This window comes from Hemitrygon akajei, chromosome 2, assembly GCF_048418815.1.
Source record: "Hemitrygon akajei chromosome 2, sHemAka1.3, whole genome shotgun sequence".
Taxonomy (NCBI): Eukaryota; Metazoa; Chordata; class Chondrichthyes; order Myliobatiformes; family Dasyatidae; genus Hemitrygon; species Hemitrygon akajei.
Window position 1 is genome coordinate 196,003,250 of NC_133125.1, and position 59,572 is coordinate 196,062,821.

Consider the following 59,572-nt stretch of genomic DNA (forward strand, 5'->3'; position numbering starts at 1 on the left):
TTATTTATTGCTAGTTATTTATATTTGCGTTGGCACGGTTTGTTGTCCGTTGATCCTGTTTACATACTGTTCTATAGATTTGCTCAGTGTGCCCACAGAAGAAGAATCTCGGGGTTGTGTGTGAAGACGTGTCTGTACTCTGATCATAAAGTTTACTTTCACTTTGAACTTTGCTGCTGCAAAACCACACATGCAAGCGGTGATGATGAATCTGTGACCCTGAGGATTGGATTCAGTCCTGGGGAGGAGGGCCACGCTTCAAGGAAAATGTGCAGGATGTAGAGAGAGTGCAGAAATGTTTGACTGGAATTAGTCCGGGGATGAGAGATGGTCGTTCCATGCATAGTCTGGAGACCCTGGGGTTATTCCACATGGAGCAGAAGAGGATCTGATAGGTAAGACCATGAGGGATCGCGGGAAGGGTTTGGAGAGGATGCGGAAGAGGTTTACCAGGGAACTGCCTGGATTACACAACACGATAACAGGAGGCTGGGTTGTTTTCCCAGGAGCGACGGAGTCTGAAGGGAGATCTGATAGAGATTATGAGAGGAACAGATAGAGTAGACCATAGGTCGGCAACCCGCGGCTCTTTCATCTCTGTGCTGCGGCTCCCTGTGGCTTTGGAAAATAAATGATGAGTATTTAATTAAAATGTATTGTATGTTAGTTTGTTAGTTTTTGAAATGTAATTCTAATTTGAAGATTATGGTGATCTTGTACAATCTAAATAAAACGTGTTTTTTGTCGCTATTAATATTCGTCACCACTGCCAATGCCTGACACCCGCCAGTGCGCGATTTCTTTAATTTTTCGATCCAAGGTAGGCTAACTATGGAGAATTCTAGAAAAAGAAAAGTGACTGAAGAAAACAGAACGTTTAATGATACGTGGGCAGATTCATTTGCTTTCACTGCTGACGAGACTGGTTTACCGGTATGCTTAATATGCAATGAGAAACTAGCAAACAACAAAAAGTCAAATGTCGCAAGACATTTCCAGAATAAACACGCAGCCTTTGCTCAAAAATATCCGGATGGAGATGAGAGAAAAAAAGCCGTTTTGGAACTGATGCGGAAGGTTGATCTGAGCAAAAATCATTTCAAGAAGTGGATGAAGTCTGGAAAATCAACCACATATGCTAGTTTTGTTGCCGCTCAGGAAATAGTCAGGCACGGGAAGCAGTTTACAGATGGTGAATATATAAAAGAGTCTTTCATTAAGATTTCAGGACATATATTCACGGACTTTAAAAACAAGAGTGAAATTGTGCAGAAAATCAGGGATATGCCCCTCTCTGCAAGGACTGTCAAAGACAGAACCATAAAAATGGCAGAAGACATCACAAGACAGCAAATTAAAGACATCAACTCAGCTGTGGCCTACTCGATTGCCTGTGACGAGTCTAAAGACAAAGGTGATATTGAACAAATAGCGCTGTTCTGCCGGGCCACAGGAAGAAATGATTGAGTTGATACCTCTAAAAGGCCAAACACGGGGGGAGGACATCTGTGAGGCTGTCTTGAATTGTTTAAGAGCCAAAGGAATAAAGACCACCCACCTGGTGTCAGTAGCTACTGATGGGGCACCAAGTATGACAGGAGCGCACAAGGGATTTGTGGCTTTACTGCAGAAGTCGCTGGACAGAAAGCTGCTGACTTTTCACTGCATCTTGCACCAAGAGGCACTGTGCGCTCAAACATTTCCTCCGGAATGCACAGAAGTAATGGATGTTGTCATTCAGATTGTCAATAAAATAATGGCAAAAAGTTTAAATCACCGTCAATTCCGTTTGTTACTGGACGAGCTGGAAAGCACATATTCTGATCTCCTGCTGCACAACAAAGTCCGGTGGCTGTCCAGAGGGGAGGTGCTGAAACGCTTTGTCGCGTGTCTGGAAGAAGTGAAAACTTTCCTGGGCAGCAAAGGGTTCACCTTTCCTGAGCTGGAACAGCTAGAGTGGCTGGAAAAGCTACACTTCATGGTAGACGTGACAGCGCACCTGAACACGCTGAACACAGCTCTTCAGGGGAAAGGACGCACAGCCCTGCACATGTTGGAGGATGTTTTGGCATTCGAGCGCAAGTTGACAGTGCTTGCCAGAGATTTACAGAAAGGCGCATTGTCTCACTTCCCCAATTTGAGAGAGTTCAAACAAGCTCACGACATGATAAATTCGGAGTATTTACATTCTGCAATCATCGCAATGCAAACATCGTTTGGGAAACGCTTCTGTGAGTTCAGAGAGGAAAAAAACACATTATCCTTCCCGGTCACTCCCCTAAGCATCGATCCATCCCTACTGAATACGACTGCATTGGCAGGTGTGAGTCAACCTGATCTTGAGATGGAACTGGCCGACATAGCCGACAAAGACATATGGGTGTCCAAGGTTAGACGCTTGACAGCAGACCTTGAAGATGTTGCCCGTCAGAAGGCCGTTCTTGCTCAGAATCACAAATGGAGCGATATTGAAAACCTCCCCAAACCGGACAAACTTGTGTTCGAAACATGGAATGCTATCCCCGACATTTATGTAAACATTAAAAAGTATGCGCTTGGAGTCCTGTCGATCTTTGGATCCACATATGTATGTGAGCAGGTGTTCTGCAACATGAACTTTATTAAAAACAAACATCGCGCACGCCTCACAGATGACAGCTTGCGATCCTGTGTAAAGATGAAGGTGACGTCATACAGCCCTGATGTGCAGACGCTGTGCGCTGAGGTCCAGGAGCAGAAATCCCATTAACCAAGTATGATAAATATTTTACGTATATTCATATTTTTTCATTGTTCAGTGAAATAGTCCTTTTATTTTTCAGGTTGACAGCTGGCTGACGTTATTTTTGGTTTGCTGCCGGCGGACAATTTAAGTTCGGCGTTTTTCATAAATACAAGAAGGACTCAAATAGACATTGAGTATTTTACTTAAAAGTAACCTTCAACCCAACGTCTTTTTTTCGGAGTTCAAAATGTTTTTGTTGCATGCAGAAATGTAATTTCGTTTTATCTGCAGGAATTCATCGATTTCATAAATGCAACACATTATAGTTTGTTTATACATAGCATAAAGGCAAAAAAAAAACGTTGTATGCAGTGTTATTTCATTTTAAATGTCAAACGGGTTTTGTGGCTCCCAGTGTTTTCTGTGGGGAACGGGTCCAAATGGCTCTTTCAGTGGTAAAGGTTGCCGACCCCTGCCCTAGACAGACAGTATCTGTTGTCTAGGGTTGAAATCTCTAATACCAGAGGGCATGCAGTTAAGACGAGGGGGGTATTCTCAAAGGAGATGTGAGGGGTAAGTTTTTTCTTACACAGAGAGTGCTGGGTGCCTGGGGTGGTGTGGGTACATATGGAACTTTTATAATATGTTCAGATAGGCTAATTTCTTTTCATTTCAAGATGGCTGGGGTCCTGTCAGTGGTCTACAGTTGCAGTTCAGACTATGGTTCTCCACGGGCAGTGGGTTCTCATCGTGTGGTCCCGCGTTTCAGTATCTCCAGGTGTGGCCTGGAAGACGCGCGCCATTGGACGCGGCCCTGTGGACCACCCACTTCCTCGCTGATGTCACCGACTGCAGCGTTGCAGGAGACTGAAACAGTGGGACGGTGGGCAGTGTGCACTGCTGTCGGAATGAAGAAAAATTACTTGTAAAGAGTTGTTGAAGGTGAGTCTAGGGTGTGGGATCGGTTCAGAGTTGTGGTGAGTGAGTTGTCCACGCCGGTTCAAGAGCCTGATGGTTGTAGGGTAACAGCTGTCCACGAACTTGGCAGTGTGGGACCTAAGGGTTCTGAACGTCCTGTTCGATGGGAGCGGAGAGAAGAGAGCATGGTGTGGATGGTTGGAGTCCTTGATGACGGTTGCTGCTTTCTTGTGGCAGGGCTCCGTGTAAATGGCTCATTGCTGAAGATTAGAACATTTGCAGATGATACCAAGATTGGGGGTGTAGTGGACAGCAAGGAGGACTAACAGAGCTTGCAGTGGGATCTGGTCCAGCTGGAAATCGGACTGGAAAATGGCAGATGGAATTTAGTGTGGACAACTGCAAAATGTTGCACTTTGGTAGGGCCTACCTGAGTGAGGAGTGCAGCAGAACCAAGAGATCTGGGAATACAGGTCAAGTATTTTTAGTTTATTTTGAGTTATTTGAGCATCTGATTCAAATAAACAAACAAGTAAACAACAACAAATGGATCTGACAGACGACAGTCTGCAGACGCTTGAAATCCCGAGCAACACAAAATGCTGGAGGAACTCAGCGGGAACGGCTGCATTTATGGAAGGAATAAACAGACGATGTTTCCCTTCATCGGGACTGGGAAGGAGGGGGTTAAAGTCGGAATAAGGCGGAGGAGGGTAAGGAGTACAAATGACATGTGATAGATACACCAGGTGAGTCTGGGGTGGGAAGTGGTGAAGGGCTGAAGAGAATCTGACTTTCTTTTTCCCGGCACCCCCTGCAGTACCGGTTCCCAGCAGCAGGTGGGGATGTTCACCGTCAAATTGATCCTTGGACAGCTCACTATCCCCATCTACTGGTTGAAAGCGGTACCGCCATGAACTGAACATCCAAACGTTTATCAGCTGGATTGGCGGAATCCTGAGTTCAGAGCATGAACACGATGTCTGAGTGTGGGTTTCTTTCTGCCCCTCCTTCACTCACTGTTCCATTGCCCCATCACTCAGCCTCGCTCACATGATCATTTGTCACCCAAGCAAGGACTGTGTCACCCACCCGGGTGGGAAGGAGAGCCCAACGCAGAGGTCACAGGAAGGTAGCACAGGGTGCAGCAAAGGGAGGGGTGGGGAAGTGTTGGGGACATGAGGTCTGAGGAAGGGTGCACAGAAGGTAAGGGGCAGGAGAAATCCTGAGGGAGAGGACAAGAGGGATCAAAGTTGAGGGAGGTTCAGATGAAACTGGGTGTAAGTGTGAATGAAGACGAGCCTGTGGGTAAAGGTAAATGTCTGAGCTCACGTGTGTGTGTGTGTGTGTGTGTGTGTGTGTGTGTGTGTGTGTGTGTGTGTGTGTGTGTGTCACTCTCTCTCTCTCTGTCAGAGCCAGTGAAAGTGAGAGAGAGAGCCTGAGACATCTTCTCTGCTTTCCAGGTAGATACAGGCTCAGCACTGGTCCAATTTTCCCATAAGTATTTCAAAATAAACAGAAAGATGCTCACTGGGGCAAAGTGACACATTAACCACTTGGTCCCAGCCTCACCTACTGGGAGGCGGTCATCTGTAATCCCTTCTCTGTTCGAACTATCTACACATATCTTGTCAAAACATTATTCCCTCTGGGTAGCCTCCAACCTGATGGCATGAACATCAATTACTCGAACTTCCGGTAATGGCCACACCCTCACCATTCCCCATTCCCATTTTGCTCTCTCACCTTGTCTCCTTTCCTGCCCATCACCTCCCTCTGGTGCTTCTCCACATTCCCTTTCTTCCAGGGCCTTCGCTCCTCTCCTATCAGATTCCCCCCTTCTCCAGCCCTTTAAATCTTTTTCCCAGCTCTTTACTCCCCCTCTCATTAACAAGATTAACATCTTGGAAAAATCTCACATTACAAGAGAGGAGGTGCTGATGATCTTAAAGCCAATTAAGGTGGATAAATCCCCAGAGCTGATCAGGGGCATGCAAAGACATCAGGACCAGGTCAAAATTGCAGGGGTCTTGTCAGAGAAATTCACTTCGTACTTAGCCACAGGTGAGGGGCTGGACGACTGGAGGGTGGCTGAAGGACAGAAATTGAGGAGGGCAGGAAGGACAATCCAGGAAACTCCAAGCCGCTGAGCCGAACATCTGTGATGGGAAAATTTCTGAGAGACAGGATCGAACTGAGTTTGACCAGAAAACCATAGAACATAGGAGCAGAATTAAGCCATTCAGCCCATCAAGTCTATGCTGTCAACCCACCATGGCTGACCTATTTACCCTCTCAATCCTATTCTCCTGCCTTCTCTCAACAATTTGACGGCCTTACTAATCAAGAAACCATCAACCTCAACTTTAAATATACTCAATGACTTGGCTCCCACATCTCTCTGTGACAATGAATTCCAGTTTCACAATCTTCTGGCTGAAGAAATTCCCCATCACCAATATACAAAAGGGATGTATTTGTATTCTGGGTCTGTGCCCCTTGGTCCTAGACTCTCCCACTGTTAGAGACATCCTCTCCAACTCCACTCTCTGTAGGCCATCCAATGTTTGATTGGTCACAATGAGATAACTCCTTATTTATCTAAACTCCTGCAACTGCAGGCACAGAACCATCAAATGCTTCTTCTCACTACCCCGTTCTTTACCAGGATCATTTTTCTGAACTACCTCTGGACCCTCTCCAATGTCACCACATCCTTTCTGATACCAGGAGCCAAAACTGCTCTCAATACTCCAAATGGAGTCTGACCAATGCCTTATCGAGGCTCAGTATTACATCTTTTCTTTTACATTCTTGTCCCCTCAAAATTAATGCCGACATTGCATTTGCCTTCCTGACCACTGACTCAGCCTGCATGTTAAGCTTTGGATAAAACTGCACCAGGATTCCCAAGTCTCTATGCTCCTCCGATTTCTAACCTCTTTATCTCCTGAGAATCAGTCAATCTTCTATCCGTGCTAGTATCTTTCTTGTAATTCCCTGGACTCTCATCTTGTTTCGCAGCCTCATGTGTGGCTCCTTGTCAAATGTCTTTTGAACATCCCAGTAAACAACGTCTACTAACTCTCCTTTGTCTATCCTTCCTGTTATTTCCTCAAAGAATGCAACAGATTGGTCAGGCAAGATTTCTCCACAGGGAAACCTTGCTGATTTCACCTATCATGTCCTTCAATTACTCTGAAACCCCATCCTTGATAACAGACTCTCGCCAACCAGTGAAGTCAGAAGAAATCACCTATAATTTCCTGTCATTTGCCTCCCTTTCTTTTTAAAGAGTGGAGTGACATTTACAATTTTCCAGTCCCCCAAAACCCCCAGTGAAAACTGAATGATCAGCACTAATGTCTCCACAATCACTTCAGCTGCTTCTTTAAGAACCTCTGGGTCTCACTCATCTGCTCCGGGTGACTTGTCTACTTTCAGATCTTTCTGTTTTCCACGGTCCTTCTCCATAGTGATAGTGACAACACTCACTTCTGTGCCCTGACACTCTCAAAATTCTGCCACACTGCTGGTGTCTTCCACAATGAAGAGAAACACAACGTACTTCATGACTTTGTCCACCATTTCCAATGTAACTTTCTAGTGGTCTGATAATCACTTTCACCCTCCTTTACTCTTATATATCGGATAAAACTTTTGATATCCTCCTTTATATTACTGACCAGCTCATCTTCATATTTCATCTTTGCTAACCTGTCTTTTAGTTGCCTTCTGTTAGTTTTGAAAATCTTCCCAATCCTCTCGCTCCAAACAGAGGACTTTTCCCTTCCTGTTTCTCACTTCCACCCACACTGACTCAGCAGACAATCCCTCCACCACGTTCTCCATTGAGTCATTCAGCACGGGAACTGCTGCTGGAAGACCATCAGCTCAGTGAGAGACGCTCTTTGTTCTGCCCGAAACCTGTTGGTCTCCCAGCACAGCCAGATGTCCGTCAGGGAATGCTGTCGACAGGTACAGTCCAGGCTGCAGGAGGACGTGCTGAGGGACACAGAGGATCTCGGGGCAGACAGTGCAAAGTCTCTGGGGGGAGGACCACTGTCGAGGCTCCTTCTGCTACCTCACATGGAGGGCTTGGGTCAGGTGGGGAAGCCCCACAAACAAAGAAATGTTGTAACATCCCTGAGACGATCTGAATGGCAATGGTTTAAACAGTGTTAACACTACCGAATGTATTGACCATATGACATTAAGAATGTCAAATATCATTGGAACTGTTTAAATCTCTTGCAGATATTTTATTACAAATACAGTTTAATTTCTTAAAACGTAAGATTACCTTTGCAGCACACACAAAATGCTGGAGGAATTCAGCAGGCCCAGGCAGCATCTAAGGAAAAGAGTACAGTCGACGTTTCGGGCCAAGACCCTTAATCAAAACCAGAGATAAACAGAAGGGTTAAACGGTGGGGGGAGGGAGGGAGAAATACAGGGTGAGAGGTCAAACTGGGAAGGGGGAGGGGTGAAGTGAAGAGCTGGGAAGTTGATTGGTGAAAGAGATACAGGTCTGGAGAAGGGGAAATCCAATAGGAGAGGACAGAGGGCCGTGGGAAAAAGGAAAGGGGGAGGAGCACCAAAGGGAGGCGATGGGCAGGCAAGGAGATAAATTGAGAGAGGGAGAAGGGTACAGGGAGGTGGCAGGTGAGGACAAGGGGAACCCTATCCCTGGTGGGGGTGGCAGGTGAGGGCTAGAGGAACCCTATCCCTGGTGGGGTGGTAGGTGAGGACAAGGGGAACCCTATCCCTGGTGGGGGGGCAGGTGAGGACAAGGGGAACCCTATCCCTGGTGAGGTGATAGGTGAGGACCAGAGGAACCCTATCCCTGGTGGGGGTGGCAGGTGAGGACCAGAGGAACCCTATCCCTGGTGGGGTGGCAGGTGAGGACCAGAGGAACTCTATCCCTGGTGGGGTGGAAAGTGAGGACCAGAGGAACCCTATTCCTGGTGGGGTGGCCGGTGAGGACAAGGGGAACCCTATCCCTGGTGGGGTGGCAGGTGAGGAACAGAGGAACCCTATCCCTGGTGGGGTGGAAGGTGAGGACCAGAGGAACCCTATCCCTGGTGGGGTGGCAGGTGAGGACCAGAGGAACTCTATCCCTGGTGGGGTGGAAAGTGAGGACCAGAGGAACCCTATTCCTGGTGGTGTGGCAGGTGAGGACAAGGGGAACCCTATCCCTGGTGGGGTGGCAGGTGAGGAACAGAGGAACCCTATCCCTGGTGGGGTGGAAGGTGAGGACCAGAGGAACCCTATCCGTGGTGGGGTGGCAGGTGCGGACCAGAGGAACCCTATCCCTGGTGGGGTGGCAGGTGAGGAGCAGAGGAACCCTATCCCTGGTGGGGTGGCAGGTGAGGACAAGGGGAACCCTATCCCTGGTGGGGTGGCAGGTGAGGACAAGGAGAACCCTATCCCTGGTGGGGTGGCATGTGAGGACGAGAGGAACCGTATCCCTGGTGGGCTGGTCGGTGAGGACAAGGGGAACCCTATCCCTGGTGGGGTGGCAGGTGAGGACCAGAGGAACCCTATCCCTGGTGGGGTGGTAGGTGAGGACAAGGGGAACCCTATCCCTGGTGGGGTGGCAGGTGAGGAGCAGAGGAACCCTATCCCTGGTGGGGTGGCAGGTGATGACCAGAGGAACCCTATTCCTGGTGGGGTGGCAGGTGAGGACAAGGGGAACCCTATCCCTGGAGGGGTGGCAGGTGAGGACAAGGGGAACCCTATCCCTGGTGGGGTGGCAGGTGAGGAGCAGAGGAACCCTATCACTGGTGGGGTGGCAGGTGAGGACAAGAGGAACCCTATCCTTGGTGGGGTGGCAGGTGAGGACAAGGGGAACCCTATCCCTGGTGGGGTGGCAGGTGAGGACCAGAGCAACCCTATCCCTGGTGGGGTGGCAGGTGAGGACAAGGGGAACCCAATCCCTGGTGGGGTGGCAGGTGAGGACCAGAGGAACCCTATCCCTGGTGGGGTGGCAGGTGAGGACCAGAGGAACCCTATCCCTGGTGGGGTGGCAGGTGAGGACCAGAGGAACCCTACCCCTGGTGGGGTGGCAGGTGAGGACAAGGGGAACCCTATCCCTGGTTGGGTGGCAGGTGAGGACCAGAGGAACCCTATCCCTGGTGGGGTGGCAGGTGAGGACCAGAGGAACCATACCCCTGGTGGGGTGGCAGGTGAGGACAAGGGGAACCCTATCCCTGGTGGGGTGGCAGGTGAGGACAAGGGGAACCCTATCCCTGGTGGGGTGGCAGGTGAGGACAAGGGGAACCCAATCCCTGGTGGGGGTGGCAGGTGAGGACCAGAGGAACCCTATCCCTGGTGGGGTGGCAGGTGAGGACCAGAGGAACCCTATCCCTGGTGGGGTGGCAGGTGAGGACCAGAGGAACCCTATCACTCGTGGGGTGGCAGGTGAGGACCAGAGGAACCCTATCCCTGGTGGGGTGGCAGGTGAGGACCAGAGGAACCCTATCCCTGGTGGGGTGGCAGGTGAGGACCAGAGGAACCCTATCCCTGGTGGGGTGGAAGGTGAGGACAAGGGGAACCCTATCGCTGGTGTGGTGGCAGGTGAGGACCAGAGGAACCCTATCCCTGGTGGGGTGGCAGGTGAGGACCAGAGGAACCCTATCCCTGGTGGGGTGGCAGGTGAGGACAAGGGGAACCCTATCCCTGGTGGGGTGGCAGGTGAGGACAAGGGGAACCCTATCCCTGGTGGGGTGGCAGGTGAGGGCCAGAGGAACCCTATCCCAGGTGGGGTGGCAGGTGAGGACAAGGGGAACCCAATCCCTGGTGGGGTGGCAGGTGAGGACCAGAGGAACCCTATCCCTGGTGGGGTGGCAGGTGAGGACCAGAGGAACCCTATCCCTGGTGGGGTGGCAGGTGAGGACCAGAGGAACCCTATCACTCGTGGGGTGGCAGGTGAGGACCAGAGGAACCCTATCCCTGGTGGGGTGGCAGGTGAGGACCAGAGGAACCCTATCCCTGGTGGGGTGGCAGGTGAGGACCAGAGGAACCCTATCCCTGGTGGGGTGGAAGGTGAGGACAAGGGGAACCCTATCGCTGGTGTGGTGGCAGGTGAGGACCAGAGGAACCCTATCCCTGGTGGGGTGGCAGGTGAGGACCAGAGGAACCCTATCCCTGGTGGGGTGGCAGGTGAGGACAAGGGGAACCCTATCCTGGTGGGGTGGCAGATGAGGACAAGGGGAACCCTATCCCTGGTGGGGTGGCAGGTGAGGACAAGGGGAACCCTATCCCTGGTGGGGTGGCAGGTGAGGGCCAGAGGAACCCTATCCCAGGTGGGGTGGTAGGTGAGGACAAGGGGAACCCTATCCCTGGTGGGGTGGCAGGTGAGGACCAGGAAAAACCCTATCCCTGCTGGGGTGGCAGGTGAGGGCTAGAGGAACCCTATCCCTGGTGGGGTGGTAGGTGAGGACAAGGGGAACCCTATCCCTGGTGGGGTGGCAGGCTAGGACAAGGGGAACCCTATCCCTGGTGAGGTGGTAGGTGAGGACCAGAGGAACCCTATCCCTGGTGGGGTGGCAGGTATGGACCAGAGGAACCCTATCCCTGGTGGGGTGGCAGGTGAGGACCAGAGGAACTCTATCCCTGGTGGGGTGGTAGGTGAGGACCAGAGGAACCCTATTCCTGGTGGGGTGGCAGGTGAGGACCAGAGGAACCCTATCCCTGGTGGGGTGGCAGGTGAGGACCAGAGGAACCCTATCGCTGGTGGGGTGGCAGGTGAGGGAAAGAGGAACCCTATCCCTGGTGGGGTGGTAGGTAAGGACCAGAGGAACTCTATCCCTGGTGGGGTGGCAGGTGAGGGCCAGAGGAACCCTATCCCTGGTGGGGTGGTAGGTGAGGACCAGAGGAACCCTATCCCTGGTGGGGTGGTAGGTGAGGACCAGAGGAACCCTATCCCTGGTGGGGTGGCAGGTGAGGACAAGGGGAACCCTATCCCTGGTGGGGTGGCAGGTGCGGACCAGAGGAACCCTATCCCTGGTGGGGTGGCAGGTGAGGAGCAGAGGAACCCTATCCCTGGTGGGGTGGCAGGTGAGGACAAGGGGAACCCTATCCCTGGTGGGGTGGCAGGTGAGGACCAGAGGAGCCCTATCCCTGGTGGGGTGGAAGGTGAGGACAAGGGGAACCCTATCCCTGGTGGGGTGGCAGGTGAGGAAAGGGGAACCCTATCCCTGGTGGGGTGGCAGGTGAGGACCAGAGGAACCCTATTCCTGGTGGGGTGGCCGGTGAGGACAAGGGGAACCCTATCCCTGGTGGGGTGGCAGGTGAGGAACAGAGGAACCCTATCCCTGGTGGGGTGGAAGGTGAGGACCAGAGGAACCCTATCCCTGGTGGGGTGGCAGGTGAGGACCAGAGGAACTCTATCCCTGGTGGGGTGGAAAGTGAGGACCAGAGGAACCCTATTCCTGGTGGTGTGGCAGGTGAGGACAAGGGGAACCCTATCCCTGGTGGGGTGGCAGGTGAGGAACAGAGGAACCCTATCCCTGGTGGGGTGGAAGGTGAGGACCAGAGGAACCCTATCCGTGGTGGGGTGGCAGGTGCGGACCAGAGGAACCCTATCCCTGGTGGGGTGGCAGGTGAGGAGCAGAGGAACCCTATCCCTGGTGGGGTGGCAGGTGAGGACAAGGGGAACCCTATCCCTGGTGGGGTGGCAGGTGAGGACAAGGAGAACCCTATCCCTGGTGGGGTGGCATGTGAGGACGAGAGGAACCCTATCCCTGGTGGGCTGGTCGGTGAGGACAAGGGGAACCCTATCCCTGGTGGGGTGGCAGGTGAGGACCAGAGGAACCCTATCCCTGGTGGGGTGGTAGGTGAGGACAAGGGGAACCCTATCCCTGGTGGGGTGGCAGGTGAGGACCAGAGCAACCCTATCCCTGGTGGGGTGGCAGGTGATGACCAGAGGAACCCTATTCCTGGTGGGGTGGCAGGTGAGGACAAGGGGAACCCTATCCCTGGAGGGGTGGCAGGTGAGGACAAGGGGAACCCTATCCCTGGTGGGGTGGCAGGTGAGGAGCAGAGGAACCCTATCACTGGTGGGGTGGCAGGTGAGGACAAGAGGAACCCTATCCTTGGTGGGGTGGCAGGTGAGGACAAGGGGAACCCTATCCCTGGTGGGGTGGCAGGTGAGGACCAGAGCAACCCTATCCCTGGTGGGGTGGCAGGTGAGGACAAGGGGAACCCAATCCCTGGTGGGGTGGCAGGTGAGGACCAGAGGAACCCTATCCCTGGTGGGGTGGCAGGTGAGGACCAGAGGAACCCTATCCCTGGTGGGGTGGCAGGTGAGGACCAGAGGAACCCTACCCCTGGTGGGGTGGCAGGTGAGGACAAGGGGAACCCTATCCCTGGTTGGGTGGCAGGTGAGGACCAGAGGAACCCTATCCCTGGTGGGGTGGCAGGTGAGGACCAGAGGAACCATACCCCTGGTGGGGTGGCAGGTGAGGACAAGGGGAACCCTATCCCTGGTGGGGTGGCAGGTGAGGACAAGGGGAACCCTATCCCTGGTGGGGTGGCAGGTGAGGACAAGGGGAACCCAATCCCTGGTGGGGTGGCAGGTGAGGACCAGAGGAACCCTATCCCTGGTGGGGTGGCAGGTGAGGACCAGAGGAACCCTATCCCTGGTGGGGTGGCAGGTGAGGACCAGAGGAACCCTATCACTCGTGGGGTGGCAGGTGAGGACCAGAGGAACCCTATCCCTGGTGGGGTGGCAGGTGAGGACCAGAGGAACCCTATCCCTGGTGGGGTGGCAGGTGAGGACCAGAGGAACCCTATCCCTGGTGGGGTGGAAGGTGAGGACAAGGGGAACCCTATCGCTGGTGTGGTGGCAGGTGAGGACCAGAGGAACCCTATCCCTGGTGGGGTGGCAGGTGAGGACCAGAGGAACCCTATCCCTGGTGGGGGTGGCAGGTGAGGACAAGGGGAACCCTATCCCTGGTGGGGTGGCAGGTGAGGACAAGGGGAACCCTATCCCTGGTGGGGTGGCAGGTGAGGACAAGGGGAACCCTATCCCTGGTGGGGTGGCAGGTGAGGGCCAGAGGAACCCTATCCCAGGTGGGGTGGCAGGTGAGGACAAGGGGAACCCAATCCCTGGTGGGGTGGCAGGTGAGGACCAGAGGAACCCTATCCCTGGTGGGGTGGCAGGTGAGGACCAGAGGAACCCTATCCCTGGTGGGGTGGCAGGTGAGGACCAGAGGAACCCTATCACTCGTGGGGTGGCAGGTGAGGACCAGAGGAACCCTATCCCTGGTGGGGTGGCAGGTGAGGACCAGAGGAACCCTATCCCTGGTGGGGTGGCAGGTGAGGACCAGAGGAACCCTATCCCTGGTGGGGTGGAAGGTGAGGACAAGGGGAACCCTATCGCTGGTGTGGTGGCAGGTGAGGACCAGAGGAACCCTATCCCTGGTGGGGTGGCAGGTGAGGACCAGAGGAACCCTATCCCTGGTGGGGTGGCAGGTGAGGACAAGGGGAACCCTATCCCTGGTGGGGTGGCAGATGAGGACAAGGGGAACCCTATCCCTGGTGGGGTGGCAGGTGAGGACAAGGGGAACCCTATCCCTGGTGGGGTGGCAGGTGAGGGCCAGAGGAACCCTATCCCAGGTGGGGTGGTAGGTGAGGACAAGGGGAACCCTATCCCTGGTGGGGTGGCAGGTGAGGACCAGGAAAAACCCTATCCCTGCTGGGGTGGCAGGTGAGGGCTAGAGGAACCCTATCCCTGGTGGGGTGGTAGGTGAGGACAAGGGGAACCCTATCCCTGGTGGGGTGGCAGGCTAGGACAAGGGGAACCCTATCCCTGGTGAGGTGGTAGGTGAGGACCAGAGGAACCCTATCCCTGGTGGGGTGGCAGGTATGGACCAGAGGAACCCTATCCCTGGTGGGGTGGCAGGTGAGGACCAGAGGAACTCTATCCCTGGTGGGGTGGTAGGTGAGGACCAGAGGAACCCTATTCCTGGTGGGGTGGCAGGTGAGGACCAGAGGAACCCTATCCCTGGTGGGGTGGCAGGTGAGGACCAGAGGAACCCTATCGCTGGTGGGGTGGCAGGTGAGGGAAAGAGGAACCCTATCCCTGGTGGGGTGGTAGGTAAGGACCAGAGGAACTCTATCCCTGGTGGGGTGGCAGGTGAGGGCCAGAGGAACCCTATCCCTGGTGGGGTGGTAGGTGAGGACCAGAGGAACCCTATCCCTGGTGGGGTGGTAGGTGAGGACCAGAGGAACCCTATCCCTGGTGGGGTGGCAGGTGAGGACAAGGGGAACCCTATCCCTGGTGGGGTGGCAGGTGCGGACCAGAGGAACCCTATCCCTGGTGGGGTGGCAGGTGAGGAGCAGAGGAACCCTATCCCTGGTGGGGTGGCAGGTGAGGACAAGGGGAACCCTATCCCTGGTGGGGTGGCAGGTGAGGACCAGAGGAGCCCTATCCCTGGTGGGGTGGAAGGTGAGGACAAGGGGAACCCTATCCCTGGTGGGGTGGCAGGTGAGGAAAGGGGAACCCTATCCCTGGTGGGGTGGCAGGTGAGGACCAGGGGAACCCTATCCCTGGTGTGGTGGCAGGTGAGGACCAGAGGATCCCTATCCCTGGTGGGGTGGAAGGTGAGGACAAGGGGAACCCTATCCCTGGTGGGGTGGCAGGTGAGGACCAGAGGAGCCCTATCCCTGGTGGGGTGGAAGGTGAGGACAAGGGGAACCCTATCCCTGGTGGGGTGGCAGGTGAGGAAAGGAGAACCCTATCCCTGGTGGGGTGGCAGGTGAGGACAAGGGGAACCCTATCCCTGGTGGGGTGGCAGGTGAGGACCAGAGGAACCCTATTCCTGGTGGGGTGGCAGGTGAGGACAAGGGGAACCCTATCCCTGGTGGGGTGGCAGGTGAGGAACAGAGGAACCCTATCCCTGGTGGGGTGGCAGGTGAGGAGCAGAGGAACCCTATCCCTGGTGGGGTGGCATGTGAGGACAAGGGGAACCCTATCCCTGGTGGGGTGGCAGGTGAGGACAAGGGGAACCCTATCCCTGGTGGGGTGGCATGTGAGGACGAGAGGAACCCTATCCCTGGTGGGCTGATCGGTGAGGACAAGGGGAACCCTATCCCTGGTGGGGTGGCAGGTGAGGACCAGAGGAACCCTATCCCTGGTGGGGTGGTAGGTGAGGACAAGGGGAACCCTATCCCTGGTGGGGTGGCAGGTGAGGAGCAGAGGAACCCTATCCCTGGTGGGGTGGCAGGTGATGACCAGAGGAACCCTATCCCTGGTGGGGTGGCAGGTGAGGAGCAGAGGAACCCTATCCCTGGTGAGGTGATAGGTGAGGACCAGAGGAACCCTATCCCTGGTGGGGTGGCAGGTGAGGACAAGAGGAACCCTATCCCTGGTGGGGTGGCAGGTGAGGACAAGGGGAACCCTATCCCTGGTGGGGTGGAAGGTGAGGACCAGAGGAACCCTATCCCTGGTGGGGTGGCAGGTGAGGAGCAGAGGAACCCTATCCCTGTTGAGGTGATAGGTGAGGACCTGAGGAACCTGATCCCTGGTGGGGTGGCAGGTGAGGACCAGAGGAACCCTATCCCTGGTGGGGTGGCAGGTGAGGACCAGAGGAACTCTATCCCTGGTGGGGTGGAAAGTGAGGACCAGAGGAACCCTATTCCTGGTGGTGTGGCAGGTGAGGACAAGGGGAACCCTATCCCTGGTGGGGTGGCAGGTGAGGAACAGAGGAACCCTATCCCTGGTGGGGTGGAAGGTGAGGACCAGAGGAACCCTATCCGTGGTGGGGTGGCAGGTGCGGACCAGAGGAACCCTATCCCTGGTGGGGTGGCAGGTGAGGAGCAGAGGAACCCTATCCCTGGTGGTGTGGCAGGTGAGGACAAGGGGAACCCTATCCCTGGTGGGGTGGCAGGTGAGGACAAGGAGAACCCTATCCCTGGTGGGGTGGCATGTGAGGACGAGAGGAACCCTATCCCTGGTGGGCTGGTCGGTGAGGACAAGGGGAACCCTATCCCTGGTGGGGTGGCAGGTGAGGACCAGAGGAACCCTATCCCTGGTGGGGTGGTAGGTGAGGACAAGGGGAACCCTATCCCTGGTGGGGTGGCAGGTGAGGGGCAGAGGAACCCTATCCCTGGTGGGGTGGCAGGTGATGACCAGAGGAACCCTATTCCTGGTGGGGTGGCAGGTGAGGACAAGGGGAACCCTATCCCTGGAGGGGTGGCAGGTGAGGACAAGGGGAACCCTATCCCTGGTGGGGTGGCAGGTGAGGAGCAGAGGAACCCTATCCCTGGTGGGGTGGCAGGTGAGGACAAGAGGAACCCTATCCCTGGTGGGGTGGCAGGTGAGGACAAGGGGAATCCTATCCCTGGTGGGGTGGCAGGTGAGGACCAGAGCAACCCTATCCCTGGTGGGGTGGCAGGTGAGGACAAGGGAAACCCAATCCCTGGTGGGGTGGCAGGTGAGGACCAGAGGAACCCTATCCCTGGTGGGGTGGCAGGTGAGGACCAGAGGAACCCTACCCCTGGTGGGGTGGCAGGTGAGGACAAGGGGAACCCTATCCCTGGTTGGGTGGCAGGTGAGGACCAGAGGAACCCTATCCCTGGTGGGGTGGCAGGTGAGGACCAGAGGAACCCTACCCCTGGTGGGGTGGCAGGTGAGGACAAGGGGAACCCTATCCCTGGTGGGGTGGCAGGTGAGGACAAGGGGAACCCTATCCCTGGTGGGGTGGCAGGTGAGGACAAGGGGAACCCAATCCCTGGTGGGGTGGCAGGTGAGGACCAGAGGAACCCTATCCCTGGTGGGGTGGCAGGTGAGGACCAGAGGAACCCTATCCCTGGTAGGGTGGCAGGTGAGGACCAGAGGAACCCTACCCCTGGTGGGGTGGCAGGTGAGGACAAGGGGAACCCTATCCCTGGTTGGGTGGCAGGTGAGGACCAGAGGAACCCTACCCCTGGTGGGGTGGCAGGTGAGGACAAGGGGAACCCTATCCCTGGTGGGGTGGCAGGTGAGGACAAGGGGAACCCTATCCCTGGTGGGGTGGCAGGTGAGGACCAGGGGAACCCTATCCCTGGTGGGGTGGCAGGTGAGGACAAGAGGAACCCTATCCCTGGTGGGGTGGCAGGTGAGGACAAGGGGAACCCTATCCCTGGTGGGGTGGCAGGTGAGGACCAGAGCAACCCTATCCCTGGTGGGGTGGCAGGTGAGGACAAGGGGAACCCAATCCCTGGTGGGGTGGCAGGTGAGGACCAGAGGAACCCTATCCCTGGTGGGGTGGCAGGTGAGGACCAGAGGAACCCTATCCCTGGTGGGGTGGCAGGTGAGGACCAGAGGAACCCTACCCCTGGTGGGGTGGCAGGTGAGGACAAGGGGAACCCTATCCCTGGTTGGGTGGCAGGTGAGGACCAGAGGAACCCTATCCCTGGTGGGGTGGCAGGTGAGGACCAGAGGAACCCTACCCCTGGTGGGGTGGTAGGTGAGGACAAGGGGAACCCTATCCCTGGTGGGGTGGCAGGTGAGGACCAGGGGAACCCTATCCCTGGTGGGGTGGAAGGTGAGGACAAGGGGAACCCTATCCCTGGTGGGGTGGCAGGTTAGGACAAGGGGAACCCTATCCCTGGTGAGGTGGTAGGTGAGGACCAGAGGAACCCTATCCCTGGTGGGGTGGCAGGTATGGACCAGAGGAACCCTATCCCTGGTGGGGTGGCAGGTGAGGACCAGAGGAACTCTATCCCTGGTGGGGTGGTAGGTGAGGACCAGAGGAACCCTATTCCTGGTGGGGTGGCAGGTGAGGACCAGAGGAACCCTATCCCTGGTTGGGTGGCAGGTGAGGACAAGGGGAACCCTATCCCTGGTGGGGTGGCCGGTGAGGGCCAGAGGAACCCTATCCCAGGTGGGGTGGTAGGTGAGGAGCAGAGGAACCCTATCCCTGGTGGGGTGGCAGGTGAGGACCAGAGGAACCCTATCCCTGGTGGGGTGGCAGGTGAGGAGCAGAGGAACCCTATCCCTGGTGGGGTGGCAGGTGAGGACCAGAGGAACCCTATCCCTGGTGGGGTGGCAGGTGAGGACAAGAGGAACCCTTTCCCTGGTGGGGTGGCAGGTGAGGACAAGGGGAACCCTATCCCTGGTGGGGTGGTAGGTGAGGACCAGAGTAGCCCTATCCCTGGTGGGGTGGCAGGTGAGGACCAGAGGAACCCTATCCCTGGCTGGGTGGTAGGTGAGGACCAGAGGAACCCTATCCCTGGTGGGGTGGCAGGTGAGGGCCAGAGGAACCCTATCAGTGGTGGGGTGGCAGGTGAGGACCAGAGGAACCCTATCCCTGGTGGGGTGGCAGGTGAGGACCAGGGGAACCCTATCCCTGGTGGGGTGGCAGGTGAGGACCAGAGGAACCCTATCCCTGGTGGGGTGGCAGGTGTGGACAAGGGGAACCCTATCCCTGGTGGGGTGGCAGGTGAGGACAAGGGGAACCCTACCCCTGGTGTGGTGGCAGGTGAGGACCAGAGGAACCCTATCCCTTGTGGGTTGGCAGGTGAGGACCAGAGGAACCCTATCCCTGGTGTGGTGGCAGGTGAGGACAAGGGGATCCCTATCCCTGGTGGGGTGGTATGTGAGGACAAGGGGAACCCTATCCCTGGTGGAGTGGCAGGTGAGGACAAGGGGAACCCTATCCCTGGTGGGGTGGCAGGTGAGGACAAGGGGAACCCTATCCCTGGTGGTGTGGTAGGTGAGGACCAGTGGAACCCTATCCCTGGTGGGGTGCCAGGTGAGGTCCAGAGGAACCCTATCCCTGGTGGGGTGGCAGGTGAGGACAAGGGGAACCCTATCCCTGGTGGGGTGGCAGGTGAGGACCAGAGGAACCCTATCCCTGGTGGGGTGGCAGGTGAGGACAAGGGGAACCCTATCCCTGGTGGGCTGGCAGTAGAATGGGGTGCGAGCAGACATCGGGAACTGGAAGAGATGTGGTTGAGGGTAGCATTGATGGTGGAGGAAGGGAAGCTCCTTTCTTTGAAGAAAGAGGACATCTCCATCTTTCTGGAATGAAAAGTCTCTTCCTGAGAGTAGATGTGGCAGAGACGGAGGAATTGAGAGAAAGGGATGTTGTTTTTACAAGTAACAGGGTGGGAAGAGGAATAGTCCAGGTAGCTGTGAGAGTCTGTGGGTTTATAATAGGCATCAGTAAATAAGCTGTCTCCAGAGATAGAGACAGTGAGATCGAGAATGGGGAGGGAGGTGTCGGAAATGGACCAGGTAAATTTGAGGGCGGGGTGAATGTTGGAGGCAAAGTTGATGAAATCGAAGAGCTCAGAATCAGTGCCGGAAACAACACCAATTCAGTCGTCGATGTAGGTTAGGCAAAGTGGGGGACGGACACTAGGGTTGGCTTGTAACATAAACTGTTTCACAAAGCTGACAAAAAGGTACCCGTGACAAAGCTGGGACCCTTGTGAGTGCCCATAGCTACACCTTTGGTTTGAAGGAAGTGGGAGGAGCCAAAGGAGAAATTAGTGAGAGTGAGGACCAGTTCTGCCAGACAGAGGAGAGTGGTGATGGAGGGGAACTGGTTGGGCCTGCTGTTCAGTAGGAAATGGAGAGCTTTGAGGCCTTCCTGGTTGGGGGTGGAGGTATATAGGCACAGGACATCCAGAGTGAAAATCAGATGACTGGGGCCAGGGATCGTGAAATCATTAAAAAGATCCAGAGTGTGTGAAGTGCCACTGTTGTAGGGAGGAAGGGACTGGACCAGGAGGGATAAAACAGAGTTGAGATATGTCGATATGAGTTCAGGGGCAGGAACAAGCTGAAACAATGGGTCTGCCTGGAGAGGCAGGTTTGTGGATCTTGGGTAGAAAGGGGAGGTACGGGAACTATGAGGTTGGAGGCAGTGGATGGGTGATCCCCAGAGCTTATAAAGTCGGTGATGGTGAGGGAGACAGTGGCCTGGTTCTCCTCTGTGATGTCCTGTTCGAGGGGTAAGTAAGTAGGAGGTGTCTGAGAATTGTCGCTGGGCCTCAGCGGTGGAGGTCAGTACGCCAGACTACTACAGCACCCCACTGATCCGCGGGTTTGAGGTGAGGTGAGGATTAGTGCTGAGGGAGTGGAGAGCAGGGCGTTTGGAAGTAGTGAGGTTGGAATTGGAGGGAAGAGTGGGGAAGTGGAGACGGTTGATGTCTCGTCGGCAGTTTGCAATGAAAAGATCCAGAGCGGGGTGACCAGGGAGAGGAGGAGGGTTGAGGACGGCAGAAAGGGTCATCGGTCCCTGTCCTCCCTTGCCCTTCAGTCTGTCGGATTGCATGGGAGAGAGGTGAGAGCACCAGAGATCCATCAGCTGCTCCGGTCTCCCAGCAGAGCCGGGTACAATAAAGGCTTTTTAGAGACTCTTAGATATGTACATGGAGCTTAGGGAAATAGAGGGCTGTGTGGTTGGGAAATTCTCGGCAGCTTCTGGAGCAGGATTCATGGCTGGCTCATCACTGTGGGAGGAAGGGCCTATAATGTGCTGTGGATTTTCTGTGTTCTATGCTGGAGGAACCGGTCAGACAGGATCTATGGAAATGGGATTTCGGGCCGAGATCCTTCTTCACAACTGGAAAGGAAGTGGGAAGTCCCCAGAATAGAAAGGTGGGGGATGGGAGGGAGGATAGCTGGAAAGGGATAGGTGAAGCCAGGTAGGTTGGAAAGGTAAAGGGTTGGAGAAGAAGGAATCTGATACGAGAGCAGAATGGCCCATAGGGGAAATGGAAGGAGGAGGGGACGCACGGGGAGATGATAGTCAGGAAGGTGAAGGTAAGGGGCCAGAGTGGGGGATAGAAGAAGAAGGGAGAGGGAGGGAATTTTTTTTCGGGAAGGAGAAATCAATATTCATGCCATCTGTTTGGAGGCGACCCAAACATACTACACGGTGTTTTTCCTTCGGCCTGAGGGTAGCTCCGTCGTGGCACAAGAGAAGGCCGTGGACTGTCAGGTCGGAATGGGAATGAGAATTGGAAGTAAATTGTTCCATCTTTGGCAGATGGAGCAGAGGTGCTTGATGAAGCAGAACCCCAGTTTACAACAGGTCTCACCAATGTAGAGGAGGCTGCATTGGGAGCGGCAGAGCAAATAAATGACCCAGCAGATGAAGTTGCCTCACCTGGAAGGACATTTTGGGTCCTCGAATGGAGGTGAGGGAGGAGGTGAATAGATACTTTGGCCACTTGCAGGGTTAAGTATCAGGAGAGAGACTAGTGGGGAGAGTGAATGGACAAGGGAGTCATGGAGGGAGTGATCCCTGCGGAAAGTAGAGAAGGGAGGAGGTAAAGATGTGTTTGGTGATCGGATACCATGACAATGTGGCTAGGCACAGCTCAAATACCATCTATATACCTGCTGATGATACAACTATTGTTGGCAGAATCTCAGGTGGTGACGAGAGGGCGTACAGGAGTGAGATATACCAACTAGTGGAGTGGTGTCACAGCAACAACCTGGCACTCAACGTCAGTAAGACGAAAGAGCTGATTGTGGACTTCAGGAAGGGTAAGATGAAGGAACACGTAGAGTGAGCAGTTTGAAGTTCCTGAGTGTGAAGATCTCTGAGGACCTAACACTCAAAAACATCTATAGATGTACCGTGGAGAGCATTCTGACAGGTTGCATCACTGTCTGGTATGGGGGGTGGGGGGGGGGGGGGAGGGGGGAGGGTGCTACTGCACAGGACCAAAAAAAGCTGCAGAGGGTCATAAATTTAGTCGGCTCCATCTTGGGTACCAGCCTTCAAAGTATCCAAGACGTCTTCAAGGAGTGATGTCTCTGAGTCAGCATCCTTTATTGAGGACCCCCAGCACCTAGGACATGCCCTTTTCTCACTGTTACCATCAGGGAGGAGGTACAGAAGCCTGAAGGCACACACTCTGCAATTCAGGAACAGCTTCTTCCACTCTGCATCTGATTCCTAAATGGACATATTGAACCCATTAACACTACCACATGTTGTTAATATGTATTATTTCTGTTTTTGCACAGTTTTTAATCTATTCAATATACATATACTGTAATTGATTTACAGATATATAGATAGATATTGTACTTCTATATTATGTATTGCATTGAACTGTTGCTGCTAAGTTAACAAAATACAGTACATGACACATGACACATGCCGGTGAGAATAAACCTGATTCTGATTCTGAGATGGTGGAGGTTTATGGAGGATGATGTGATGGATGCGGACACTTACGTGCTGGTAGGTTAGGACAAGAGGAACTCTATCACTGTTGAGGCAGAGGGAAGATGAGGTGAGCACAGATGTTCGGGAAATGAAGGAGATGCAGGTAAGGGCAACATCAGTAGCGGAGGAAAGGAAACCCTGTTCTTTACAGAGGAGGACATACCTGATGTTCTGGAAGGGGAAACTGCATTCTGGGAACAGATACAGTGGAAATGAAGGAATTTAGAAAAGTTACAGGAGACTGGGTGGGAAGAGATATGGTCAAGCTACCTGTGGGAATCAGTAGCTTTATAAAATATGTCAGTTGACAGTTTGTTTCCAGAGATGGAGGCAGAGAGAAGGGCAAAGGGGAGGGAGGTGTTTGAAATGGACCAAGTGAATTCAAGTGCAGGGTGGAAGTTAGTGGCAAAGTTGATGAAATTGATAAACTCAGCATGGGTGCATGAAGCAGCACCAATGCAGTCATTAATGTTTCTGAGGAAGATTTGGGGAGCGTTACTGGGGAAGGCCTGGAACATGGGCTGTTCTTCGACAGGCATTACTGGGGTTCATGCAGATACCCGTGGATAGCCCCCGAGTCTGGAGAAGGTGGGAGGAGCGGAAGGAAAATTGGTGAGGGTGAGCACCAGTCCTTCCAGATGGAGGGAACTGGTTTGTTCTTTTATTGAGAAAGAAACAGAGAGCTGTAAGGCCTTCTTGATTGGGGATAGAAGTTATAACTGGACATCCATGGTGAAGATGAGGCGGTCAGTGCCTGGGAATTGAAAATTGCTGAGGAGATTGAGGGCATGAGAAGTGTCGCGGATGTGGGTTGGGAGGGATTGACCTGAAGGGTTTAGAATGGAGTCAATGTATGAGGACAAGTTCAGTGGGGCTGGAGCAGGCAGGGACATAGGCCAACTGTCTATCTCACTTTTCAGGAATTCTCCCTTTCTGTTGTACTTTAAACTGAACCAGGCTCCGCGCTCCGGGTTGTTTTATATTCAGACCTCTTTAATGTGTTTCTGATCCCACCCTGACGTGGAAATTGCCGCGATTCCTGCCCAGAGAACACTTGGAGCAACGTTGTTCATTCCCGAGACTGCAGCGCGCCTAGTGGACATTCCCGGTACTGCCGGGTTCAGCAGCTCCCGAAAGTGAAGGGATCCTGAACCCGGAAGTACCGGGAGTTAACATGGCTTCGAAAGGACAGGTCGAGAGTTGGACCGAGGAGGCAATTTGTCCCATCTGCCTGGATTTCTTCACCGATCCGGTGTCACTGGAGTGTGGTCACAACTTCTGCCGCTCCTGTATCACACGGTGTTGGGAAAGGCAGGAGAGAAACTCCTGCCCGGAATGTAGAGAGGAGTTTGCAGACCGCACCCTCAGGGTCAATCGGGCCTTGGCAAATCTGTCTGAGAAAGCTCGAAAACTAAACCTGAATCCGAAAGAGAAGGAAAAGAAACTTCACTGCAAGGAACATGAGGAAGAACTGAAGCTGTTTTGTGAGACGGACAGGAAACTGATCTGTCTGATCTGTAGAGATGCACTGGAACACAGGTCTCACAACTTCATGCCGATTAAAGAAGCCATTAAAATTTACCAGGTAAAACTAACCCGCTTTCGATCGTCTGTTTATGTTGTCTTTTTGTTTTGTCTAATCCATTAACTCTTTAATTCCCAGGATCGGGTTAAATCTTCCTTGGACTCTCTCACAAAAAAGAAATCAGACTTTCAGGAAATGGAGCAGCAACAGAAAGAGAAGATTTCTGGAGTTCGGGTGAGGCTTCCTGAGCAGAATTTACAATCTTGTTGTGTAGTTTTGTTCCCTTTAATGCAGAATAGCAGAGTATCGCAGCTCCAGTGCCCTGGGTTCGATCCTAACCTCTGGTGCTGTCTGTGTGGAGTTTGCACGTTCTCTCTGTAACCAGTACCTTCTTTTAGCCAACAATCAACTCAATGTGGTATTTACAGACACTGTGGTTGTAAACTGATTTAAACCAGACGGATGTTTTGACTGTTCAGGACTGAACAGTAAATTGGCAACTGTAATTAACCCTGTGAAGGGGTATTGTATGTGAATCAGGTGGGAGTTAATGGGTCAGTGAGGAAGACTGGGTTTCAGGGAAATGTGATTGAATATCTGGGAACCACTCACTTGCTGCCTGTTATGCCACTGGAGTTTGGGACAGCAATGAAGGTCCTCCATCTCCGGCAGTGTTCATGTCTTCATTCAACATGTCAGTAGCTACTTCTCGGTTTTCACTACTGTCAGTCATGCAGGTCCTGAGTGGAGACTCAGGAATAACATGGCACTCAGATGTAGAAAGACTCTTCATTGTTTCCGTAACAATTTTGTTTTACCAGTCAGTATTGTTAGCCCTCAGCTGAACCCATGAACCTGGAGGACCAGTGGACCACTCTTACTCTGGCCTCTACCCTTTGACCTGTTTGGCATGGGTGACCCTACCAAGGGTCAAAGCATAAACCCACATTCCAGCCAACAGAGTTCTTTGGGTCATTGAGGCACACAAGCCCCAAACCCAACGGCAAGGTTGTGGTCCTCTTGGATGATAATGAGCTGGACAGACCCTTCCATATCATAAGGATATACATCAGGGCCAAATAATAAACCAGCCTCTCCTTTCATTCGACAGGAACAGTCACAAAGCGTTCAGTCCCACATCACATCCCAGTTTGCTGAACTGCGACGGATTATCACCGAGAAAGAGCAGCGCGCACTCCGAGATCTCAGGGAAGACGAGGAGAGGATTCTAAATCCAATGGAGAAAAATCTTCGCGAGATTCAAGAGAATTTAAATGCCATCTACAAGGAAATCTCAAAGTTACAGGAACAGATGGATCAACAAGACAATATCATATTCTTCATGGTGAGAGATTTCAGTTTGGTCCTGTAAAAGTACATAGTCACAAAATGATGTATTTTAACTCAGTGTGGGATTTACAGATACTGGAGTTGTAAACTGATTGAAACCAGACGGATGTTTTGACTGTTCAGAGTTGTTGTCTCCAAACCGGCCTCTCACAACATCTGTACATCGCTGGACAGTCTGCATCCTTCTCGGGAATGTTTACTCTGATCGTAGCACTGAGCCAGTGATCACTTCTGTGATTCCCACGTATAATATCCCCTGAGACTCAGAGTCACATCCCATTACAGTCACAGACTGTGAGTGTGTCTGGTGCAGTGGGTGTGAGGGTCTCTCTGTTGATCGGTGGGAACTGAGGTTGAACTCCAGAATGTGACCTACACATCGGATTTACCATCTATATCTGGTTTGTATCAGGTTCATTGTTTTGGAGAATTTTGCACTGTCTTTTGTTTTTCAGAAATATTCTTCATCAGATTATATCCCATTTTCATCAGAGACAGGACTTTCAGTCCATTCTCTCCTATCAGTTTCCCTGGTGCACAAGCCTCCTCCCACCTACTCACCACACCCAGTAACAGTGTCCCCAACTCCATGGTCCCTCATGTGTTTATCCAGCTTCCCCATTACATTCAATCTCTGCTGTTCCACTTCAGCCACTCCTGTAGCAGTGAGTTCCACATTCTCTTCACTACATTTCTTGTGGGATTTATTAACGACCAACTGATGTTTTATCTTTGACTTATTGTCTCCACACAAGCAGAAATATTTTCGATCAAATACATTCAGAATTTTAAAACCTGTCCAGTCTCTCCTGTAAGTTCCTTCTCTCAGTTATCGTATAATTCTCATAAATATTCCTTGTACTTTCTCCCATGGTTCAATGCCCCTCTTTCTCCATTCGTGTTAGTGGGAATGAGTTCAGTGAGAATTTTCAGCAGTTTTTAATAACTTGTCTCAGATTCCTGCTGTTCGGATGCCGACAGTCATCTCAGTCAATTGAATCTGTGTTTGATTTATTTCAGGAGGAAGCTCGTCGGAAGAGGAGGTAAGACATGGTCTTTACTGAAACTCTGTATAGATTTGTAAAATAGTTCAAATATCGCTGATGCTCAGTTTATAACTAGATGTATAATATTTACAGGATTAGTGATGATATCCAGACATTGTCAGTGACAGATGGTGCCCTATTGGTTGAAAAATTCGATCACCCCTATTTGCTCGACATAGCATCGGAAGAAGTGATTGGTGGCATTAAACACGGTAAGACATAAGATTCATTTGTGCTTGTTTATGAGACACTACTAAGTCATAATTAGATGCCAAATATGGCTTGTCAATGACCTTCTGAAAATCCAAGTACACAACATCAACTGGTTCTCCTTTGTTTACCTGGCTTGTTATTTCTTCAAAGAATTCCAACTGATTTGTCAGGCAAGATTTTCCCTTGAGGAAACCATGGCCTATTTTATCATGTGCCTCCAAGTTCCCTGACAACTCCTCCTTAATAATCAACTTCACCATCTTCCCAGCCACTGAGGTCAGACTAACTGGCCTAGAGTTTCCTTTATTCCCTCTCTCTTCTTGAACAGTGGAGTGACATTTTCAAATTTCCAGTCTTCCAGAACCATTGAAGAATCTAGTGATTTTTGAAGGATCGTTACAAATGCCTCCATGATCTCTTCAGCCACCTCTTTCTGAACTCTGGCATGTACACTATCTCGTCCAGGTGACAGCTACCTAAAGATCTTTCCGTTTCCCAAGAACCTGTTCTCTAGTAATGCTAACTTCACGCCCGGCACGTCGCCTGACACTTGGAACTTCCACCATCCTGCTAGTGTCTTCCACAGTGAAGACTGATGCAAAATACGTCTTCAGTTCATCCACCCTTTCATTGTCCCCCATTACTACCTCTCCAGCATTGTTTTCCAGCAGTCCGATATCCACTCTTGCCTCTCTCTAATCCAGAAATTAGGACCTCCTGGGTACTAATTTCTGGATTGCTGCCTGTGCCACGTGCCAGTGAGGGTAGAAACACGATGATCTGGCAGGTAAATGTGTGGCTGAGAAGCTGGTGCAGGGCGGCAGGCTTCAGGTTCTTGGATCATTGGGATCCCCCTGGGGGAGGTATGACCTGATCAGAAGTGATGGGTTGCACCTGAACCCAAGGGGGACCAATATTCTTGCGGGCAGGTTTGTTAGAGCTATTGGGGAGGGTTTAAACTAATTTTGTAGGAGGGTGGGAACTGGAGTGAAGGGACTCAGGATAGGACGGATGGTAAAAATGGTAATGATAGCCTGCAGTCAGACTGTCAGGAAGGGCAGGCAGGTGATGGAACTCAGTTGCAGCCAACAGGCTGAGTATCAAAACTTTAGGGATGCAGAATCAGAAAGGACAGCAAATACGGTACTCAAGCTGTTGTATCTAAATGCACGTAGTATAAGAAATAAAGTGGATGATCTTGTTGCACGATTACCGATTGCCAGGTATGATGTTGTGGCCATCACTGAATTGTGGCTGAAGGATGGTTGTAGTTGGGAGCTGAATGTCCAGGGTTACACATTATATCGGAGTGATAGGAAGATAGGCAGAGGGGGTGGTGTGGCTCTACTGGTAGATAATGGCATCAAATCAGTAGAAGGATGTGACATAGGATCGGAAGATGTTGAATACTTGTGGGTTGAGTTCAGAAACGGCAAGGTTAAAAAGACCTTGATGGCAGTTATACACAGGCCTCCAACAGAGCTGGGCAGTGGACCACAGATTACAACAGGAGATAGAAAAGCTGTGTCAAAAGGGCAATGTTCTGGTAGTCATGGGAGATTTTAACATGCAGGTTGATTGGGAAAATCAGGTTGATAATGGATCTCAAGAGTGAGTCTGTTGAATCCCTAAGAGATGGCATTTAAAGCAGTTTGTCATTGAGCCTACTAGGGGATCAGCTATACTGGATTGGCTGTTACGTAATGAACCAGAGGCGATTAGGGAGCTGAAGGTAAAAAACCCTGAGGAACCAGTGATCACAGTATGATTGAGTTTAACTTGAAATTTGATAGGGAGAAAGTAAAGTAGCAGTCGATCTTTGAGACTTTCCCAGTAGATCCCGAAAAAAATTCAAAAATAAATACACAAATACTGTTGAAAGATTGATTCCGGGTTGCGGGGTTTTGTTCCGTTCTTTCTGCCCAGTGTGCGTGTGTGTAGCTCCCCCGCATTACACAGTGTAATTCAACACGTACAAACACACTGGATGAACTCAGCAGGTCGGGCAGCATCCGTTGAAATGAGCAGTCAAACTGCTGACTGCTGAGTTCATCCAGCTTGTTTGTACGTGTTGATGTGACCACAGTATCTGCAGTGTACTTTGTGTTTACACAGTGTAATTCAGTGGTCCCCAACCACCGGGCCGTGAGGAAACGATATGAGTCAGCTGCACCTTTCCTCACTCCCTGTCTTGCCCACTGTTCAACTTGAACCCATGCGAGGTCATCAGTCGCCTAAATGCAGTGATACCCTCGTGCCAGGAATCACTGGTTCGCCTCACGCGGCCGGCGAGAAGTGCCGTTGGTACTGGCCTGGAGCGCGGAGAGGTGGGCGCCACCTCTAAACCTGTTCACCACACCGAATGTTCGTGGGGAACCCGGTGCTAAAATATTCGCAGACGATCTAATTCGGGCTCAGGATTCCGTAAGTAGCAGAGCAGCTACCTCGCTGTGATCTGTTGATACAAACTTTTGTCGGCCGATAGATCCTACAAGGTGGGCAGGCGCCCTGTCACTCTCCCCGCTCTGTCGCATTCTCCGGACTGGAACCGGCACGGGGACCTCCGGCCCTGACCTTGACCTCTCACCCCACCCACGACCATCCGCACCCGGCCAGGGTGTCTGGCGGCGGGCAGGCGGGCGGAGGCTGCAGTTTGGGCCTGGAGGCTGTCTAATGAGGCAGTGAAATCCTCAAAACTGCTTCGGTACCTTGAGTCCAAGCACCCCGCACTTAAAGACAAACCCGCTGAGTTTTTTGAGCGGAGAAAACGTGAGCAAGTGGGACAAAAGCTAAGTGCCGAGAGCCGCAAAAACTAAATTGTGCAATAGACTGGACATAAGGAACCTGCTTCGAGTATCGCTGTATTCTGGTCGTGTTTAATCCCCCCCCCCCACCCCCCGCCGGCGGCCGGTCGGCAAGAATATTGTCAATATTAAACCGGTCCGCGGTGCAAAAAAGGGTGTGTACCCCTGGTGTTTATACATTATTTCTACTTCCGGGTTGCGGGGTTTTACTTCCGGTCTTTCCTGCCCCAGTGCGCATGTGTGTAACTAATCAATCTGGGGGTCGATGTCTTCTTCGACTGTGGCCGAGGTAGGGTATCTTGGGCTTAAAAAGGTTGGTGACCACTAAAGTAAAGGCTGATGTAGCAGTATTTCAGTGGAGTAAGGCAAATTACAGTGGTATGAGAGAGGAGTTGGCCAAAGTAGATTGGAAAGAGCTGCTGGCAGGGATGTCAGCAGAGCAGCAATGGTGTGTGTTTCTGGGGAAATGAGGAAGCTGCAGGACGTGAGTATGTTTTCATTTCTTCCAAAAACGAAGAACTACACAAATTGTAAAATAGTACAACCATGACTGACAAGGGATGTCAAAACTATTGTAAAAGCAAAAGAAAGGACATACAACAAAGCAAAAATTAGTGGGATGATAGTGGATTGGGAAGTTTTTAAAAACCTAAACAGAGCAACTAAAACAATCATTGGAAAGGAAAAGATGAAATGTGAAAGCAAGCTAGCAAATAATATCAAAGTGGATGGTAAAAGTTTTTTCACGTATGTTAAAAATAAAAGAGAAATGAGAGTGGATATGGGACCGCCAGAAAATGAGGCAGGAAAATTAATAACAGGGGACAAGGAGATGGCGGATGAACTAAATGACTATTTTGCATCAGTCTTCACTGTGGAAGACACTAACAGTATGTCTGATGTAGTGTGTGAAGGAAGAGAAGTGGGTGCAGTTACTATTACAAGAGAGAAGGTGCTCAAAAAGCTGAAAGACCTAAAGGTACATAAGTCACCTGGACCACAGGAACTGCACCCTAGGGTTCTGAAAGATGTAGCATTAAATATTATGGTGGCATTAGAAATGACCTTTCAAAAATGATTGGAGTCTGGCATGGTGTCAGGGGAGTGGAAAATTCTTTAAGAAAGGAGGAAGGCAGCAGAAAGGAAATTATAGACCAGTTAGCCTGACCTCAGTGGTTGAGAAGAAGTTTGAGTCAGTTGTTAAGGATGAGGTGATGGAGCACATGGTGACATAGGACGTCGTGATACAGGACAAGATGGTATAAAATCAGCATGGTTTCCTTCAGGGAAAATCCTGCCTGACAAACCTGTTGGAATTCTTTGAGCAGATTACAAGTAGGATAGATAAAGGGGATGTAGTGGATGTTGTATATTTGGAGATTCAGAAGGCCTTTGATAAGGTGCCACACATGAGGCTGCTTCCCAAGTTAAGAGCCCGTGGTATTATAGGGAAGTTGCTGACATGGTTAGACATTGGTCCCTCCCAACTAATCAATGCACACCTAAATTATTGGTCACCTTAATTGGATTATCTCGCCCAGCCCCATGCTTTAAAAGGTGAGACTTGCCCTTAGCTCGCCCTCTCTTACAGGCAACCACATTGGAGGTAAGTGCATTGATTTATGCTTGGTAAGGTCTATCGTTTGTCCTGATAAGGGAGCCACAACTATCCAAGGTCAAGGGGGATAGCTGTTGTAGTGCCTTTCCCTTGTTCTTTGTTTGTGTAACCGTACCCTGTCCCCACACCGCTTCCTGTGTATTGTAGTTGCTTGTGTTGACCCGACTTGCCCTTGTAAATAAATTCCTTAGTATTAAAACTGTGTGTGTCCAGGCCTCTACTGTTGAGACTCAAAGAACCAGTTATTTTCCGTCACAACAGCATATAAAACACTTAAGAACCAATGTTTCAGCGCCGGGTTCGATACAGTGACAGACCACTCCCAAGTGTGCTCTTCACCGTGCCGGTTTGATGTGGAGGATCAAAAACCCAAAACCCAATAATTAAACCACTGCGTTGCTTAGTAATCATTGTAGCTTTCATCGGGGCAGAGCCTTTCTCACTTTATCCTTTAAAATTGTTCCGATCGTTGACCGACTGCAGCCTAACGCTTTTCCAATGACCGATGGCATTTCACCACTTTCTGGGTAAACATGCCCACCTGCAAGGTCATTTCCGAGTAAGAGATCAACATTGTCTATCGGTAGTTCAGATCGCACCCCTATTGTGACTGGTCCAGATATCAAGTCGCATTTCAGAATTATCTTATGCAAAGGCATGGTTTCAGTCCCCTTTCCAATACCTTTGATAATATTCACCACCATATAACAATTACAGCACGGAAACAGGCCTTCTCGGCCCTTCTAGTCCGTGCTGAACACTTACTCTCAACGCCCCCGACTCTCAAATCTCCATCTCAGCACCGAACTCCAAAACACTCTTTCATATCAGTGACTGAAAAGCTCCAGTATCGCTCCAGATTCTCACTGGAACTGGAGTTGATCCCTCCTTCACAGACACAAACCCATTTGAAATAAATCTCTCAAATCCCTCTTGAACTCGGTCAGACCCCTCCTTCTTCAGCGGTGTTTCAACCGTCTGAATGCAGGCATTTGGGGTTCTCTCTCTCTCTGTCCCGTTTTCCCTTTTCATAGCAAAACAATTGGATGCCGCATGACCAGGCTTCCCACAAAAGTAACACTTGAAACTGGGAAATTTTTCTTTTGACTGCTTCCCTTCCTCCTGACTTTTATCACTAGTCCCCGGTTTACTCTCTGGTTTAGCCGGTGGGTTATCTTTGTTATCCCTGCTACTCCTTTGGTAGCTCTTGCTCGGGAAAAACTTTACCTTGTGGGTTAAAGCAGACTCGTCTGCTAACTTAGCAGACTCTGACAGGGTATCAGCCTCTCTCTCATTCAGGTACGTCCTTATGTTGTCAGCGACCCGGGTTCATGTCCCGTTACTGCCTGTCAGGAGTTTGTACGTTCTCCCATGACCACGTGGGTTTCTTCCAGGTGCTCTAGTTGCACAGTCCAAACCTGTACTGGTTGGCAGGTTAATTGGTCATTGTAACTTGTCCCATGGTCAGGCTGGGATTAAATCAGGGGTTGCTGGGTGGTGGGGGTCATTGTAACTTGTCCCATGGTCAGGCTCGGATTAAATCAGGGGTTGCTGGGTGGTGGGGGTCATTGTAACTTGTCCCATGGTCAGGCTGGGATTAAATCAGGGGTTGCTGGGTGGTGGGGGTCATTGTAACTTGTCCCATGGTCAGGCTCGGATTAAATCAGGGGTTGCTGGGTGGTGGGGGTCATTGTAACTTGTCCCATGGTCAGGCTCGGATTAAATCAGGGGTTGCTGGGTGGTGGGGGTCATTGTAACTTGTCCCATGGTCAGGCTCGGATTAAATCAGGGGTTGCTGGGTGGTGGGGGTCATTGTAACTTGTCCCATGGTCAGGCTCGGATTAAATCAGGGGTTGCTGGGTGGTGGGGGTCATTGTAACTTGTCCCATGGTCAGGCTCGGATTAAATCAGGGATTGTTGGGTGGTGATGGATGTCATTGTAACTTGTTCCATGGTCAGGCTCGGATTAAATTGGGTTGCTGGGTGGTGGGGGTCAAAGGGTCGGAAGGCCCTATTCCGTACTGTATCTCAATAAATAAATTACAGCTGATGAAAGTGCAGTAGACATCGTCTCCATGGAGTTTAGCGAGGGATTGGACAAGGTAGCAGAGAGTTAGATCACATGGGATACGGTACGATCTGGAATAGGATACAGAGTTGTCTGGGTGGAGTCCTGTGACCAGTGGTTGTTCTGCAGGGATCGGTGCTGGGTCCACTGTTTTTCATCATTCATATGAATGATTTGGAGAGAATGTAGGTGAAGTGTTTAGTAGGTTTGTGAAGGACTCTAAATTTGGTGGTTTCATGGACAGTGAAGAGATTATTTATTTATTTAGAGACAGTGTGAAACAGGCCGTCCCAGACCAACGACCCGCTCCACCCAGCACCCCAACTATTTAAAACCAGCCTAATCACGGGGCAATGTACAATGACCATTTAACCTACAAACCGTTATGTCTTTGTACAAGCGTTACAGAGTGATAGAAACTAACAACACAGGCCCTTCAGCCCATCTGGTCTATACTGAAGCATTTAAACTACCTACTCCCATCGACCTGCACCGAGACCATGGTCCTCCAACTCCGACCATCCATGTACCGTCCAAACTTCACTTAAATGTTTAAATCGAGCTTGCTTGTACCACTTGCACTGGCAGCTCGTTCCACACTCTCACAACCCTCTGAATGAAGCAGTTTCCCCTCATGTTCCCCTTAAACTTTTCATCTTTCACCTTTAACCGATGACCTCTGGTTGTAATCCCACACACCCTCTGTGGAAAAAGCCTGCTTGCATTTACCCTATCTATACCCCCTCATTATTTTGTATACCTCTATCAAATCTCCCCTCAGTCTTCTATGTTACAGGAATAAAGTCCTAAACTATTCAATCTTTCCTCATGACTCAGGTCCTCCAGTCCCAGCTACATCCCTGGAAATTTTCTCTGTACTCTTGCAAACTTATTTACATCCTTCCTGTAGGTAGGTGACCAAAACTGTACACAATATCCCAAATTAGGCAAGCCCCAGGTCTCAGACAACTTCAACGTAACATCCACCTACCTGTAACATCACTTTCGATGTATTCTGGACCTGTGTTCCCAGATCTGCTGTAGAACAGAGTCCTCAGTGCCCGACCATTCACTGTGAAAGACCGACACTGGGGTCCTACCGAAGAGCAACAGCTCACACTTGTCTGCATTAAATTCCAGCTGACACTTTTCAGCCCATTTTCCCAGCTGCTCCAGATCCCACTGCAAGTAATGATGGTCTTCCTCGCTGTCCACTCCTCCCCAATCTGAGGGATGAATCCGGAGAACCCGGAGGAAATGCACGAGGTCCCGGGGAGAAAGTACAAACTCCTTACAGATGGTGTTGGAATTGAACTCTGAACTCTGGAATGCCCCAAGGTGCAACAGTATTGTGTTATCCACTGCATAACCCTCTTGCTCATGGTTTATCCAAGATTACAACGAGATCTTGATTAATTGGGTCTCTGGGCCACTGGATGGAAATTTATTTTAATTCAGAGAGATGTGGGTGTTGCATTTTGGAAGGTAAACCAGGACAGGATTTACACATCAATCGGGGGCCCTGGAGAGTGTCGTGGAACAGAGAGACCAGGAGGTGATTGTCTTCATCAGTCAGAATACTGAGTACAGGAACTGGGACGTCACGTTATGAGTGTACAAGACATTGGGAAGGCCACATTTGGAGCAGAGTAACACACACAAACTGCTGGAGGAACTCAGCAGGTCAGGCAGCATCTATGGATATGAATAAACAGTTGATGATTTGGGCCAAGGTTTTGTGTGTGTTGCTTTGGATTTCCAGCATCTACAGACTTTCTTGTCTTTATGATTTCGATCACCCTGTACAGTTCTGGTTATCTTTCTGCAGGAAGGATGTCATTAAACTGAGAGGGTATAAAACAGATTTACAAGGATGTTACTGGGACTGGAGGGTTTGGGTTATAAGGAGAGGTTGAATATTCTGGGTCTTTTTCCTGGAGCTCAGGAGGCTGCTAAAGGAAACCGTGGAGGTGGATACAGTTGCAATGATTTAAAATACACCTGGACGGGTACGTGGTTAGCAAAGTTTTAAAGGAATAATGGGCAAATACAGGTAAATGGAACTAGTTCATTCAAGCGAGTTGGTCGGCACGGATGAATTCTTCCTCTTTAAATGCCTCCAGTGTTTACTCACCCCATCCTCATCTGGATCCAGTTGTTGCTCCGCCCCTTCCTCGTACCCGTTTCCACTGCTATCTCCCGTCTTTCTTTCCAATCGAGGAAAGGTCTCGGCTTGAAACATCGACTGTACATCTCCCTTATCACACGCTGCTTGACCAGCTGAGATTCTCCAGAATTTTGTCTTTGTTGATCGAGGAAAATCCGATCTCCATGTCGATACGACAAGTCTCCCCCCGATCCCCGGGGCCGCGCTGCCCGAGTCTCCCCTCGGTCCCGGGGCCGCGCTGCCCGAGTCTCCCTCCCCGGTCCCGGGGCCGCGCTGCCCGAGTCTCCCCCCGATCCCCGGGGCCGCGCTTCCCGAGTCTCCCCCCGATCCCCGGGACTCTCTAATTCTCTGCTTCTCCCCCCAGTCTCTGTCACCCTGGATGTGGAAACGGCGCATCCGTGGCTCGAGGTGTCTGAGGATCGGAAGAGTGTGAGACAGACCGGGACCCGGAGGGATCTCCCTGACACCGGGAAGAGGTTCACAGACCGGTGGTGTGTGCTGGGATCGGAGGGATTCACATCGGGGAGACATTACTGGGAGGTGGAGGTGACGGGGAATCGGGGCTGGTGTCTGGGAGTCGCCGCAGAGTCTGTGGAGAGGAAGGGAAAGTTCACACGGAGTCCGGAGACCGGATTCTGGATCATCGCGCGGGTTGATGACGAGATGTGGGTTTACACCTCCCCTGAGTCCCGTCTCCCTGCCGATCCCATCCCCGGGAGGGTGGGAGTTTATCTCAGTTACGAGTCCGGGACAGTTTCATTTTACAACGCGGAGACCAAGTCCCATCTCCACACCTTCACTGGGAATAAATTCACGGAGAAACTTTATCCTTTCTTCTGGATTATCTATAAAAACGAGTGGCTGAGAATCTGCTCCGGTTCCGCTCCGGGTCTGTAAACGGGTCGGGTCCGGGACCGGCGTCAGGAGTAAGTCAGTGTAAATATAAATGTGCGGAGAGTGAAATAAACACGATGTGAGAATGATCGATCCATTAATTTTAACTCATTCACCGCATCCGTCAACGGAACAGAAACACTGCGGATTCAGCAGCAGCCGCGGGCGGCGGGTCCTGAGCTCCCCGGCTCCCCCGGGTGCTAAAGTCTACCGGGACTGACAGGGTAACTGGAGCAAGTGGTGGTGGTGCTGACTGGGAGAGGGAGGTCAGGGTGAATCTTGGTAACACGGGACATGTGGTGGTAACACACAAAGCGCCTGGGTCTCCCACCGTGTCAGGCAACATCTATGGAGGGAAATGGGCAGGTGAGGGGTGGATCCAGGTGAGGGGTAATACCTGAGGGAGGGGTGATAGATGAGGGACGGGTGGAAATGTGTCAGAAATTGGGAGGTGAGAGCTGTCAGTGACAAAGGGCTGAAGATTTTGGAATCTGACAGGAGGGGAAAGTGACCCCGGAGTAAAGGGAGGGAGGTGGGGAGGAGTGTGTGGGAGATGGGCAGATGGAGAGGGTCAGGAGGAGAGTGGGTGATCGGCAGATGGAGAGGGTGGGGATGAGTGTGAGGGTGATGGGCAGATGGAGAGGGTCAGGAGGAGAGTGGGTGATCGGCAGATGGAGAGGGTGGGGAGGAGTGTGGGGGATGGGTAGATGGAGAGGGTGGGGAGGAGTGTGTGGGTGATGGGCAGATGGAGAGGTGGGGAGGAGTGTGAGGGTGATGAGCAGATGGAGAGGGTGGGGAGGAGTGTGGGGGATGGGTAGATGGAGAGGGTGGGGGAGGAGTGTGTGGGTGATGGGTAGATGGAGAGGTGGGGAGGAGTGTGAGGGTGATGAGCAGATGGAGAGGGTGGGGAGGAGTGTGTGGGATGGGTAGATGGAGGCGGTGGGGAGGAGTGTGTGGGTGATGGGCAGATGGAGAGGGTGGGGAGGAGTGTGTGGGTGATGGGCAGATGGAGAGGTGGGGAGGAGTGTGTGGGGGATGGGCAGATGGAGAGGGTGGGGAGGAGTGTGTGGGGGATGGGCAGATGGAGAGGGTGGGGAGGAGTGTGTGGGTGATGGACAGATGGAGAGGTGGGGAGGAGTGTGTGGGTGATGGGCAGATGGAGAGGGTGGGGGGGGAGTGTGTGGGTGATGGACAGATGGAGAGGGTGGGGAAGGAGGGGAAAGAGAGAAGGTGATGGGGCTGATGGAGCTGGAGGAGAGAGACAATTAAACAGGAAAAGTGACAGGAAACGACTTCCAGAAGTTTGAAAGTTCGATGTTGATGCTGCCAGGTTGCCAATCACCCTGACGGAAAATGGGGAGCTGTTCCTCTAATTTACGAGGCAAATAGAGTCCGGATCTCTACTTTGAATCAGATATTCAGTTTTGGACCCAGTTTATATGCAGGAAATGCTGGAAAAACACAGCAGGTTGGTCAGGATCTGTGGAGAGAGGAACAGGTTTCACGTTCCATGTTGGTGACCTCTCCCGGAATTGATTCAAACACTGCCTGCTCTGTTGTGGGTTTCAAGTAATTTCTGTTTTGTTTTAGTTCTTCCAGCATCTGATTGAAGAAAAAATGGGAGTGCAGTGTAATTTCATCTGGAAGGGGGATAAAGAAGGAGGAATGTGATAGGAGAGGGGAGTGGACCATTAGAGACATCGATGCTCAGGTTGGAACTACCCAGAGAGGTACGGTGAAGGGGAGAGAGACGTGGACATGATATTTTGGAGCCGGATGTGTGGCAACACATGCAGGCTGATCCCAGCACAATCCTCGGGCAGACTGTGTTGGTCATTGACGCAATGGAGAAATGTAAATGGTGAAGCCCCTGTGTGTATTTGTGTATGGTGGAGACCGAGAGAGAGTCTGAGATTTACTCCAGGCTCCCCAGGTTGATGCAGGGATGATGTTTCTGGTAACGGGGGTGTCAGGATGAGGAGACACAGTGAGGGGACGACCATTCAGAGGTGAATAAATGTATTTACACAGCTCACAATCTAACAGGGCTCTGCACATTTACACATTAACTATGTTGAGGAGAGACGTGGATAGAGTTTTGGATACAAAGTGAATCAGTAGAAACAGCATGAGCACAGGGAAGTGGTATTGATCATGTCTAATGGGAGAGCAGGTGTGAGGGGCTGAATGGCCTCCTTGCTTCTGTTTCTGATGTTCTTCAGAGCAGTGTACAGACTGACCAGAGGGAGGATAGAAGGGTCCGGGGAATAAATAGAGATGTAAAGCAGGAGGGTGACAAGGTGATTAAATATCGATTATTTAAATTGTCAGGCAAATATCTTTGACACTGAAATGGGGGATCTTGATGCAGCAGAAGATTGTGAGGTGTTGGATACACTGCGATTACTCAAACACGGATGCAGGAAAACTTCTTGACTTCCCCCCTGTACAGCCCTGCTCTGATGTGAGGTCCCACTCTTCCTAATGAGACTAATGGAGGTGACAGCACACACACCGGCCCTTCGACGTAACATGTCCCTGACAACCAAAGTGGCTTCCTCAGCACGTCCCATTTGACGGCATTTGGCCAGCATTCCTCTAAACGTTTTCAATCCAAATGTCCTAAAAATGTTTCAATTCTATCGGCCTCTACCATTTCCTCCGGCAGCTCATCCCATTTACCGACCACCGACTGTGTGGGAAATTTGCCACTCAGGTCCCCTGCTAATCTTTACCCCCTGAGCTTAACTCTATATCCTCTAGTTTTAGACTCCCCTCCGCTGAGGAAAGACTGTGACCATCGACCTCATCACAGCCCTGCAGGATTTCATCAGTCGCAATAATGTCCACCCTCAGTCTCCTTTGCTTCAGGGAAACAGTCCAGGTCGATCCAGATTCTCCTGAAGCCCTTGAGCCCCGGTAACATTCCTGTGAATCTTGTCTGCACACATTCCAGCTGAATGTCATCCTTTCTACAGCTCAGTGACCAGAACTGCACCCAGTACTCTGAGTGTGGTCTCCCCAATGTCTTGTACAGCTGTAACATGACAAACCATCTCATGTACTTAATCCCCGATTGATGAAGGCCAGTGTACCAGACCCCTTCTTCACTACACTGTCTACCTGTGTCTCTACTCTCAGGAACTATGTACTTGTTCCCCTGGGTGTTTCTATTCTACAACACTCCCCAGGGCCCTGACATTCACTGTGTATATTCCGAAAATTTCAGTTTCTGTGCCTGTTCCTGTGCTGTAATGTACTGTTGTCACTTAGCCCATTTCTATTTTGAATTCTTTCTGCCATTCCTTTGCCCATATTCCCAGTTGACTGAGGTCCTGTTGTAACTTTAGACAAACTTCACAGTCCACATCAGAAATTTCAGTTTCTGTGCCTGTGCTGTACTGTTGTATGTTCTCAGAGAACATAACATTCTCCTGTTTAGAAGAATGAGAGGAGATCTCGGGGAAGTGCAAAATCATTCAGGGCTCAACAGACAGGATGCAGGGAGGATGTTTCCCCTGTCTGAGGAGTTGAGGGTCAGGGGTCACTGTCACAGGATGGAGTGAACCCTCAGTGACTTCACACACTCTGGATCTTTCAATGATTTCACGTTCCCTGGCCCCGAGCATCTTATTTTCACTGTGGATGTCCAGTCCCTGTACACCTTCATCCACCAGCAGGAAGGCCTCAGAGCTCTCTCTTTCTTTCTGGACACCCGTCCCAACCAGTTCCCTTCCACCACCACTCTCCTCCGTCTAACGGAACTTGTCCTCACTCTTAATAATTTCTGTAATTTCCACCGTCTCCAACAGGATCCCACCACCAAGCACATCTTTCCCTCTCCCCCACTTTCTGCTTTCAGCAGGGATCACTCCCTACACGACTCACGTCCATTCGTCCCTTCCCACTGAACTCCCTCCTGGCACTTCCAGGTGGGGCGACACTTCACCTGTGTGTCAGGTGGGGTCATACACTGTGTTTGGTGCCTCTGGTGTGGCCTGTACATCGGTGAGACCCGACATAGATTGGGAACATAGTTTCACCCATCACCTCGTGTTTCTCCCCCCCCCCCCCCACCACCTTTTGACTGATTCCTCATGTTTTTTTCTCCAGTCCTGCTGAAGAGTCTCGGCCCGAAATGTCGACTGTACTTTTTTTCGTAGATGCTGCCTGCCCTGCTGAGTTTCTCCAGCATTTTGTGTGTGTTGCTCGGATTGAATTGAAATGACTTTATTTCTGACATCCTTCACATACATGTGGAGTAAAAATCTCCGTCTCAATGTGCAATCATAGTAATTTATAATGAACAGAACAGTCAGTGTGATGTTTGATGGCCCGATGGGAGAAGCTGCACTGGAGCCTGTTGGTCCTGGGGTTTATGCTGTGGTACCGTTTCCCGGATGGTGGCAGCTGGATTAGATTGTGGTCAGGGTGACTTGTGTCCCCAGTGATCCTACGGGCCCTTTTTACACACCTGTCCTTGTAAATGTCCTGAATCATGGGAAGTTCACAAGTACGGATGTGCTGGGCTGTCGGCACCACTCTCTGCCGAATCCTGCGATTAAGAGAGGTACAGTTCCCATACACCAGTCAGGATGCTCTCAATTGTGCCCCTATAGAAAGTTCTTAGTATTTGGGGACCCCTACCGAACTCCCTCAACCGTCTGAGGTGAAAGAGGCGCTGTTGTGTACAGATCACGTGAGTTCCTCGGTGACGTGGATGCTGAGGAACTTGAAGCTGTTTACCCTCTCAACCCCAGATCCAGTGATTCAATAGGGGTTAGCCCGTCTCCATCCCTCCTGTAATCCACAACCAGCTCCTTTGTGTTTGTGACATTGAGGGAGAGGTTGTTTTCTTGACACCACTGTATCAGAGAGATGACTCCTACCCTGTAGGCCACCTCGCTATTGTTTGAGATTAGGCCAATCAATGTCGTGTCGTCAGCAAATGTAATCAGCAGATTGGAGCTGTGGGTGTCGACACAGCCCTGAGGAGCTCGTGTGTTGAGAGTCGGAGGGGTGGAGGTGAGGGAGCTGCTGGCGATCTGACAGGAAGTCCAGGATCCAGATGCACAAGGCAGAGGTTTCTGAGCTGCCTGTCGAGCCTGGAGGGAATTGTGTTGAATGCTGTAGTCCAAGAACAGCATTCTCACATAAGCATCATTCTTCTCCAGATACGTAAGGACGGTATGTCGAGCAGTGGCTATTGCATCATCTGTTGATCGGTTGTGAATTGTAGGGGGTCCGGTGTGGGTGGTAGCAAGCTGTAGATGTAGTCCTTGAGCAAACTCTCAAAGCATTTGCTTATCATTGAGGTGAGTGCAACAGGACGTTAGTCGTTCGGGCTTGTTACCTTGGTCTTGTTTGGTACAGGGACGATGGAGGATATTTTGAAGCAGGAAGGTGCTCCACACTGGGACAGGGAGAGGATAACAATTTCCAGCACTGCGGATTTTCCCTTGTTTCTCGTTTCACGGTGCAGGATCCCCACCTGCTGCCGGGAACCGGTACTGCAGGAAGAGCAGAACACAATGCTGTAACTCGGCTGGAATGTGGGCATTGGTAGCTGGGCCAACATTAACTGCCCACCGACTGCCCAGAAGAAAGTCGAAATGAGGTACTTGTGGCCCACTCATACACAGACAGATCGCTAAACCGAGGAAGGAATCAGAATCAAATCAGGTTTATTATCACCGGCATGTGTTGTGAAATTGTTAACTTAGCAGCAGCAGTTCAATGCAATAGATCATACAGAAGAACAAAAACTAATAAGTAAATAAATAAGTAAATCAATTACAGTATACGTATAACCAAAAAACCGTATAACAATTATAGCACGGGAACAGGTCATCTCGGCCCTTCTAGTCCACGCTGAACGCTTACTTTCACCTAATCCCACCGACCTGCACTCATGCCATAACCCTCCATTTCTTTCCTGCCCATATTCCTATCCAATTTACTTTAAATGACAATACCGAACCTGCCTCTACCATTTCTACTGGAAGCTCGTTCCACACAGCTACCACTCTCTGAGTAAAGAAATTCCCCCTCGTGTTACCCTTAAACTTTTGCCCCCTAATTCTCAGATCATGTCCTCTTGTTTCAATCTCCCCTACTCTCAGTGGAAAATGCCTAACCACATCAACTCTATCTAACCCCCTCATAATTTTAAATTCCTCTATCAAGTCCCCCCTCAATCTTCTACACTCCAAAGAATAAAGAACTAACTTGTTCAGCCTTTCCCTGTAACTTAGGTGCTGAAACCCAGGTAACATTCTAGTAAATCTTCTCTGTACTCTCTCTATTTTGTTGATATCTTTCCTATAATTCGGTGACCAGAACTGTACACAACACTCCAAATTCGGCCTTACCACTGCCTTGTACAATTTTAACATTATATCCCAACTCCTATACTCAATGCTCTGATTTATAAAGGCCAGCATACCAAAAGCTTTCGTCACCACCCTATCCACATGAGATTCCACCTTCAGGGAACTATGCACCATTATTCCTAGATCACTCTGTTCTACTGCATTCTTCAATGCCCTACCATTTACAATGTATGTCCTATTTGGATTATTCCTACCAAAATGTAGGACCTCACACTTATCAGCATTAAACTCCATCTGCCATTGTTCAGCCCACTCTTCTAACTGGCCTAAATCTCTCTGCAAGCTTTGAAAACCTACTTCATTATCCAGAACACCACCTACCTTAGTATCATCTGCATACTTACTAATCCAATTTACCACCCCATCATCCAGATCATTAATGTATATGACAAACAACATTGGACCCAGTACAGATCCCTAAGGCACACCACTAGTCTCCAGCCTCCAACCTGACAAACAGTTATCCACCACTACTCTGTGGCATCTCCCATCCAGCCACTGTTGAATCCATTTTACTACTTCAATATCAATACCTAACGATTGAATCTTCCTAAATAACCTTCTGTGCGGAACCTTGTCAAAGGCTTTACTGAAGTCCATATAGACAACATCTACTGCTTTATCCTCGTCAACTTTCTTCGTAACCTCTTCAAAAAATTCAATAAGATTAGTCAAACATGACCTTCCGCACACAAATCCATGCTGACTATTCCTAATCAGACCCTGTCTATCCAGATAATATTGACTAGATTAAAAATTGTGCAAAAGCAATTATATTAAAAAGTTGAGGTGGTGTTCACAGGGTCAGTGTCCATTTAGGAATCGAATGGGCGAGGGGCAGAAACTGTTCCTGAATCACTGAGTGTGTGCCCTCATGCTTCCGTACCTCCTTCCAGATGGTAACAAGGAGAAGAGGACATGTCCTGGGTGATGGGGGTCCATAATGATGGACGCTGCCTTTCTGAGGCACCGCTCCTTGAAAATGTTTTGAATACCATGGAGGCTAGTAGCCAAGATGGAGCTGACTAATTCTACAACTTTATGTTGCTGCTTTTGATCCCATGCAGTCACACCATCCCCAAACCAGACAGTGATGCAGCCCGTCAAAATGCTCTCCATGGTACATCTATAGAAGTTTTCAACTGGTTTAGGTGACAAACCAAATCTCCTCAAAATCCCAATGAAAAATAGCTCCTGTTCTGGTTAGACCAGATTAGATCTTCAGAGAGCTGACACCCAGGAGCCAATTGCTCACTCTCTCCGCTTCTGATCCCTCTCTGAGGATTGATTCATGTTCCCTCGTCCTAACCTTTCTGAAGTCCACAATCAGTTCTTTGGTCTTACTGACGTTGAGTGCAAGGTTGTTGCTATAACTCCACTCAACTAGCTGGAATATCTCTCTCCTGTACTCCCTCTCGTCACCACCTGAGATCCTACTAACAATGGTTCTATCATCAGCAAATTCATAGATGGCATTAGAGCTTTACCCAGCCACACAGAGAAAGTAGAGCTGTGGGTGAGCACACGTCCCTGTTGTGTGCCAGCGTTGATCATCAGCGAGGTGGAGATATTATTACCAATCCGCACATATTGTGGTCTTCCAGTTTGGAAGTCAATGATCCAGATGCAGAGGGAGATACAGAGACTCAGGTTCCGTAGCTTATTGATCAGGACTGTAGGAATGATGGTGTTAAACGCTGAGCTACAGTGAATGAACAGCATCCTGACGGAGGTACTACGAGAGGTTGAGAATGTACCTGCCAGTTGGTTGGCACAAGTTTTCAGAGCATGACCAGGTAGTCCAACAGGGCCTGCTGCCTGGCGAGGGTTCTCCCTCCGGAAAGGCAGCCTGACATCGGCCTCCGAGACAGAGATCACAGAGTCACCAGGTGCACCTTTCAAAGCGGGCATAGAAGGCGTTGAGCTCATCTGGTAGTGAAGCATCGGTGCCAGTCATACTATGGGGTTTCACTTTGTAGGAAGTAATGTCCTGCGAACCCTGCCAGAGTTGCCATGCATCCGATGTTGCCTACAGCTTTGCTCGGAATTGTTTCATCACTCTTGAAACAGCCCTCCACAAGTCAGACTGGCTTTCTGGTTCAGACCTGGGTTGCCAAGACTCATACCACAGATCTAGCCCTCAGCAGACGACATACCTCCTGGTTCATCCACGGCTTTTGGTTTGGAAATGTACGGCAAATTTTAATAGGCACACACTCATCCACACAGGTTTTAATGAAGCCGGCATTAAACAACTGCGGCAGACTCATCTGGATTCGAAGATGGATCCCTGAATACAGTCCAGTCCACCGATTCAAAGTAGTCCTGTAGGCCCTCCTGTGCTTCCCTTGTCCAAACCTTCTTGGTCCTCACTGCTGGTGCTGCAGTCTTCAGTCTCTGCCTGTACTCGGGGAGTCGAAGTACAGACAGGTGATCAGACTTCCCGAAGTGAGGTTCTGCTGTTTCGTGTTTAGCACAGAATTCATTTCCTTCACTTCCACCATTCCCCCCACCCCCCATTAAACTGTTTACTGCCTGGTCTTCTGTTAACTATCCTCTGTTAAACCGTTCATGGTGTGAAACTCCTCCGTTCACTCTCCCCTCGTCCTTTCTAGCTCACTTCCTTCACTGCTTTGTAAACCTGATGCAGAATTTAGGTTTTCTGCCATTGTCTGTGCCTGTATTGCTGCTGAAAGTGTTTCATTGCAACACATGAGCTGCTGGAGATGGTGGGGTGTCTGATTCCTCAGCGGGGTTAGGGGTCAGGCAGCATCTATGGAGGGAGATGGACAGTCATCATTTCCCCTCAAAACCCTTCCTCTGAACAGAACTGGACTGCCTGTTTCCCTCCACAGATACCGCCTGGCCCACTGACACTCCTCCAGCATTTTGTGTGTTGCTCTGGATTCCAGCATCTGCAGCCTGTCGTGCCTCCAGACTGTAACGATGCCTTTTACACACCACAATAAATTCGGCAGGACTTCACCTGATCTCTCTTTGCTTGGAGGACAGCCCTCTTCCCTCCTCCCCAGTCTTTTTGCACAATCAAAATCCCTCACTCCACACATGTCCTGTAGGGAGCATTCATTCCAGTCACATACCGACAGTGTGAGGTACCATTGCACGGGATCGGAAACCATCACAGAGGTTTGAAAACTCAGCCGGCTCCATCGTGGCACTAGCCTCCCCACCATTATGGATATCTTCAAATGAGGCTGCCTCCAGAGTGTGGAGTCCATCATTAAAATCCTCGCCATCCAGGACAGGTTCTCCGATGCCATCAGGGGAAGGTACAGGAGCCTGAAGACACATTTGATGTTTTCGGGACACTTTGTTCTTTCCACCATCACATTTCTGAATGGACCATCAGCAGTCTCACTACTCTGCACCACGGATTTATTTCTTATTGTAACGTACAGTAAAATTATTTACTGCGCTCTCCTGCTGCCGCGGACCAATAAATTTCACAACATATGTCAGCGATAATAAACCTGATTCTGATTCTAGTTCTTGACGCACACTGGGAAATCCTGTCTTCCTAAAGTGCGGTGAGCAGAATTGGAACCAAGTCTCTATCGCTCAGCTGCGGAGACGTTCCCATTGTTTGTCATTTCCCTGCCAGAGTTTCTGTTCACAGCTTTTGCTCTCAGCTTTCCTGCCTTGCTCACCTGTCATCTCTTTCAGAAGAGATATGACTCACCAGTCTCCCCCACCCCCACACATAGTGCTGATATATTTTTCTCTTGTCCCCTGTCTCACCCAATAACCTGGCATTCCATTTGTTAATCATTACAGTGCCTTGTGTGGGTTAAGTCTGGTAACACACGACTGTAATTCTATCCCGTTGCCTTCTCATTCTGAAACTTGACTTCCTTCAAAACCTGTTGACCTAAATTTGCTCTTCACTCTTTGTCAGCCAGTTTCAAGTCAGCTGCTTTTCAAAGTGTCTTACTGTTGTACTCCAGGGACGATCGGTTCCCTTCCCTGGCCCATTTTGTCCCTCATCCTTCACTTCTGGGTCGGGTGGCTTGACGATCAGCGTAGCGGGGGAACCTCTGGGACGGTGATATTGCCAAGAATCTGAAGTCTCGTCCAGTCCAGAGGGGGTAAGGAAGGCAGCTGTCCTCCCTGAACAGCATTTGTGAATTTAAATTGGCTTTCCCTGTCACACTGAAACATACAGTGAAATGGGTCGTTTGTGTCGGTCACCAACACATTCTGAGGCTGTGCTCCGGGCGAGAGTCACCACTCTTCTGGCCCCAACACAGCACGTCCACAACTTACTGACCCCAACCTATACATCATTGGAATGAGGGAGGAAACCGGAGCATCCGGAGGAAACACACACGGTCACAGGAAGAATCTACAAACTCCTTACAGACAGCAGCGGGAATTGACCCCGGGCACAGGCTCTGAAATAGTGTTACGTTAACGACTGGGCTACCGTGACACCCGAATTGGGTGGATTTTTACAACAATCCTGTAAAAATGTCACTGTCACCGATGCTAGTGTTTACTTAAGGCAAGATTTAGTTGTATTAGAAGTATTAGTTGTTTAGAAGTATTTCCCAGGTCAGCAACGGCTAATACGAGGGGGCATCATTTTAAGAAAAGAATGGAGGAAGGTCTGGGGGGGTTGTCAGCGGTAGATTTTTACACAGAGATTGGTGGGTGCGTGGAACGCTCTGCAAGGGTGGTGGGGGAGGCAGATACATTCGGGGCATTTAAGATGCTCAGACAAGCACGAGGATGAAAGAAAAGTGGAGAGCTATGTGGAAGGAAGGGTTATGTTTATGGTAGAGCAGGCTAAAATGTCAGCACTCCATCATTAGGTGAAGCACCTGTACTGTGTTGTATTTATGGAGAGAAATAAATAGTCGATATTTTGGGGCCGAGACCCTTCATCAGTATCTCAAATCATCGCACACTGATGAATGGTCTCGACCTGAAAAGCCGAGTCTTAATTTGACTCCAAAGATGCTGCCTGACCTGCTGAGTTCCTCCTGTTACGTACCCCGTCACTGGGCTAACAAACCTGCAGAAATGGAATGGTATGTTGGAGTCTGGTGGTACTGTAACTAAAGGTGTTTATTAGTAAACTAAGTAATACAGTATCAAAAAGGCAAATATACATATAAAACAGGTTAGCAATAATAAAAACAGAAGTGTAGGAATAAGAATCAAAACCAAGCTCTATCGTAGTCTAGGGGTAAATGAATAGTCTTAAGCTAATGCAGAGTTCAGTTCAGTTCAGTTTGGGTTGAGGTAGTTGCTGTTGTGACGTGAGAGAGAGAGAGAGAGAGAGAGAGAGAGAGAGAGAGAGAGAGAGAGAGAGAGAGAGAGAGAGAGAGAGATAGAGAGAGAGAGAGAGAGATAGAGCGAGAGAGAGAGAGATAGAGAGAGCAGAGAGAGAGAGATAGAGAGAGAGGGAGAGAGGGAGAGAGAGATAGAGAGATAGAGAGAGAGGGAGAGTGAGAGAGCGAGAGAGAAAGAGAGAGAGAGAGATGTGAGCAGCTGCAGCAGACAAACCTTCCGTTGTCTTCTTGTTCCGTTGTACCGTTGTGGTCATTTGGTTATGACCCCTCCATTCTGGGCCAGACCGTTCTTCTGTGGTGGACTCGTCACTCTGGCATGAGTGGACACACACACAAGTCCCCACCGGTCCTGCCGTCACACTGTGCGCTTTGTGACTGATCTCCCGATTCGGTCCTCCAAGCCCCCACCTTCCTGTGGGTGCACAACACTCTGGCAGTGTCTCGTGGCATGTCTGCCGGTGTCTCAGCAGACCCGTCTTTTATCTCCCCTGACGGGGTACCAGCCATCCATCAACTCCATGACCATCCAACTGGCCAGTCCCTGCTGTCTCTGCAGGGATGTTAACGAGCAAAGCAGTGTCCTTGCAGCAAAAGGTAAATAATCAGTGAAGAAGCCATAATACTAAATCATGTCTCTGTCTCTCTCTCTCTTATCTGTTTCAGATGGCTCTCCTCTGTTCTTCATCTCTCTCTCTCTTTAACAGCATAGTTCACAGGGGGGTCAACTCTGGACCCTATCTCCATCTGGTTTTCTCATCACACAGAACACTCCATTTTGTGAGTATTACTCTGGATTTCCAGTATCTGCAGAATCTTGTGTGTTCATACGTAACAAGCTGAAAACATCCGAAATGGCTCTTTAGTTTGGTGTTGTTTGTGTGATTAACACTGGCCAGGGTGTTGGGGTTGACTCTGTGTTGCCCTCAGTACCAGCACTCAAAGTTCAGTAACATTCATTGTCAAAGTACCTGTATGTTACCGTATACCACCTTGAAATTCATTTTCATGCCGGCATTTACAGAAAAATAAAGAAAACAATAAAATTTCTGTTGTAGTATTTTGTGTGTGAGTTGTTCTGAATTCCCAGTGTCTCCAGAATCTCTTGTGTCACTGATTGCCCAAGACCTCTTGGAGAAGAGGCTCGGAGTCGTGCCATGTGCAGAAGTTCTCTGATGACACGGCCATAGTGGGGTGTGTCAGGAATGGACAGGAGGAGGAGTATAGGAAACTGATACAGGACTTTGTGATATGGTGCAACTCAAACTACCTGCGTCTCAATATCACCAAGACCAAGGAGATGGTGGTGGACTTTAGGAGATCTAGGCCTCATATGGAGCCAGTGATCATTAATGGAGAATGTGTGGAGCAGGTTAAGACCTACAAGTATCTGGGAGTACAGTTAGACGAGAAGCTAGACTGGACTGCCAACACAGATGCCTTGTGCAGGAAGGCACAGAGTCGACTGTACTTCCTAAGAAGGTTGGCGTCATTCAATGTCTGTAGTGAGATGCTGAAGATGTTCTATAGGTCAGTTGTGGAGAGCGCCCTCTTCTTTGTGGTGGCGTGTTGGGGAGGAAGCATTAAGAAGAGGGACGCCTCACATCTTAATAAGCTGGTAAGGAAGGCGGGCTCTGTCGTGGGCAAAGTACTGGAGAGTTTAACATCGGTAGCTGAGCGAAGGGCGCTGAGTAGGCTACGGTCAATTATGGATAACTCTGAACATCCTCTACATAGCACCATCCAGAGACAGAGAAGCAGTTTCAGTGACAGGTTACTATCGATGCAATGCTCCTCAGACAGGATGAAGAGGTCAATACTCCCCAATGCCATTAGGCTTTACAATTCTTAAGTTACTTAAGAACTTTTTTAAAAGCTATTATTAATGCTTTTTGAGATAGTGATTTAGATGTATATCATATTTTTTTACTGAGTTAAGTATTGTATGTAATTAGTTTTGCTACAACAAGTGCATGGGACATTGGAAAAAAGTTGAATTTCCCCATGGGGATGAATAAAGTATCTATCTATCTATCTATCTATCTATCTATCTATCTATCTATCTATCTATCTATCTATCTATCTATCTATCTATCTATCTATCTATCTATCTATCAGAACCCTGAGGATCCACACTCAATGATTCAGAAACAGCTTCTTCCCCTCCTCCATCAGATCTTTGAACGGTCCTATATGAACACAATGTCCGTGAGCCCATGAACGATTCAGATTCCGATTCTTTTTATCACACCTACATCAAAACTTACAGAGATGTGTGTCCTTTGTTTAAAGACCAACACAACCGAGGATTTGTTGAGACAGCTCGAAAGTATCACCACACATTCCGCCATAGGGTGCCCAGAACGGTCAGAACAACAACACAACAAAAACAAGACCACAACAGCAGAACAAACCTCTTTCCCACCCTCTCTCTCACACACACACTTCCAACCACAGGACAGGGCACCTCTAGGCCTTCAGTCCTTGGCTCTGTCAGGCTCTCTCTAGGCCTTTGGTCCTTGGTGTTGGACAGGCTTCCTCTGGGCCTTCGGTCCTTGGCGTTGGACAGGCTGCCTCTAGGCCTTCAGTCCTTGGCTCTGTCAGGCTCCCTCTAGGCCTTTGGTCCTTGGTGTTGGACAGGCTGCCTCTGGGCCTGCCACAGGACAGGCCGCCTCTAGGCCTTCAGTCCTTGGCGTTGGACAGGCTGCCTCTGGGCCAAACACAGGACAGGCCACCTCTAGGCCTTCAGTCCTTGACTACAAACTCACATCCTGGCTCAGACTCGCAGACAATAGACCTCTGACTCCGGACAATCTAACCCATCGGACCTCTGTATTTTCTTCTTTATTCCTTTTTATTACACTGTATTTACCTTTGTAGTTTATAGTGTTTCTATGTCATCACATTTAACCCTTTTCTCGCTGTTGCCATCAGGCAGAAGGTACAAGTGTCACTACTGGCCACTCCACCACATTCAAAACAGCTCCTACCCCTCAACCATCAGTTTCTTTCACAAAAGGGGATAAATACACTCATTCTGCTTCCGGTGTTCCCACAGCCAATTGTCTCATTTTACAAATTCTTTATGTTGTTATTTCATGATCATTATTTATTGCTAGTTATTTATATTTGCGTTGGCACGGTTTGTTGTCCGTTGATCCTGTTTACATACTGTTCTATAGATTTGCTCAGTGTGCCCACAGAAGAAGAATCTCGGGGTTGTGTGTGAAGACGTGTCTGTACTCTGATCATAAAGTTTACTTTCACTTTGAACTTTGCTGCTGCAAAACCACACATGTAAGCGGTGATGATGAATCTGTGACCCTGAGGATTGGATTCAGTCCTGGGGAGGAGGGCCACGCTTCAAGGAAAATGTGCAGGATGTAGAGAGAGTGCAGAAATGTTTGACTGGAATTAGTCCGGGGATGAGAGATGGTCGTTCCATGCATAGTCTGGAGACCCTGGGGTTATTCCACATGGAGCAGAAGAGGATCTGATAGGTAAGACCATGAGGGATCGCGGGAAGGGTTTGGAGAGGATGCGGAAGAGGTTTACCAGGGAACTGCCTGGATTACACAACACGATAACAGGAGGCTGGGTTGTTTTCCCAGGAGCGACGGAGTCTGAAGGGAGATCTGATAGAGATTATGAGAGGAACAGATTGAGTAGACCATAGGTCGGCAACCCGCGGCTCTTTCATCTCTGTGCTGCGGCTCCCTGTGGCTTTGGAAAATAAATGATGAGTATTTAATTAAAATGTATTGTATGTTAGTTTTTGAAATGTAATTCTAATTTGAAGATTATGGTGATCTTGTACAATCTAAATAAAACGTGTTTTTTGTCGCTATTAATATTCGTCACCACTGCCAATGCCTGACACCCGCCAGTGCGCGATTTTTTTAATTTTTCGATCCAAGGTAGGCTAACTATGGAGAATTCTAGAAAAAGAAAAGTGACTGAAGAAAACAGAACTTTTAATGATACGTGGGCAGATTCATTTGCTTTCACTGCTGACGAGACTGGTTTACCGGTATGCTTAATATGCAATGAGAAACTAGCAAACAACAAAAAGTCAAATGTCAAATGCTCAAAAATATCCGGATGGAGATGAGAGAAAAAAAGCCGTTTTGGAACTGATGCGGAAGGTTGATCTGAGCAAAAATCATTTCAAGAAGTGGATGAAGTCTGGAAAATCAACCACATATGCTAGTTTTGTTGCCGCTCAGGAAATAGTCAGGCACGGGAAGCAGTTTACAGATGGTGAATATATAAAAGAATCTTTCATTAAGATTTCAGGACATATATTCACGGACTTTAAAAACAAGAGTGAAATTGTGCAGAAAATCAGGGATATGCCCCTCTCTGCAAGGACTGTCAAAGACAGAACCATAAAAATGGCAGAAGACATCACAAGACAGCAAATTAAAGACATCAACTCAGCTGTGGCCTACTCGATTGCCTGTGACGAGTCTAAAGACAAAGGTGATATTGAACAAATAGCGCTGTTCTGCCGGGCCACAGGAAGAAATGATTGAGTTGATACCTCTAAAAGGCCAAACACGGGGGGAGGACATCTGTGAGGCTGTCTTGAATTGTTTAAGAGCCAAAGGAATAAAGACCACCCACCTGGTGTCAGTAGCTACTGATGGGGCACCAAGTATGACAGGAGCGCACAAGGGATTTGTGGCTTTACTGCAGAAGTCGCTGGACAGAAAGCTGCTGACTTTTCACTGCATCTTGCAGCAAGAGGCACTGTGCGCTCAAACATTTCCTCCGGAATGCACAGAAGTAATGGATGTTGTCATTCAGATTGTCAATAAAATAATGGCAAAAAGTTTAAATCACCGTCAATTCCGTTTGTTACTGGACGAGCTGGAAAGCACATATTCTGATCTCCTGCTGCACAACAAAGTCCGGTGGCTGTCCAGAGGGGAGGTGCTGAAACGCTTTGTCGCGTGTCTGGAAGAAGTGAAAACTTTCCTGGGCAGCAAAGGGCTCACCTTTCCTGAGCTGGAACAGCTAGAGTGGCTGGAAAAGCTACACTTCATGGTAGACGTGACAGCGCACCTGAACACGCTGAACACAGCTCTTCAGGGGAAAGGACGCACAGCCCTGCACATGTTGGAGGATGTTTTGGCATTCGAGCGCAAGTTGACAGTGCTTGCCAGAGATTTACAGAAAGGCGCATTGTCTCACTTCCCCAATTTGAGAGAGTTCAAACAAGCTCACGACATGATAAATTCGGAGTATTTACATTCTGCAATCATCGCAATGCAAACATCGTTTGGGAAACGCTTCTGTGAGTTCAGAGAGGAAAAAAACACATTCTCCTTCCCGGTCACTCCCCTAAGCATCGATCCATCCCTACTGAATACGACTGCATTGGCAGGTGTGAGTCAACCTGATCTTGAGATGGAACTGGCCGACATAGCCGACAAAGACATATGGGTGTCCAAGGTTAGACGCTTGACAGCAGACCTTGAAGATGTTGCCCGTCAGAAGGCCGTTCTTGCTCAGAATCACAAATGGAGCGATATTGAAAACCTCCCCAAACCGGACAAACTTGTGTTCGAAACATGGAATGCTATCCCCGACATTTATGTAAACATTAAAAAGTATGCGCTTGGAGTCCTGTCGATCTTTGGATCCACATATGTATGTGAGCAGGTGTTCTGCAACATGAACTTTATTAAAAACAAACATCGCGCATGCCTCACAGATGACAGCTTGCGATCCTGTGTAAAGATGAAGGTGACGTCATACAGCCCTGATGTGCAGACGCTGTGCGCTGAGGTCCAGGAGCAGAAATCCCATTAACCAAGTATGATAAATATTTTACGTATATTCATATTTTTTCATTGTTCAGTGAAATAGTCCTTTTATTTTTCAGGTTGACAGCTGGCTGACGTTATTTTTGGTTTGCTGCCGGCGGACAATTTAAGTTCGGCGTTTTTCATAAATACAAGAAGGACTCAAATAGACATTGAGTATTTTACTTAAAAGTAACCTTCAACCCAACGTCTTTTTTTCGGAGTTCAAAGTGTTTTTGTTGCATGCAGAAATGTAATTTCGTTTTCTCTGCAGGAGTTCATCGATTTCATAAATGCAACACATTATAGTTTGTTTATACATAGCATAAAGGCAAAAAAAAAAACGTTGTATGCAGTGTTATTTCATTTTAAATGTCAAACGGGTTTTGTGGCTCCCAGTGTTTTCTGTGGGGAACGGGTCCAAATGGCTCTTTCAGTGGTAAAGGTTGCCGACCCCTGCCCTAGACAGACAGTATCTGTTGTCTAGGGTTGAAATTTCTAATACCAGAGGGCATGCAGTTAAGACGAGGGGGGTATTCTCAAAGGAGATGTGAGGGGTAAGTTTTTTCTTACACAGAGAGTGCTGGGTGCCTGGGGTGGTGTGGGTACATATGGAACTTTTATAATATGTTCAGATAGGCTAATTTCTTTTCATTTCAAGATGGCTGGGGTCCTGTCAGTGGTCTACAGTTGCAGTTCAGACTATGGTTCTCCACGGGCAGTGGGTTCTCATCGTGTGGTCCCGCGTTTCAGTATCTCCAGGTGTGGCCTGGAAGACGCGCGCCATTGGACGCGGCCCTGTGGACCACCCACTTCCTCGCTGATGTCACCGACTGCAGCGTTGCAGGAGACTGAAACAGTGGGACGGTGGGCAGTGTGCACTGCTGTCGGAATGAAGAAAAATTACTTGTAAAGAGTTGTTGAAGGTGAGTCTAGGGTGTGGGATCGGTTCAGAGTTGTGGTGAGTGAGTTGTCCACGCCGGTTCAAGAGCCTGATGGTTGTAGGGTAACAGCTGTCCACGAACTTGGCAGTGTGGGACCTAAGGGTTCTGAACGTCCTGTTCGATGGGAGCGGAGAGAAGAGAGCATGGTGTGGATGGTTGGAGTCCTTGATGACGGTTGCTGCTTTCTTGTGGCAGGGCTCCGTGTAAATGGCTCATTGCTGAAGATTAGAACATTTGCAGATGATACCAAGATTGGGGGTGTAGTGGACAGCAAGGAGGACTAACAGAGCTTGCAGTGGGATCTGGTCCAGCTGGAAATCGGACTGGAAAATGGCAGATGGAATTTAGTGTGGACAACTGCAAAATGTTGCACTTTGGTAGGGCCTACCTGAGTGAGGAGTGCAGCAGAACCAAGAGATCTGGGAATACAGGTCAAGTATTTTCAGTTTATTTTGAGTTATTTGAGCATCTGATTCAAATAAACAAACAAGTAAACAACAACAAATGGATCTGACAGACGACAGTCTGCAGACGCTTGAAATCCCGAGCAACTCAGCGGGAACGGCTGCATTTATGGAAGGAATAAACAGACGATGTTTCCCTTCATCGGGACTGGGAAGGAGGGGGTTAAAGTCGGAATAAGGCGGAGGAGGGTAAGGAGTACAAATGACATGTGATAGATACACCAGGTGAGTCTGGGGTGGGAAGTGGTGAAGGGCTGAAGAGAATCTGACTTTCTTTTTCCCGGCACCCCCTGCAGTACCGGTTCCCAGCAGCAGGTGGGGATGTTCACCGTCAAATTGATCCTTGGACAGCTCACTATCCCCATCTACTGGTTGAAAGCGGTACCGCCATGAACTGAACGTCCAAACGTTTATCAGCTGGATTGGCGGAATCCTGAGTTCAGAGCATGAACACGATGTCTGAGTGTGGGTTTCTTTCTGCCCCTCCTTCACTCACTGTTCCATTGCCCCATCACTCAGCCTCGCTCACATGATCATTTGTCACCCAAGCAAGGACTGTGTCACCCACCCGGGTGGGAAGGAGAGCCCAACGCAGAGGTCACAGGAAGGTAGCACAGGGTGCAGCAAAGGGAGGGGTGGGGAAGTGTTGGGGACATGAGGTCTGAGGAAGGGTGCACAGAAGGTAAGGGGCAGGAGAAATCCTGAGGGAGAGGACAAGAGGGATCAAAGTTGAGGGAGGTTCAGATGAAACTGGGTGTAAGTGTGAATGAAGACGAGCCTGTGGGTAAAGGTAAATGTCTGAGCTCACGTGTGTGTGTGTGTGTGTGTGTGTGTGTGTGTGTGTGTGTGTGTGTGTGTGTGTGTGTGTGTGTGTGAGTGTGTGTCACTCTCTCTCTCTCTGTCAGAGGCAGTGAAAGTGAGAGAGAGAGCCTGAGACATCTTCTCTGCTTTCCAGGTAGATACAGGCTCAGCACTGGTCCAATTTTCCCATAAGTATTTCAAAATAAACAGAAAGATGCTCACTGGGGCAAAGTGACACATTAACCACTTGGTCCCAGCCTCACCTACTGGGAGGCGGTCATCTGTAATCCCTTCTCTGTTCGAACTATCTACACATATCTTGTCAAAACATTATTCCCTCTGGGTAGCCTCCAACCTGATGGCATGAACATCAATTACTCGAACTTCCGGTAATGGCCACACCCTCACCATTCCCCATTCCCATTTTGCTCTCTCACCTTGTCTCCTTTCCTGCCCATCACCTCCCTCTGGTGCTTCTCCACATTCCCTTTCTTCCAGGGCCTTCGCTCCTCTCCTATCAGATTCCCCCCTTCTCCAGCCCTTTAAATCTTTTTCCCAGCTCTTTACTCCCCCTCTCATTAACAAGATTAACATCTTGGAAAATCTCACATTACAAGAGAGGAGGGGCTGACGATCTTAAAGCCAATTAAGGTGGATAAATCCCCAGAGCTGATCAGGGGCATGCAAAGACATCAGGACCAGGTCAAAATTGCAGGGGTCTTGTCAGAGAAATTCACTTCGTACTTAGCCACAGGTGAGGGGCTGGACGACTGGAGGGTGGCTGAAGGACAGAAATTGAGGAGGGCAGGAAGGACAATCCAGGAAACTCCAGGCCGCTGAGCCGAACATCTGTGATGGGAAAATTTCTGAGAGACAGGATCGAACTGAGTTTGACCAGAAAACCATAGAACATAGGAGCAGAATTAAGCCATTCAGCCCATCAAGTCTATGCTGTCAACCCACCATGGCAGACCTATTTACCCTCTCAATCCTATTCTCCTGCCTTCTCTCAACAATTTGACGGCCTTACTAATCAAGAAACCATCAACCTCAACTTTAAATATACTCAATGACTTGGCTCCCACATCTCTCTGTGACAATGAATTCCAGTTTCACAATCTTCTGGCTGAAGAAATTCCCCATCACCAATATACAAAAGGGATGTATTTGTATTCTGGGTCTGTGCCCCTTGGTCCTAGACTCTTCCACTGTTGGAGACATCCTCTCCAACTCCACTCTCTGTAGGCCATCCAATGTTTGATTGGTCACAATGAGATAACTCCTTATTTATCTAAACTCCTGCAACTGCAGGCACAGAACCATCAAATGCTTCTTCTCACTACCCCGTTCTTTACCAGGATCATTTTTCTGAACTACCTCTGGACCCTCTCCAATGTCACCACATCCTTTCTGATATGAGGAGCCAAAACTGCTCTCAATACTCCAGATGGAGTCTGACCAACGCCTTATCGAGGCTCAGCATTCCATCTTTTACATTCTTGTCCCCTCAAAATTAATGCCGACATTGCATTTGCCTTCCTGACCACTGACTCAGCCTGCATGTTAAGCTTTGGATAAAACTGCACCAGGATTCCCAAGTCTCTATGCTCCTCCGATTTCTAACCTCTTTATCTCCTGAGAATCATTCAATCTTCTATCCGTGCTAGTATCTTTCTTGTAATTCCCTGGACTCTCATCTTGTTTCGCAGCCTCATGTGTGGCTCCTTGTCAAATGTCTTTTGAACATCCCAGTAAACAACGTCTACTAACTCTCCTTTGTCTATCCTTCCTGTTATTTCCTCAAAGAATGCAACAGATTGGTCAGGCAAGATTTCTCCACAGGGAAACCTTGCTGATTTCACCTATCATGTCCTTCAATTACTCTGAAACCCCATCCTTGATAACAGACTCTCGCCAACCAGTGAAGTCAGAAGAAATCACCTATAATTTCCTGTCATTTGCCTCCCTTTCTTTTTAAAGAGTGGAGTGACATTTACAATTTTCCAGTCCCCCAAAACCCCCAGTGAAAACTGAATGATCAGCACTAATGTCTCCACAATCACTTCAGCTGCTTCTTTAAGAACCTCTGGGTCTCACTCATCTGCTCCGGGTGACTTGTCTACTTTCAGATCTTTCTGTTTTCCACGGTCCTTCTCCATAGTGATAGTGACAACACTCACTTCTGTGCCCTGACACTCTCAAAATTCTGCCACACTGCTGGTGTCTTCCACAATGAAGAGAAACACAACGTACTTCATGACTTTGTCCACCATTTCCAATGTAACTTTCTAGTGGTCTGATAATCACTTTCACCCTCCTTTACTCTTATATATCGGATAAAACTTTTGATATCCTCCTTTATATTACTGACCAGCTCATCTTCATATTTCATCTTTGCTAACCTGTCTTTTAGTTGCCTTCTGTTAGTTTTGAAAATCTTCCCAATCCTCTCGCTCCAAACAGAGGACTTTTCCCTGCCTGTTTCTCACTTCCACCCACACTGACTCAGCAGACAATCCCTCCACCACGTTCTCCATTGAGTCATTCAGCACGGGAACTGCTGCTGGAAGACCATCAGCTCAGTGAGAGACGCTCTTTGTTCTGCCCGAAACCTGTTGGTCTCCCAGCACAGCCAGATGTCCGTCAGGGAATGCCGTCAACAGGCACAGTCCAGGCTGCAGGAGGACGTGCTGAGGGACACAGAGGATCTCGGGGCAGACAGTGCAAAGTCTCTGGGGGGAGGACCACTGTCGAGGCTCCTTCTGCTACCTCACATGGAGGGCTTGGGTCAGGTGGGGAAGCCCCACAAACAAAGAAATGTTGTAACATCCCTGAGACGATCTGAATGGCAATGGTTTAAACAGTGTTAACACTACCGAATGTATTGACCATATGACATTAAGAATGTCAAATATCATTGGAACTGTTTAAATCTCTTGCAGATATTTTATTACAAATACAGTTTAATTTCTTAAAACGTAAGATTACCTTTGCAGCACACACAAAATGCTGGAGGAATTCAGCAGGCCCAGGCAGCATCTAAGGAAAAGAGTACAGTCGACGTTTCGGGCCAAGACCCTTAATCAAGACCAGAGAGAAACAGAAGGGTTAAACGGTGGGGGGAGGGAGGGAGAAATACAGGGTAAGAGGTCAAACCGGGAAGGGGGAGGGGTGAAGTGAAGAGCTGGGAAGTTGATTGGTGAAAGAGATACAGGTCTGGAGAAGGGGAAATCCAATAGGAGAGGACAGAGGGCCGTGGGAAAAAGGAAAGGGGGAGGAGCACCAAAGGGAGGCGATGGGCAGGCAAGGAGATAAATTGAGAGAGGGAGAAGGG

The 59,572-nt window shown here is 50.0% G+C and overlaps 1 protein-coding gene across 1 annotated transcript; it reads left to right on the top strand.

The window, feature by feature from the left end:
- The first annotated feature begins 24,004 nt into the window (after positions 1-24,004).
- LOC140721945 (zinc-binding protein A33-like) lies at positions 24,005-36,601 on the top strand. The gene is made up of 6 exons (XM_073036771.1): positions 24,005-24,415; positions 24,494-24,589; positions 25,467-25,700; positions 26,726-26,748; positions 26,845-26,963; positions 35,986-36,601. Exons 1-6 carry the CDS (start codon positions 24,005-24,007, stop codon positions 36,516-36,518), a joined length of 1,416 nt encoding a protein of 471 aa, XP_072892872.1. The 3' UTR covers positions 36,519-36,601.
- The last annotated feature ends 22,971 nt before the right edge of the window (positions 36,602-59,572 follow it).

Bases quoted from the DNA above. Each gene is read 5' to 3' on its own strand.
- LOC140721945 (XM_073036771.1), top strand. From the start codon at position 24,005: ATGGCTTCGAAAGGACAGGTCGAGAGTTGGACCGAGGAGGCAATTTGT. The intron at 24,590-25,466 runs GTGAGGCTTCCT...TTCATTCGACAG, and splicing joins AGAAGATTTCTGGAGTTCGG to GAACAGTCACAAAGCGTTCA. The intron at 26,749-26,844 runs GTAAGACATGGT...TAATATTTACAG, and splicing joins GAAGCTCGTCGGAAGAGGAG to GATTAGTGATGATATCCAGA.